We start from the raw sequence: 72,089 nt of genomic DNA on the forward strand, positions 1-72,089 counted from the left end.
TCCAGGAGATATGACACAAATTGGGGTAAGAGAAATTGGTCATAATACCTGCAAATTATGCTCTCATAATTCCTTGTGATATCATAATGCGGACACATTATGACGTCATAATACATTGTGATGTCATAGTGCATACTCATTAGCATATCATCATATATTGTGACTTCATAGTACATGCTCATGATACTCCAGTAGATATGACACAAATTGTGGTAAGAAAAATTCGTCATAATGCCTGCAAATTAGGCTCTCATAATTCCTTGTGATGTCATAATGCGGATATATTATGATGTCATAATACATTGTGACGTCATAGTGCATACTAATTAGCATGTCATCATATATTGTGATGTCATGATACATGCTCATGATACTCCAGTAGATATGACACAAATTGTGGTAAGAGAAATTGGTCATAATACCTGCAAGTTACGCTCTCATAATTCCTTTTGAAGCCATAATGCGGATACATTATGACGTCATAGTGCATACTAATTAGCATGTCATCATATATTGTGACGTCAAAATACAAGCTCATGATACTCCAGTACATATGACACAAATTGGGTTAAGAGAAATTGGTCATAATACCTGCAAATTACGCTCTCATAATTCCTTGTGATATCATAATGCGGACACATTATGACGTCATAATACATTGTGACATCATAGTGCAAACTAATTAGCATGTCATCATATATTGTGACGTCATAATACATGCTCATGATACTCCAGTAGATATGACACAATTTGGGGTAAGAGAAATTGGTCATAATACCTGCAAATTACACTCTCATAATTCCTTGTGATGTCATAATGCGGATACATTATGATGTCATAAAACATTGTGACATCATAGTGCACACTAAATAGCATGTCATCATATATTGTGACGTCATAAAACTTGCTCATGATACTCCAGTAGATATGACACAAATTGGGGTAAGAGAAAATGGTCAAAATACCTGCAAATTACGCTCTCCTATTACATTGTGATGTCATAATGCGGATATATTATGACGTCATAATACATTGTGACGTCATAGGGAATACTAATTAGCATGTCAGCATATATTGTGACGTCATAATACATGCTTATGATACTCCAGTAGATTTGACACAAATTGGGGTAAGAGAAATTGGTCATAATACCTGCAAATTACGCTCTCATAATTCCTTGTGATGTCATAACGTGGACACATTATGACATCATAATACATTGTGACGTCATAGTGAATACTAATTAGCATGTCATCATATATTGAGATGTCATAATACATGCTCATGATACTCCAGTACATATGACACAAATTGGGTTAAGAGAAATTGGTCATAATACCTGCAAATTACGCTCTCCTAAAACATTGTGATGTCATAATGCGGATACATTATGACGTCATAATACAGTGTGAAGTCATAGTGCATACTAATTAGCATGTCTTCATATATTGTGACGTCATAATACATGCTCATGATACTCCAGTAGATATGACACAAATTGGGGTAAGAGAAATTGGTCATAATACCTGCAAATTACGCTCTCATAATTCCTTGTGATGTCATAATGCGGACACATTATGACGTCATAATACATTGTGACATCATAGTGCATACTAATTAGCATGTCATCATATATTGTGACGTCATAATATATGCTCATGATACTCCAGTAGATATGACACAATTTGGTGTAAGAGTAATTGGTCATAATACCTGCAAATTACACTCTCATAATTCCTTGTGATGTCATAATGCGGATACATTATGATGTCATAATACATTGTGACATCATAGAGCACACTAAATAGCATGTCATCATATATTGTGACATCATAATACTTGCTCATGATACTCCAGTAGATATGACACAAATTGGGGTAAGAGAAAATGGTCATAATACCTGCAAATTACGCTCTCCTATTACATTGTGATGTCATAATGCGGATGCATTATGACGTCATAATACATTGTGACGTCATAGTGCATACTAATTAGCATGTCATCATATATTGTGACGTCATAATACATGCTCATGATACTCCAGTAGATATGACACAAATTGCGGTAAGGGAAATTGGTAGTAATAACTGCAAATTACGCTCTCAGTATTGCTTGTAATGTCATAATGCGGATACATTATGACGTCATAATACATTGTGACGTCATAGTGCATACTAATTGGCATGTCATCATATATTGTGACGTCATAATACATGCTCATGATACTCCAGTAGATATGACACAAATTGGGGTAAGTAAAATTGGTCATAATACCTGCAAATTACGCTCCCATAATTCCTTGTGATTTCATAATGCGGATACATTATGATGTCATAATACATTGTGACGTCATAGTGCATACTAGTTAGCATGTCATCATATATTGTGACATCATAATACATGCTCATGATCCTCCAGTAGATAGGACACAAATTGGGGTAAGAGAAATTGGTCATAATACCTGCAAATTACGCTCTCATAATTCCTTGTGATGTCATAATGCGGACACATTATGACGTCATAATACATTGTGATGTCATAGTGCATACTCATTAGCATATCATCATATATTGTGACTTCATAGTACATGCTCATGATACTCCAGTAGATATGACACAAATTGGGGTAGGAAAAATTCGTCATAATGCCTGCAATTTAGGCTCTCATAATTCCTTGTGATGTCATAATGCGGATACATTATGATGTCATAATACATTGTGACGTCATAGTGCATACTAATTAGCATGTCATCATGTATTGCGACATCATAATACAAGCTTATGATACTCCAGTAGATATGACACAAACTGGGGTAGGAGAAATTGGTCATAATACCTGCAAATTACGCTCTAATATTACGTTGTGATGTCATAATGCGGATACATTACGACGTCATAATACATTGTGTCGTCATAGTGCATACTAATTAGCATGTCATCATATATTGTGACGTCATAATACATGCTCATGATCCTCCAGTAGATATGACACAAATTGGGGTAAGAGAAATTGGTCATAATATCTGCAAATTACGCTCTCATAATTCCTTGTGATATCATAATGCGGATACTTTATGACGTCATAGTACATTGTGACATTATAGTGCTTACTAAATAGCATGTCATCATATATTGTGATACCATAATACATGCTCATGATACTCCTGTAGATATGACACAAATTGGGGTAAGAGACATTGGTCATAATCCCTGCAAATTACGCTCTCATTATTCCTTGTGATGTCATAATGCGGATACATTATGACGTCATAATACGTTGTGACTTCATAGTGCATACTAATTAGCATGTCATCATATATTGTGATGTCATAATACATGCTCATGATACTCCAGTAGATTTGACACAAATTGGGGTAAGAGAAATTGGTCATAATACCTGCAAATTACGCTCTCATAATTTCCTGTGATGTCATAATGCGGATACATTATGACGTCATAATACATTGTGCCGTTATAGTGCATACTAATTAGCATGTCATCATATATTGTGACGTGATAATACATGCTCAAGATACTCCAGTAGATATGACACAAATTGGGGTAAGAGAAATTGGTCATAATACCTGCAAATTACGCTCTCATAATTCCTTGTGATGTCATAATGCGGATACATTATGACGTCACAATACATTGTGACGTTATAGTGCATACTAATTAGCATGTCATCATATATTGTGACGTCATAATACATGCTCAGGGTACTCCAGTAGATACGACACAAATTGGGGTAAGAGAAATTGGTCATAATACCTGCAAATAACGCTCCCATAATTACTTGTGATGTCATAATGCGGGTACATTATGACATCATAATACATTGTGACATCATAGTGTATACTAATTAGCATGTCATCATATATTGTGACGTCATAATACATTCTCATGATGCTCCAGGAGATATGACACAAATTGGGGTAAGAGAAATTGGTCATAATACCTGCAAATTACGCTCTCCTATAACCTTGTGATGTCATAATGTGGATACATTATGACGTCATAATACATTGTGCCCTCATAGTGCATACTAATTAGCATGTCATCATATATTGTGACGTCATAATACATGCTCATGATACTCCAGTAGACTTGACACAAATTGTGTTAAGAGAAATTGGTCATAGTACCTGCAAATTACGCTCTCCTAATACATTGTGATGTCATAATGCGGATACATTATGATGTCATAATACATTGTGACGTCATAGTGCATACTAATTAGCATTTCATCATATATTGTGACGTCATAATACATGCTCATGATACTCCAGTAGATATGACACAAATTGGGGTAAGAGAAATTGGTCATAATACCTGCAAATTACGCTCTCATAATTCCTTGTGATGTCATAACGCGGTCACATTATGACGTCATAATACATTGTGACGTCATAGTGAATACTAATTAGCATGTCATCATATATTGTGATGTCATAATACATGCTCATGATACTCCAGTACATATGACACAAATTGGGTTAAGAGAAATTGGTCATAATACCTGCAAATTACGCTCTCCTAAATCATTGTGATGTCATAATGAGGATACATTATGACGTCATAATACAGTGTGAAGTCATAGTGCATACTAATTAGCATGTCATCATATATTGTGACGTCATAATACATGCTCATGATACTCCAGTAGATATGACACAATTTGGGGTAAGAGAAATTGGTCATAATACCTGCAAATTGCACTCTCATATTTCCTTGTGATGTCATAATGCGGATACATTATGATGTCATAATACATTGTTACGTCATAGAGCACACTAAATAGCATGTCATCATATATTGTGACATCATAATACTTGCTCATGATACTCCAGTAGATATGACACAAATTGGGGTAAGAGAAAATGGTCATAATACCTGCAAATTGCGCTCTCCTATTACATTGTGATGTCATAATGTGGATACATTATGACGTCATAATACATTGTGACATCATAGTGCATGCTAATTAGCATGTCATCATATATTGTGACGTCATAATACATGCTCATGATACTCCAGTAGATATGACACAAATTGGGGTAAGGGAAATTGGTAATAATAACTGCAAATTACGCTCTCAGTATTGCTTGTAATGTCATAATGCGGATACATTATGACATCATAATACATTGTGATGTCATAGTGCATACTAATTAGCATGTCATCATATATTGTGACGTCATAATACATGCTCATGATACTCCAGTAGATATGACACAAATTGGGGTAAGTAAAATTGATCATAATACCTGCAAATTACGCTCCCATAATTCCTTGTGATGTCATAATGCGGATACATTATGATGTCATAATACATTGTGACGTCATAGTGCATACTAGTTAGCATGTCGTCATATATTGTGACGTCATAATACATGCTCATGATATTCCAGTAGATATAACACAAATTGGGGTAAGAGAAATTGGTCATAATACCTGCAAATTACGCTCTCATAATTTCTTGAGATGTCATAATGCGGATATATTATGACGTCATAATATATTGTGACGTTATATTGCATACTAATTAGCATGTCATCATATATTGTGACGTCATAATACATGCTCATGATACTCCAGTAGATACGACACAAATTGCGGTAAGGGAAATTGGTCATAATACCTGCAAATTACGCTCTCAGTATTTCTTGTAATGTCATAATGCGGATACATTATGATGTCATAATACATTGTGACGTCATAGTGAATACTAATTAGCATGTCATCATATATTGTGACGTCATAATACATGCTCATGATACTCCAGTAGATATGACACAAATTGGGGTAAGTAAAATTGGTCATAATACCTGCAAATTACGCTCTCATAATTCCTAGTGATGTCATAATGCGGATACATTATGATGTCATAATACATTGTGACCTCATACTGCATACTAGTTAGCATGTCATCATATATTGTGACGTCATAATACATGCTCATGATATTCCAGTAGATATAGCACAAATTGGGGTAAGAGAAATTGGTCATAATACCTGCAAATTACGCTCTCATAATTCCTTGTGATGTCATAATGCGGACACATTATGACGTCATAATACATTGTGACATCATAGTGCATACTAATTAGCATGTCATCATATATTGTGACATCATAATACATGCTCATGATACTCCAGTAGATATGACAAAAATTGGGGTAAGAGAAATTGGTCATAATAACTTCAAATTACGCTCTCATAATTCCTTGTGATGTCATAATGCGGATACATTATGACGTCATAATACATAGTGATGTCATAGTGCATAGTAATAAGCATGTCATCATATATTGTGACGTCATAATATATGTTCATGATTCTCCAGTAGATATGGCACAAATTGGGGCAAGAGAATTTGGTCATAATACCTGCAAATTACGCTCTCATAATTCCTTGTGATGTCATAATGCGGATACATTATGATGTCATAATACATTGTGACGTCATAGTGCATACTACCTAGCATGTCATCATATATTGTGATGTCATAATACATGCTCATGATACTCCAGTACATATGACACAAATTGGGTTAAGAGAAATTTGTCATAATACCTGCAAATTACGCTCTCCTAAAACATTGTGATGTCATAATGTGGATATATTATGACGTCATAATACATTGTGACATCATAGTGCATACAAATTAGCATGTCATCATATATTGTGACGTCATAATACATGCTCAATATACTCCAGTAGATACGACACAAATTGGGGTAAGAGAAATTGGTCATAATACCTGCAAATTACGCTCTCATAATTCCTTGAGATGTCATGATGCGGATATATTATGACGTCATAATATATTGTGACGTTATAGTGCATACTAATTAGCATGTCATCATATATTGTGACGTCATAATACATGCTCATAATACTCCAGTAGATATGACACAAATTGTGGTAAGAGAAATTGGTCATAATACCAGCAAATTATGCTCTCCTAATACATTGTGATATCATAAAGCCGATACATTACGAAGTCATAATACATTGTGACGTCATAGTGCATACTAAATATGATGTCTTCATATATTGTGACGTCATAATACATGCTCATGATACTCCAGTACATATGACACAATTTGGGTTAAGAGAAATTGGTCATAATAGCTGCAAATTACGCTCTCCTAAAACATTGTGATGTCATAATGCGGATACATTATGACGTCATAATACATTGTGACGTCATAGTGCATACTAATTAGCATGTCATCATATATTGTGATGTCATAATGCATGCTCATGATACTCCAGTAGATATGACACAAATTGGGGTAAGAGAAATTGGTCATAATACCTTCAAATTACGCTCTCATAATTCCTTGTGATGTCTTAATGCGGATACATTATGACGTGATAATACATTGTGACGTCATAGTGCATACTAATTAGCATGTCATCATATATTGTGACGTCATAATACATGCTCATGATCCTCCAGTAGATAGGACACAAATTGGTGTAAGAGAAATTGGTCATAATACCTGCAAATTACGCTCTCATAATTCCTTGTGATGTCATAATGCGGACACATTATGACATCATAATACATTGTGACATCATAGTGCATACTTATCAGCATGACAACATATATTGTGATGTCATAATACATACTCAAGATACTCCAGTAGATATGACACAAATTGGGGTAAAAAAAATTGGTCATAATACCTGCAAATTAGGCTCTCATAATTCCTTGTGATGTCATAATGCGGATAAATTATGATGTCATAATACATTGTGACGTCATAGTGCATACTAATTAGCATGTCTTCATATATTGTGACATCATAATACATGCTTATGATACTCCAGTATATATGACACAATTTGGGGTAAGAGAAATTGGTCATAATACCTGCAAATTACGCTCTCCTATTACATTGTGATGTCATAATGCGGATACATTATGACGTCATAATACATTGTGACGTCATAGTGCATACTAATTAGAATGTAATCATATATTGTGACATCATAATACATTCTCATGATACTCCAGTAGATATGACACAAACAGGGGTAAGAGAAATTGGTCATAATACCTGCAAATTACGCTCTCCTAATACATTGTGATGTCATAATGCGGATACATTATGTCGTCATAATACGTTGTGACGTCATAGTGCATACTAATTAGCATGTAATCATATATTGTGACGTCATAATACATGCTCATGATACTCCAGTACATATGACACAAATTGGGTTAAGAGAAATTGGTCACAATACCTGCAAATTACGCTCTCCTAAAACATTGTGATGTCATAATGCGGATACATTATGACCTCATAATACATTGTGACATCATAGTGCATACTAATTAGCATGTTATCATATATTGTGATGTCATAATGCATGCTCATGTTACTCCAGTACATATGACACAAATTGGGGTAATAGAAATTGGTCATAATACCTGCAAATTACGCTCTCCTAATTCCTTGTGATGTCATAATGTGGATACATTATGACGTCATAATACATTGTGACGTCATAGTGCATACTAATTAGCATGTCATCATATATTGTGACGTCATAATACATACTCATGATCCTCCAGTAGATATGACACAAATTGGGGTAAGAGAAATTGGTCATAATACCTGCAAATTACGCTCTCATAATTACTTGTGATGTCATAATGCGGACACATTATGACGTCATAATACATTGTGACATCACAGTGCATACTAATTAGCATGTCATCATATATTGTGACGTCATAATACATGCTCATGATACTCCAGTAGATATGACAAATATTGGGGTAAGAGAAATTGGTCATAATAACTGCAAATTACGCTCTCATAATTCCTTGTGATGTCATAATGTGGATACATTATGACGTCATAATACATAGTGATGTCATAGTGCATAGTAATTAGCATGTCATCATATATTGTGAGGTCATAATACATGCTCATGATACTCCAGTAGATATGACACAAATTGGGGCAAGAGAATTTGGTCATAATACCTGCAAATTACGCTCTCATAATTCCTTGTGATGTCAAAATGTGGATACATTATGACGTCATAATACACTGTGACGTCATAGTGCATACTACCTAGCATGTCATCATATATTGTGATGTCATAATACATGCTCATGATACTCCAGTAGATACGACACAAACTGGGGTAAGAGAAATTGGTCATAATACCTGCAAATTACACTCTCCTAAAACATTGTGATGTCATAATGCGGATACATTATGACGTCAAAATACATTGTGACATCATAGTGCATACTAATTAGCATGTCATCATATATTGTGATGTCATAATGCATGCTCATGATACTCCAGTAGATATGACACAAATTGGGGTAAGAGAAATTGGTCATAATACCTGCAAATTACGCTCTCATAATTCCTTGTGATGTCTTAATGCGGATATATTATGACGTCATAATACATTGTGACGTCATAGTGCATACTAATTAGCATGTCATCATATATTGTGACGTCATAATACATGCTCATGATCCTCCAGTAGATATGACACAAATTGCGGTAAGGGAAATTGGTCATAATACCTGCAAATTACGCTCTCATAATTCCTTGTGATGTCATAATGCGGACACATTATGACATCATAATACATTGTGACATCATAGTGCATACTAACTAGCATGACATCATATATTGTTACGTCATAATACATGCTCAAGATACTCCAGTAGATATGAAACAAATTGGGGTAAGAATAATTGGTCATAATACCTGCAAATTAGGCTCTCATAATTCCTTGTGATGTCCCAATGCGGACACATTATGATGCCATAATACATTGTGACGTCATAGTGCATACTAATTAGCATGTCATCATATATTGTGACATCATAATACATGCTCATGATACTCCAGTATATATGACACAAATTGGGGTAAGAGAAATTGGTCATAGAACCTGCAAATTACGCTCTCCTATTACATTGTGATGTCATAATGCGGATACATTATGACGTCATAATACATTGTGACATCATAGTGCATACTAATTAGCATGTCATCATATATTGTGATGTCATAATGCATGCTCTGGTTCTCCAGTAGTTATGACACAAATTGTGGTAAGAGAAATTTCTCATAATAACTGCAAATTACGCTCTCCTAAATCCTTGTGATGTCATAATGTGGATACATTATGACGTCATAATACATTGTGACGTCATAGTGTATACTAGTTAGCATGTCATCATATATTGTGACGTCATAATACATGCTCATGATCCTCCAGTAGATATGACACAAATTGTGTTAAGAGAAAGTGGTCATAATACCTGCAAATTACGCTCTCATAATACATTGTGATGTCATAATGTGGATACATTATGACGTCATAATACATTGTGACGTCATAGTGCATACTACTTAGCATGTCATCATATATTGTGATGTCATAATACATGCTCATAATACTCCAGTACATATGACACAAATTGTGTTAAGAGAAATTGGTCATAATACCTGCAAATTACGCTCTCCTAAAACATTGTGATGTCATAATGCGGATACATTATGACGTCATAATATATTGTGACGTCATAGTGCATACTAATTAGCATGTCATCATATATTGTGACGTCATAATACATGCTCATGATCCTCCAGTAGATATGACACAAATTGGGGTAAGAGAAATTGGTCATAATACCTGCAAATTACGCTCTAATAATTCCTTGTGATGTCATAATGCGGACACATTATGACGTCATAATACATTGTGATGTCATAGTGCATACTAATTAGCATGTCATCATATATTGTGACGTCATAATACATGCTCATGATACTCCAGTAGATATGACACAAATTGTGGTAAGAGAAATTGGTCATAATACCTGCAAGTTATGCTCTCATAATTCCTTGTGATGTCATAATGTGGATACATTATGACATCATAATACATTGTGACGTCATAGTGCATACTACATAGCATGTCATCATATATTGTGCTGTCATAATACATGCTCATGATACTCCAGTACATATGACACAAATTGGGTTAAGAGAAATTGGTCACAATACCTGCAAATTACGCTCTCCTAAAACATTGTGATGTCATAATGCGGATACATTATGACGTCATAATTCATTGTGACATCATAGTGCATACTAATTAGCATGTCATCATATATTTTGACGTCATAATACATGCTCATGATACTCCAGTAGATATGACACAAATTGGGGTAACAGAAATTGGTCATAATACCTGCAAATTACGCTCTCCTAATTCCTTGTGATGTCATAATGCGGATACATTATGACGTCATAATACGGATACATTATGACGTCATAATACATTCTGACGTCATAGTTCATACTAATTAGCATGTCATCATATATTGTGATGTCATAATGCATGCTCATGATACTCCAGTAGATATGACACAAATTGGGGTAAGAGAAATTGGTAATAATACCTGCAAATTACGCTCTCATAATTCCTTGTGATGTCATAATGCGGACACATTATGACGTCATAATACATTGTGACATCATAGTGCATACTAATTAGCATGTCATCATATATTGTGACGTCATAATACATGCTCATGATACTCCAGTAGATATGACAAAAATTGGGGTAAGAGAAATTGGTAATAATAACTGCAAATTACGCTCTCATAATTCCTTGTGATGTCATAATGCGGATACATTATGACGTCATAATACATAGTGATGTCATAGTGCATAGTAATTAGCATGTCATCATATATTGTGACGTCATAATACATGCTCATGATACTCCAGTAGATATGACACAAATTGGGGCAAGAGAATTTGGTCATAATACCTGCAAATTATGCTCTCATAATTCCTTGTGATGTCAAAATGTGGATACATTATGACGTCATAATACATTGTGACGTCATAGTGCATACTACCTAGCATGTCATCATATATTGTGATGTCATAATACATGCTCATGATACTCCAGTAGATATGACACAAACTGGGGTAAGAGAAATTAGTCATAATACCTGCAAATTACGCTCTCCTAAAACATTGTGATGTCATAATGCGGATACATTATGACGTCATAATACATTGTGACGTCATAGTGCATACTAATTAGCATGTCATCATATATTGTGATGTCATAATGCATGCTCATGATACTCCAGTAGATATGACACAAATTGGGGTAAGAGAAATTGGTAATAATACCTGCAAATTACGCTCTCATAATTCCTTGTGATGTCTTAATGCGGATACATTATGACGTCATAATACATTGTGACGTCATAGTGCATACTAATTAGCATGTCATCATATATTGTGACGTCATAATACATGCTCATGATCCTCCAGTAGATATGACACAAATTGCGGTAAGGGAAATTGGTCATAATACCTGCAAATTACGCTCTCATAATTCTTTGTGATGTCATAATGCGGACACATTATGACATCATAATACATTGTGACATCATAGTGCATACTAATTAGCATGACATCATATATTGTGACGTCATAATACATGCTCAAGATACTCCAGTAGATATGAAACAAATTGGGGTAAGAATAATTGGTCATAATACCTGCAAATTAGGCTCTCATAATTCCTTGTGATGTCCCAATGCGGATACATTATGATGCCATAATACATTGTGACGTCATAGTGCATACTAATTAGCTTGTCATCATATATTGTGACATCATAATACATGCTCATGATACTCCAGTATATATGACACAAATTGGGGTAAGAGAAATTGGTCATAGAACCTGCAAATTACGCTCTCCTATTACATTGTGATGTCATAATGCGGATACATTATGACGTCATAATACATTGTGACATCATAGTGCATACTAATTAGCATGTCATCATATATTGTGATGTCATAATGCATGCTCTGGTTCTCCAGTAGTTATGACACAAATTGTGGTAAGAGAAATTTCTCATAATAACTGCAAATTACGCTCTCCTAAATCCTTGTGATGTCATAATGCGGATACATTATGACGTCATAATACATTGTGACGTCATAGTGCATACTAGTTAGCATGTCATCATATATTGTGACGTCATAATACATGCTCATGATCCTCCAGTAGATATGACACAAATTGTGTTAAGAGAAATTGGTCATAATACCTGCAAATTACGCTTCATAATTCCTTGTGATGTCATAATGCGGATACATTATGACGTCATAATACATTGTGACGTCATTGTGCCTACTAATTAGCATGTCATCATATATTGTGACGTCATAATACATGCTCATGATATTCCAGTAGATATGACACAAATTGGGGTAAGAGATATTGGTCATAATACCTGCAAATTACGCTCTCATAATACATTGTGATGTCATAATGTGGATACATTATGACGTCATAATACATTGTGACGTCATAGTGCATACTACTTAGCATGTCATCATATATTGTGATGTCATAATACATGCTCATGATACTCCAGTACATATGACACAAATTGTGTTAAGAGAAATTGGTCATAATACCTGCAAATTACGCTCTCCTAAAACATTGTGATGTCATAATGCGGATACATTATGACGTCATAATACATTGTGACGTCATAGTGCATACTAATTAGCATGTCATCATATATTGTGACGTCATAATACATGCTCATGATCCTCCAGTAGATATGACACAAATTGGGGTAAGAGAAATTGGTCATAATACCTGCAAATTACGCTCTAATAATTCCTTGTGATGTCATAATGCGGACACATTATGACATCATAATACATTGTGATGTCATAGTGCATACTAATTAGCATGTCATCATATATTGTGACGTCATAATACATGCTCATGATACTCAAGTAGATATGACACAAATTGGGGTAAGAGAAATTGGTCATAATACCTGCAAGTTATGCTCTCATAATTCCTTGTGATGTCATAATGTGGATACATTATGACGTCATAATACATTGTGACATCATAGTGCATACTAATTAGCATGACATCATATATTGTGCTGTCATAATACATGCTCATGATACTCCAGTACATATGACACAAATTGGTTTAAGAGATATTGGTCACAATACCTGCAAATTACGCTCTCCTAAAACATTGTGATGTCATAATGCGGATACATTATGACGTTATAATTCATTGTGACATCATAGTGCATACTAATTAGCATGTCATCATATATTGTGACATCATAATACATGCTCATGATACTCCAGTAGATATGACACAAATTGGGGTAAGAGAAATTGGTCATAATACCTGCAAATTACGCTCTCCTAATTCCTTGTGATGTCATAATGCGGATACATTATGACGTCATAATACGGATACATTATGACGTCATAATACATTCTGACGTCATAGTTCATACTAATTAGCATGTCATCATATATTGTGATGTCATAATACATGCTCATGATACTCCAGTAGATATGACACAATTTGTGGTAAGAGAAATTGGTCATATTACCTGCAAATTACGCTCTCATAATTCCTTGTGATGTCATAATGTGGATACATTATGACGTCATAATACATTGTGACGTCATAGTGCATACTAATTAGCATGTCATCGTATATTCTGATGTCAAAATACGTGCTCATGATACTCCAGTATATATGACACACATTGGGTTAAGAGAAATTGGTCATAATACCTGTAAATTACGCTGTCCTAAAACATTGTGATGTCATAATGCGGATACATTATGACGTCATAATACATTGTGCCCTCATAGTGCATACTAATTAGCATGTCATCATACATTGTGATGTCATAATACATCATGATGATACTCCAGTAGATATGACACAAATTGGGGTAAGAGAAATTGGTCATAATACCTGCAAATTACGCTCTCCTAATTCCTTGTGATGTCATAATGCGGATACATTATGACGTCATAATACATTGTGACGTCATAGTGCATACTAAATAGCATGTCATCATGTATTGTGACTTCATAATACATGCTCATGATACTCCAGTAGATATGACACGAATTGGGGAAAGAGAAAATGGTCATAATACCTGCAAATTACGCTCTCCTATTACATTGTGATGTCATAATGCGGATACATTATGACGTCATAAAACATTGTGACGTCATAGTGAATACTGTTTAGCATGTCATGATATATTGTGACGTCATAATACATGCTTATGATACTCCAGTAGATTTTACACAAATTGGGGTAAGAGAAATTGGTCATAATACCTGCAAATTACGCTCTCCTAATACATTGTGATGTCATAATGCGGATACATTAGTACGTCATAATACATTGCGACGTCATAGTGCATACTAATTAGCATGTCATCATATATTGTGACGTCATAATACATGCTCATGATACTCCAGTAGATATGACACAAATTGGGGTAAGAGAAATTGGTTATAATACCTGCAAATTACGCTCTCATAATTCCTTGTGATGTCATAATGCGGACACATTATGACGTCATAATACATTGTGACATCATAGTGAATACTAATTAGCATGTCATCATATATTGTGATGTCATAATACATGCTCATGATACTCCAGTACATATGATACAAATTTTGTTAAGGGAAATTGGTCATAATACCTGCAAATTACGCTCTCCTAAAACATTGTGATGTCATAATGCGGATACATTATGACGTCATAATACAGTGTGACGTCATAGTGCATACTAATTAGCATGTCATCATATATTGTGATGTCATAATACATGCTCATGATACTCCAGTAGATATGACACAAATTGGGGTAAGAGAAATTGGTCATAATACCTGCAAATTACACTCTCATAATTCCTTGGGATGTCATAATGCGGATACTTTATGACGTCATAATACATTGTGACGTTATAGTGCATACTAATTAGCATGTCATCATATATTTTGACGTCGTAATACATGCTCATATACTCCAGTAGATATGACACAAATTGGGGTAAGAGAAATTGGTCTTAATACCTGCAAATTACGCTGTCCTAAAACATTGTGATGTCATAATGCGAATACATTATGACGTCATAATACGGATATATTATGACGTCATAATACAGTGTGACGTCATAGTGCATACTAATTAGCATGTCATCATATATTGTGACGTCATAATACATGCTCATGATACTCCAGTAGATATGACACAAATTGGGGTAAGAGAAATTGGTCATAATATCTTCACATTACGGTCTCATAATCCCTTGTGATGTCATAATGCGGATACTTTATGACGTCATAATACATTGTGACGTTATAGTTCCTACTAATTAGGATGTCATCATATATTGTGACATCATAATACATGCTCATGATACTCCAGTAGATATGACACAAATTGGGGTAAGAGAAATTGGTCATAATACCTGCAAATTACGCTCTCATTATTCCTTGTGATGTCATAATGCGGATACATTATGACGTCATAATATATTGTGACATCATACTGCACACTAATTTGCATGTCATCATATATTGTGACGTCATAATACATACTCATGATACTCCAGTAGATATGACACAAATTGGGGTAAGAGAAAGTGGTCATAATACATGCAAATTACGCTCTCCTATTATATTGTGATGTCATAATGCGGATACATTATGACGTCATAATACATTGTGATGTCATAGTGAATACTAATTAGCAGGCCATCATATATTATGATGTCATAATACATGCTCATGATACTCCAGTACATATGACAAAAATTGGGTTAAGAGAAATTGGTCATTATACCTGCAAATTACGCTCTCCTAAAACATTGTGATGTCATAATGCGGATACCTTATGACGTCATAATACATTGTGACGTCATAGTGCATACTAAATAGCATGTCATCATGTATTGTGACTTCATAATACATGCTCATGATACTCCAGTAGATATGACACGAATTGGGGTAAGAGAAAATGGTCATAATACCTGCAAATTACGCTCTCCTATTACATTGTGATGTCATAATGTGGATACATTATGACGTCATAATACATTGTGACGTCATAGTGAATACTATTTAGCATGTCATCATATATTGTGACGTCATAATACATGCTTATGATACTCCAGTAGATTTGACACAAATTGGGGTAAGAGAAATTGGTCAAAATACCTGCAAATTACGCTCTCCTAATTCCTTGTGATGCCATAATGTGGATACATTATGACGTCATAATACATTGTGCCCTCATAGTGCATACTAATTAGCATGTCATCATACATTGTGATGTCATAATACATGCTCATGATACTCCAGTAGATATGACACAAATTGGGGTAAGAGAAATTGGTCATAATACCTGCAAATTACGCTCTCATAATTCCTTGTGATGTCATTATGCGGACATATTATGACGTCATAATACATTGCGACATCATAGTGCATACTAATTAGCATGTCATCATATATTGTGACGTCATAATACATGCTGATGATACTCAAGTAGATATGACACAAATTGGGGTAAGAGAAATTGGTCATAATACCTGCAAATTACGCTCTCATTATTCCTTGTGATGTTATAATGCGGATACATTATGACGTCATAATACATTGTGACGTCATAGTGCATACTAATTAGCATGTCATCATATATTGTGATGTCATAATACATGCTCATGATACTCCAGTACATATGACACAATTTGGGGTAAGAGAAATTGGTCATAATAACTGCAAATTACGCTCTCCTAATTCCTTGTGATGCCATAATGTGGATACATTATGACGTCATAATACATTGTGACGTCATAGTGCATACTAATTAGCATGTCATCATATATTGTGACGTCATAATACATGCTTAATATACTCCAGTAGATACGACACAATTTGGGGTAAGAGAAATTGGTCATAATACCTGCAAATTACGCTCTCATAATTTCTTGTGATGTCATAATACGGATACATTATGACGTCATAATACATTGTGACGTCATAGTGCATACTAATTAGCATGTCATCATATATTGTGATGTCATAATACATGCTCATGATACTCCAGTACATATGACACAATTTGTGGTAAGAGAAATTGGTCATATTACCTGCAAATTACGCTCTCATTATTCCTTGTGATGTCATCATTCGGATACATTATGACGTCATAATACATTGTGACGTCATAGTGCATACTAATTAGCATGTCATCATATATTGTGACATCATAATACGTGCTCATGATTCTCCAGTACATATGACACACATTGGGTTAAGAGAAATTGGTCATAATACCTGCAAATTACGCTCTCCTAAAACATTGTGATGTCATAATGCGGATACATTATGACCTCATAATACATTGTGACATCATAGTGCATACTACTTAGCATGTCATCATATATTGTGATGTCATAATACATGCTCATAATACTCCAGTAAATATGACACAAATTGGGTTAAGAGAAATTCGTCATAATACCTGCAAATTACGCTCTCCTAAAACATTGTGATGTCATAATGCGGATACATTATGACGTCATAATACATTGTGACGTCATAGTGCATACTAATTAGCATGTCATCATATATTGCGACGTCATAATACATACTCGTGATACTCCAGTAGATATGACACAAATTGTGGTAAGAGAAATTGGTCATAATACCTGCAATTTACGCTCTCCTAATTCCTTGTGATGTCATAATGTGGATACATTATGACGTCATAATACATTGTGACATCATAGTGCATACTAATTAGCATGTCATCATATATTGTGACGTCATAATACATGCTCATGATCCTCCAGTAGATATGACACAAATTGGGGTAAGAGAAATTGGTCATAATACCTGCAAATTACGCTCTCATAATTCCTTGTGATGTCATAATGCGGACACATTATGACATCATAATACATTGTGACATCATAGTGCATACTAATTAGCATGACATCATATATTGTGACGTCATAATACATGCTCAAGATACTCCAGTAGATATGACACAAATTGGGGTAAGAAAAATTGGTCATAATACCTGCAAATTAGGCTCTCATAAATCCTTGTGATGTCCCAATGCGGATACATTATGATGCCATAATACATTGTGACGTCATAGTGCATACTAATTAGCATGTCATCATATATTGTGACATCATAATACATGCTCATGATACTCCAGTTTATATGACACAAATTGGGGTAAGAGAAATTGGTCATAATACCTGCAAATTACGCTCTCCTATTATATTGTGATGTCATAATGCGGATACATTATGACGTCATAATACATTGTGACATCATAGTGCATACTAATTAGCATGTCATCATATATTGTGACGTCATAATACATGCTAATCATCCTCCAGTAGATATGACACAAATTGCGGTAAGGGAAATTGGTCATAATACCTGCAAATTACGCTCTCATTATTTCTTGTAATGTCATAAAGCGGATACATTTTGACGTCATAATACATTGTGACGTCATAGTTCATACTAATTAGCATGTCATCATATATTGTGACGTCATAATACATGCTCATGATCCTCCAGTAGATATGACACAAATTGTGGTAAGAGAAATTGGTCATATTACCTGCAAATTACGCTCTCATTATTCCTTGTGATGTCATAATGTGGATACATTATGACGTCATAATACATTGTGACGTCATAGTGCATACTAATTAGCATGTCATCATATATTGTGATGTCATAATACGTGCTCATGATTCTCCAGTAGATATGACACAAATTGGGGTATGAGAAATTGGTCATAATACCTGCAAATAACGCTCTCCTAAAACATTGTGATGTCATAATGCGGATACATTATGACGTCATAATACATTGTGACGTCATAGTTCATACTAATTAGCATGTCATCATATATTGTGACGTCATAATACATGCTCATGATACTCCAGTAGATATGACACAAATTGCGGTAAGTAAAATTGGTCATAATAACTGCAAATTACGCTCCCATAATTCCTTGTGATGTCATAATGCGGATACATTATGATGTCATAATACATTGTGACGTCATAGTGCATACTAGTTAGCATGTCATCATATATTGTGACATCATAATACATGCTCGTGATACTCCAGTAGAAATGACACAAATTGTGTTAAGAGAAATTCGTCATAATACCTGCAAATTACGCTCTCATAATTCCTTGTGATGTCATAATGCGGATCCATTATGACGTCATAATGCATTGTGACGTCATAGTGCATACTAATTAGCATGTCGTCATGTATTGTGACGTCATAATACATGCTCATGATATTCCAGTAGATATGACACAAATTGGGGTAAGAGAAATTGGTCATAATACCTGCAAATTACGCTCTCCTAATACATTGTGATGTCATAATGCGGATACATTATGACGTCATAATACATTGTGACATCATAGTGAATACTACTTTGCATGTCATCATATATTGTGATGTCATAATACATGCTCATGATACTCCAGTACATATGACACAAATTGGGTTAAGAGAAATTGGTCATAATACCTGCAAATTACGCTCTCCTAAAACAGTGTGATGTCATAATGCGGATACATTATGACGTCATAATACATTGTGACATCATAGTGCATACTAATTAGGATGTCATCATATATTCTGATGTGATAACACATGCTCATGACACTCCAGTAGATATGACACAAATTGGGGTAAGAGAAATTGGTCATAATACCTGCAAATTAGGCTCTCATAATTCCTTGTGATGCCATAATGCGGATACATTATGACGTCATAATGCATTGTGACGTCATAGTGCATACTAATTAGCATGTCATCATATATTGTGACGTCATAATACATACTTGTGATACTCCAGTAGATATGACACAAATTGTGGTAAGAGAAATTGGTCATAATACCTGCAAATTACGCTCTCCTAATTCCTTGAGATGTCATAATGTGGATACATTATGATGTGATAATAAATTGTGACATCATACTGCATACTAATTAGCATGTCATCATATATTGTGACGTCATAATACATGCTCATGATCCTCCAGTAGATATGACACAAATTGCGGTAAGGGAAATTGGTCCTAATACCTGCAAATTACGCTCTCATTATTTCTTGTAATGTCATTATGCGGATACATTATGACGTCATAATACATTGTGACGTCATAGTTCATAATAATTAGCATGTCATCATATATTGTGACGTCATAATACATGCTCATGATACTCCAGTAGATATGACACAAATTGGGGTAAGTAAAATTGGTCGTAATACCTGCAAATTACGCTCTCATAATTCCTTGTGATGTCATAATGCGGATACATTATGATGTCATAATACATTGTGACATCATAGTGCATACTAGTTAGCATGTCATCATATATTTTGACGTCATAATACATGCTCATGATACTCCAGTAGAAATGACACAAATTGGGTTAAGAGAAATTCGTCATAATACCTGCAAATTACGCTCTCATAATTCCTTTTGATGTCATAATTCGGATACATCATGACGTCATAATGCATTATGATGTCATAGTGCCTACTAATTAGCAAGTCATCATATATTGTGACGTCATAATACATGCTCATGATATTCCAGTAGATATGACACAAATTGGGGTAAGAGAAATTGGTCATAATACCTGCAAATTACGCTCTCCTATTACATTGTGATGTCATAATGTGGATACATTATGACGTCATAATACATTGTGACATCATAGTGCATACTACTTAGCATGTCATCATATATTGTGATGTCGTAATACATGCTCATGATACTCCAGTACATATGACACAAATTGTGTTAACAGAAATTGGTCATAATACCTGCAAATTACGCTCTCCTAAATCATTGTGATGTCATAATGCGGATACATTATGACGTCATAATACATTGTGACATCATAGTGCATACTAATTAGCATGTCATCATATATTGTGATGTCATAATGCATGCTCTGGTTCTCCAGTAGATATGACACAAATTGTGGTAAGAGAAATTGGTCATAATACCTGCAAATTACGCTCTCATAATTCCTTGTGATGTCATAATGCGGATACATTATGACGTCATAATACATTGTGACGTCATAGTGCATACTAATTAGCATGTCATCATATATTGTGACGTCATAATACATGCTCATGATACTCCCGTAGATATGACACAAATTGAGGTAAGTGAAATTGGTCATAATACCTGCAAATTACGCTCTCATAATTCCTTGTGATGTCATAATGCGGACACATTATGAGGTCATAATGCATTGTGATGTCATAGTGCATACTAATTAGCATGTCATCATATATTTTGACTTCATAATACATGCTCATGATACTCCAGTAGATATGACACAAATTGGGGAAAGAAAAATTGGTCATAATACATGCAAATTAGGCTCTCATAATTCCTTGTGATGTCATAATGCGGATACATTAAGATGTCATGATACATTGTGACGTCATAGTGCATACTAATTAGCATGTCATCATATATTTTGACGTCATAATACAAGCTCATGATACTCCAGAACATATGACACAAATTGGGGTAAGAGAAATTGGTCATAATACCTGCAAATAACGCTCTCCTATTACATTGTGATGTCATAATGCGGATACATTATGACGTCATAATACATTGTGACGTCATAGTGCATACTAATCAGCATGTCATCATATATTGTGACGTCTTAATTCATGCTCATGATACTCCAGTAGATATGACACAAATTGGGGTAAGAGAAATTGGTCATAATACCTGCAAATTACGCTCTCATAATTCCTTGTGATGTCATAATGTGGATACATTATGACGTCATAATACATTGTGATGTCATAGTGCATACTAATTAGCATGTCATCGTATATTGTGATGTCATAATACATGCTCATGATACTCCAGTACATATGACACAAATTGGGTTAAGAGAAATTGGTCATAATACCTGCAAATTACGCTCTCCTAAAACATTGTGATGCCATAATGCGGATACATTATGACGTCATAATGCATTGTGACGTCATAGTGCATACTAATTAGCATGTCATCATATATTGTGACGTCATAATACATGCTCATGATACTCCAGTACATATGACACAAATTGTGTTAAGAGAAATTGGTCATAATACCTGCAAATTACGGTCTCCTAAAACATTGTGATGTCATAATGCGGATACATTATGATGTCATAACACATTGTGACATCATAGTGCATACTAATTAGCATGTCATCATATATTGTGATGTCATAATGCATGCTCATGTTACTCCAGTAGATATGACACAAATTGTGGTAAGAGAAATTGGTCATAATACCTACAAATTACGCTCTCCTAATTCCTTGTGATGTCATAATGCGGATACATTATGACGTCATAATACATTGTGACGTCATAGTGCATACTAATTAGCATGTCATCATATATTGTGACGTCATAATACATGCTCATGATCCTCCAGTAGATATGACAAAAATTGGGATAAGAGATATTGGTCATAATACCTGCAAATTACGCTCTCATAATTCCTTGTGATGTCATAATGCGGACACATTATGACGTCATAATATATAGTGACGTCATAGTGCATACTAATTAGCATGTCATCATATATTGTGACGTCATAATACATGCACATGATACTGCAGTAGATATGACACAAATTGGGGTAAGAGAAATTGGTCATTATACCTGCAAATTACGCTCTCACAATTCCTTGTGATGTCATAACGCGGATACATTATGACGTCATAATACATTGTGACGTCATAGTGCATACTAATTAGCATGTCATCATATATTGTTACCTCATAATACATACTCATGATACTCCAGTAGATATGACACAAATTGGGGAAAGAGAAATTGGTCATAATACCTGCAAATTACGCTCTCATAATACCTTGTGAGGTCTTAATGTGGATACATTATGACGTCATAATACATTGTGACGTCATAGTGCATACTAATTAGCATGTCATCATATATTGTGATGTCATAATACATGCTCATGATACTCCAGTACATATGACACAAATTGGGTTAAGAGAAATTGGTCATAATACCTGCAAATTACGCTCTCATAATTCCTTGTGATGTCATAATGCGGATACATAATGACATCATAATACATTGTGACGTCATAGTGCATACTACTTAGCACGTCTTCATATATTGTGACGTCATAATACATACTCATAATGCTCCAGGAGGTATGACACAAATTGGGGTAAGAGAAATTGGTCATAATACCTGCAAGTTACGCTCTCCTAATTCCTTGTGATGCCTTAATGTGGATACATTATGACGTCATAATACATTGTGCCCTCATAGTGCATACTAATTAGCATGTCATCATACATTGTGATGTCATAATACATGCTCATGATACTCCAGTAGATATGACACAAATTGGGGTATGAGAAATTGGTCATAATACCTGCTAATTACGCTCTCCTAAAACATTGGGATGTCATAATGTGGATACATTATGACGTCATAATACATTGTGACGTCAAAGTGCATACTAATTAGCATGTCATCATATATTTTGACGTCATAATACATGCTCATGATACTCCAGTAGATATGACACAAATTGTGGTAAGAGAAATTGGTCATAATACCTGCAAATTACGCTCTCCTAAAACATTGTGATGTCATAATGTGGATACATTATGACGTCATAATACAGTGTGACGTCATAGTGCATACTAATTAGCATGTCATCATATATTGTGACGTCATAATACATGCTCATGATACTCCAGTAGATATGACACAAATTGGGGTAAGAGAAATTGGTCATAATACCTGCAAATTACGCTCTCATAATTCATTGTGATGTCATAACGCGGACACATTATGACGTCATAATACATTGTGACGTCATAGTGAATACTAATTAGCATATCGTCATATATTGTGACGTCATAATACATGCTCATGATACTCCAGTACATATGACACAAATTGGGGTAAGATAAATTGGTCATAATACCTGCAAATTACGCTCTCATAATTCCTTGTGATGTCATAATGCGGATACATTATGACATCATAATACATTGTGACGTCATAGTGCATACTAATTAGCATGTCATCATATATTGTGACGTCATAATACATACTCATAATGCTCCAGGAGATATGACACAAATTGGGGTAAGAGAAATTGGTCATAATACCTGCAAATTACGCTCTCCTGAGACCTTGTGATGCCATAATGTGGATACATTATGACGTCATGATATATTCTGCCCTCATAGTGCATACTAATTAGCATGTCATCATATATTGTGGTGTCATAATACATGCTCATGATACTCCAGTAGATATGACACAAATTGGGGTAAGAGAAATTGGTCATAATACCTGCAAATTACGCTCTCATAATTCCTTGTGATGTCATAATGCGGACACATTATGACGTCATAATACATTGCGACATCATAGTGCATACTAATTAGCATGTCATCATATATTGTGACGTCATAATACATGCTGATGATACTCCAGTAGATATGACACAAATTGGGGTAAGAGAAATTGGTCATAATACCTGCAAATTACGCTCTCATTATTCCTTGTGATGTTATAATGCGGATACATTATGAGGTCATAATACATTGTGACGTCATAGTGCATACTAATTAGCATGTCATCATATATTGTGTTGTCATAATACATGCTCTTGATACTCCAGTACATATGACACAATTTGGGTTAAGAGAAATTGGACATAATACCTGTAAATTACCCTCTCCTAAAACATTGTGATGTCATAATGCGGATACATTATGACCTCATAATACATTGTGACGTCATAGTTCATACTAATCAGCATGTCATCATATATTGTGACGTCATAATACATACTCATGATACTCCAGTAGATATGACACAATTTGGGGTAAGAGAAATTGGTCATAATACCTGCAAATTACGCTCTCCTAATTCCTTGTGATGTCATAATGCGGATACATTATGACGTCATAATACATTGTGACGTCATAGTGCATACTAATTAGCATGTCATCATATATTGTGACGTCATAATACATGCTTAATATACTCCAGTAGATACGACACAAATTGGGGTAAGAGAAATTGGTCATAATACCTGCAATTTACGCTCTCATAAATTCTTGTGATGTCATAATGCGGATACATTATGATGTCATAATACATTGTGACGTCATAGTTCATACTAATTAGCATGTCATCATATATTGTGACGTCATAATACATGCTCATGATACTCCAGTAGATATGACAAAATTTGTGGTAAGAGAAATTGGTCATATTACCTGCAAATTACGCTCTCATAATTCCTTGTGATGTCATAATGTGGATACATTATGACGTCATAATACATTGTGACGTCATAGTGCATACTAATTAGCATGTCATCATATATTGTGATGTCATAATACGTGCTCATGATTCTCCAGTACATATGACACACTTGGGTTAAGAGAAATTGGTCATAATACCTGCAAATTACGCTCTCCTAAAACATTGTGAGGTCATAATGCGGATACATTATGATGTCATAATACAGTGTGACGTCATAGTTCATACTAATTAGCATGTCATCATATATTGTGATGTCATAATACATGCTCATGATACTCCAGAAGATATTACACAAATTGGGGTATGAGAAATTGGTCATAATACCTGCAAATTACTCTCTCCTAAAACATTGTGATGTCACAATGCGGATACATTATGACGTCATAATACATTGTGACGTCAAAGTGCATACTAATTAGCATGTCATCATATATTGTGACGTCATAATACATGCTCATGATACTCCAGTAGATATGACACAAATTGGGGTAAGAGAAATTGGTCATAATACCTGCAAATTACGCTCTCCTAAAACATTGTGATGTCATAATGTGGATACATTATGACGTCATAATACATTGTGACGTCAAAGTGCATACTAATTAGCATGTCATCATATATTGTGACATCATAATACATGCTCATGATACTCCAGTAGATATGACACAAATTGGGGTAAGAGAAATTGGTCATAATACCTGCAAATTACGCTCTCCTAAAACATTGTGATGTCATAATGTGGATACATTATGACGTCATATTACAGTGTGACGTCATCGTGCATACTAATTAGCATGTCATCATATATGGTGATGTCATAATACAAGCTCATGATACTCCAATAGATATGACACAAATTGGGGTATGAGAAATTTGTCATAATACCTGCAAATTGCGCTCTCATAATTCCTTGTGATGTAATAATGCGGATACATTATGACGTCATAATGCATTGTGACGTCATAGTGCATACTAATTAGCATGTCATCATATATTGTGACGTCATAATACATGCTCATGATACTCCAGTAGATATGACACAAATTGGGGTAAGAGAAATTGGTCATAATACCTGCAAATTACGATCTCATAATTCCTTGTGATGTCATAACGTGGCTACATTCTGACGTCATAATACATTGTGACGTCATAGTGCATACTAATTAGCATGTCGTCATATATTGTTACGTCATAATACATACTCATGATACTCCAGTAGATATGACACAAATTGGGGTGAGAGAAATTGGTCATAATACCTGCAAATTACGCTCTCATAATTTCTTGTGATGTCATAATGCGGATACATTATGATGTCATAATACATTGTGACATCATAGTTGATACTAATTAGCATGTCATCATATATTGTGACATCATAATAAATGCTCATGATACTCCAGTAGATATGACACAATTTGGGGAAAGAGAATTTGGTCATAATACCTGCAAATTACGCTCTCATAATTCCTTGTGATGTCATAACGCGGACACATTATGACGTCATAATACATTGTGACGTCATAGTGAATACTAATTAGCATGTCATCATATATTGTGACGTCATAATACATGCTCATGATACTCCAGTAGATATGACACAAATTGCGGTAAGGGAAATTTGTCATAATAGCTGCAAATTACGCTCTCATAATTTCTTGTGATGTCATAAAGTGGATATATTATGACGTCATAATACATTGTGACGTCATAGTGCATACTAATTAGCATTTCATCATATATTGTGACGTCATAATACATGCTCAAGGTACTCCAGTAGATATGACACAAATTGGGGTAAGAGAAATTGGTCATAATACCTGCAAATAACGCTCCCATAATTCCTTGTGATGTCATAATGCGGGTACATTATGACATCATAATACATTGTGACATCATAGTGTATACTAATTAGCATGTCATCATATATTGTGACGTCATAATACATTCTCATGATGCTCCAGGAGATATGACACAAATTGGGGTAAGAGAAATTGGTCATAATACCTGCAAATTACGCTCTCCTATAACCTTGTGATGTGATAATGTGGATACATTATGACGTCATAATACATTGTGCCCTCATAGTGCATACTAATTAGCATGTCATCATATATTGTGACGTCATAATACATGCTGATGATACTCCAGTAGATTTGACACAAATTGGGTTAAGAGAAATTGGTCATAGTACCTGCAAATTACGCTCTCCTAATACATTGTGATGTCATAATGCGGATACATTATGATGTCATAATACATTGTGACGTCATAGTGCATACTAATTAGCATTTCATCATATATTGTGACGTCATAATACATGCTCATGATACTCCAGTAGATATGACACAAATTGGGGTAAGAGAAATTGGTCATAATACCTGCAAATTACGCTCTCATAATTCCTTGTGATGTCATAACGCGGTCACATTATGATGTCATAATACATTGTGACGTCATAGTGAATACTAATTAGCATGTCATCATATATTGTGATGTCATAATACATGCTCATGATACTCCAGTACATATGACACAAATTGGGTTAAGAGAAATTGGTCATAATACCTGCAAATTACGCTCTCCTAAATCATTGTGATGTCATAATGAGGATACATTATGACGTCATAATACAGTGTGAAGTCATAGTGCATACTAATTAGCATGTCATCATATATTGTGACGTCATAATACATGCTCATGATACTCCAGTAGATATGACACAATTTGGGGTAAGAGAAATTGGTCATAATACCTGCAAATTGCACTCTCATATTTCCTTGTGATGTCATAATGCGGATACATTATGATGTCATAATACATTGTGACGTCATAGAGCACACTAAATAGCATGTCATCATATATTGTGACATCATAATACTTGCTCATGATACTCCAGTAGATATGACACAAATTGGGGTAAGAGAAAATGGTCATAATACCTGCAAATTGCGCTCTCCTATTACATTGTGATGTCATAATGTGGATACATTATGACGTCATAATACATTGTGACATCATAGTGCATGCTAATTAGCATGTCATCATATATTGTGACGTCATAATACATGCTCATGATACTCCAGTAGATATGACACAAATTGGGGTAAGGGAAATTGGTAATAATAACTGCAAATTACGCTCTCAGTATTGCTTGTAATGTCATAATGCGGATACATTATGACATCATAATACATTGTGATGTCATAGTGCATACTAATTAGCATGTCATCATATATTGTGACGTCATAATACATGCTCATGATACTCCAGTAGATATGACACAAATTGGGGTAAGTAAAATTGATCATAATACCTGCAAATTACGCTCCCATAATTCCTTGTGATGTCATAATGCGGATACATTATGATGTCATAATACATTGTGACGTCATAGTGCATACTAGTTAGCATGTCGTCATATATTGTGACGTCATAATACATGCTCATGATATTCCAGTAGATATAACACAAATTGGGGTAAGAGAAATTGGTCATAATACCTGCAAATTACGCTCTCATAATTTCTTGAGATGTCATAATGTGGATATATTATGACGTCATAATATATTGTGACGTTATATTGCATACTAATTAGCATGTCATCATATATTGTGACGTCATAATACATGCTCATGATACTCCAGTAGATACGACACAAATTGCGGTAAGGGAAATTGGTCATAATACCTGCAAATTACGCTCTCAGTATTTCTTGTAATGTCATAAGGCGGATACATTATGATGTCATAATACATTGTGACGTCATAGTGAATACTAATTAGCATGTCATCATATATTGTGACGTCATAATACATGCTCATGATACTCCAGTAGATATGACACAAATTGGGGTAAGTAAAATTGGTCATAATACCTGCAAATTACGCTCTCATAATTCCTAGTGATGTCATAATGCGGATACATTATGATGTCATAATACATTGTGACGTCATACTGCATACTAGTTAGCATGTCATCATATATTGTGACGTCATAATACATGCTCATGATATTCCAGTAGATATAACACAAATTGGGGTAAGAGAAGTTGTTCATAATACCTGCAAATTACGCTCTCCTATTACATTGTGATGTCATAAAGCGGATACATTATGACGTCATAATACATTGTGACATCATAGTGCATACTAATTAGCATGTCATCATATATTGTGATGTCATAATGCATGCTCATGTTACTCCAGTAGATATGACACAAATTGGGGTAAGATAAATTGGTCATAATACCTGCAAATTACGCTCTCCTAATTCCTTGTGATGTCATAATGCGGATACATTATGACGTCATAATACATTGTGACGTCATAGTGCATACTAATTAGCATGTCATCATATATTGTGACGTCATAATACATGCTCATGATACTCCAGTACATATGACACAAATTGGGGTAAGAGAAATTGGTCATAATACCTGCAAATTACGCTCTCATAATTCCTTGTGATGTCATAATGCGGACACATTATGACGTCATAATACATTGTGACATCATAGTGCATACTAATTAGCATGTCATCATATATTGTGACGTCATAATACATGCTCATGATACTCCAGTAGATATGACAAAAATTGGGGTAAGAGAAATAGGTCATAATAACTTCAAATTACGCTCTCATAATTCCTTGTGATGTCATAATGCGGATACATTATGACGTCATAATACATAGTGATGTCATAGTGCATAGTAATAAGCATGTCATCATATATTGTGACGTCATAATACATGCTCATGATTCTCCATTCGATATGGCACAAATTGGGGCAAGAGAATTTGGTCATAATACCTGCAAATTACGCTCTCATAATTCCTTGTGATGTCATAATGCGGATACATTATGACGTCATAATACATTGTGACGTCATAGTGCATACTACCTAGCATGTCATCATATATTGTGATGTCATAATACATGCTCATGATACTCCAGTACATATGACACAAATTGGGTTAAGAGAAATTTGTCATAATACCTGCAAATTACGCTCTTCTAAAATATTGTGATGTCATAATGCGGATATATTATGACGTCATAATACATTGTGACATCATAGTGCATACTAATTAGCATGTCATCATATATTGTGACGTCATAATACATGCTCAATATACTCCAGTAGATACGACACAAATTGGGGTAAGAGAAATTGGTCATAATACCTGCAAATTACGCTCTCATAATTCCTTGAGATGTCATGATGCGGATATATTATGACGTCATAATATATTGTGACGTTATAGTGCATACTAATTAGCATGTCATCATATATTGTGACATCATAATACATGCTCATAATACTCCAGTAGATATGACACAAATTGTGGTAAGAGAAATTGGTCATAATACCTGCAAATTACGCTCTCATAATTCCTTGTGATGTCATAATGCGGACACATTATGACATCATAATACATTGTGACATCATAGTGCATACTAACTAGCATGACATCATATATTGTTACGTCATAATACATGCTCAAGATACTCCAGTAGATATGAAACAAATTGGGGTAAGAATAATTGGTCATAATACCTGCAAATTAGGCTCTCATAATTCCTTGTGATGTCCCAATGCGGACACATTATGATGCCATAATACATTGTGACGTCATAGTGCATACTAATTAGCATGTCATCATATATTGTGACATCATAATACATGCTCATGATACTCCAGTATATATGACACAAATTGGGGTAAGAGAAATTGGTCATAGAACCTGCAAATTACGCTCTCCTATTACATTGTGATGTCATAATGCGGATACATTATGACGTCATAATACATTGTGACATCATAGTGCATACTAATTAGCATGTCATCATATATTGTGATGTCATAATGCATGGTCTGGTTCTCCAGTAGTTATGACACAAATTGTGGTAAGAGAAATTTCTCATAATAACTGCAAATTACGCTCTCCTAAATCCTTGTGATGTCATAATGCGGATACATTATGACGTCATAATACATTGTGACGTCATAGTGCATACTAGTTAGCATGTCATCATATATTGTGACGTCATAATACATGCTCATGATCCTCCAGTAGATATGACACAAATTGTGTTAAGAGAAATTGGTCATAATACCTGCAAATTACGCTTCATAATTCCTTGTGATGTCATAATGCGGATACATTATGACGTCATAATACATTGTGACGTCATAGTGCCTACTAATTAGCATGTCATCATATATTGTGACGTCATAATACATGCTCATGATATTCCAGTAGATATGACACAATTTGGGGTAAGAGATATTGGTCATAATACCTGCAAATTACGCTCTCATAATACATTGTGATGTCATAATGTGGATACATTATGACGTCATAATACATTGTGACGTCATAGTGCATACTACTTAGCATGTCATCATATATTGTGATGTCATAATACATGCTCATGATACTCCAGTACATATGACACAAATTGTGTTAAGAGAAATTGGTCATAATACCTGCAAATTACGCTCTCCTAAAACATTGTGATGTCATAATGCGGATACATTATGACGTCATAATACATTGTGACGTCATAGTGCATACTAATTAGCATGTCATCATATATTGTGACGTCATAATACATGCTCATGATCCTCCAGTAGATATGACACAAATTGGGGTAAGAGAAATTGGTCATAATACCTGCAAATTACGCTCTAATAATTCCTTGTGATGTCATAATGCGGACACATTATGACGTCATAATACATTGTGATGTCATAGTGCATACTAATTAGCATGTCATCATATATTGTGACGTCATAATACATGCTCATGATACTCCAGTAGATATGACACAAATTGGGGTAAGAGAAATTGGTCATAATACCTGCAAATTACGCTCTCATAATTCCTTGTGATGTCATAATGCGGATACATTATGACGTCATAATACATAGTGACGTCATAGTGCATACTAATTAGCATGTCATCATATATTGTGATGTCATAATACATGCTCATGATACTCCAGTAGATATGACACAAATTGGGGTAAGAGAAATTGGTCATAATACCTGCAAGTTATGCTCTCATAATTCCTTGTGATGTCATAATGTGGATACATTATGACGTCATAATACATTGTGACATCATAGTGCATACTAATTAGCATGTCATCATATATTGTGCTGTCATAATACATGCTCATGATACTCCAGTACATATGACACAAATTGGGTTAAGAGAAATTGGTCACAATACCTGCAAATTACGCTCTCCTAAAACATTGTGATGTCATAATGCGGATACATTATGACGTCATAATTCATTGTGACATCATAGTGCATACTAATTAGCATGTCATCATATATTGTGACATCATAATACATGCTCATGATACTCCAGTAGATATGACACAAATTGGGGTAACAGAAATTGGTCATAATACCTGCAAATTACGCTCTCCTAATTCCTTGTGATGTCATAATGCGGATACATTATGACGTCATAATACGGATACATTATGACGTCATAATACATTCTGACGTCATAGTTCATACTAATTAGCATGTCATCATATATTGTGATGTCATAATACATGCTCATGGTACTCCAGTAGATATGACACAATTTGTGGTAAGAGAAATTGGTCATATTACCTGCAAATTACGCTCTCATAATTCCTTGTGATGTCATAATGTGGATACATTATGACGTCATAATACATTGTGACGTCATAGTGCATACTAATTAGCATGTCATCGTATATTCTGATGTCAAAATACGTGCTCATGATACTCCAGTATATATGACACACATTGGGTTAAGAGAAATTGTTCATAATACCTGTAAATTACGCTGTCCTAAAACATTGTGATGTCATAATGCGGATACATTATGACGTCATAATACATTGTGCCCTCATAGTGCATACTAATTAGCATGTCATCATACATTGTGATGTCATAATACATCATGATGATACTCCAGTAGATATGACACAAATTGGGGTAAGAGAAATTGGTCATAATACCTGCAAATTACGCTCTCCTAATTCCTTGTGATGTCATAATGCGGATACATTATGACGTCATAATACATTGTGACGTCATAGTGCATACTAAATAGCATGTCATCATGTATTGTGACTTCATAATACATGCTCATGATACTCCAGTAGATATGACACGAATTGGGGAAAGAGAAAATGGTCATAATACCTGCAAATTACGCTCTCCTATTACATTGTGATGTCATAATGCGGATACATTATGACGTCATAATACATTGTGACGTCATAGTGAATACTATTTAGCATGTCATCATATATTGTGACGTCATAATACATGCTTATGATACTCCAGTAGATTTTACACAAATTGGGGTAAGAGAAATTGGTCATAATACCTGCAAATTACGCTCTCTTAATACATTGTGATGTCATAATGCGGATACATTAGTACGTCATAATACATTGCGACGTCATAGTGCATACTAATTAGCATGTCATCATATATTGTGACGTCATAATACATGCTCATGATACTCCAGTAGATATGACACAAATTGGGGTAAGAGAAATTGGTTATAATACCTGCAAATTACGCTCTCATAATTCCTTGTGATGTCATAATGCGGACACATTATGACGTCATAATACATTGTGACATCATAGGGAATACTAATTAGCATGTCATCATATATTGTGATGTCATAATACATGCTCATGATACTCCAGTACATATGACACAAATTTTGTTAAGGGAAATTGGTCATAATACCTGCAAATTACGCTCTCCTAAAACATTGTGATGTCATAATGCGGATACATTATGACGTCATAATACAGTGTGACGTCATAGTGCATACTAATTAGCATGTCATCATATATTGTGATGTCATAATACATGCTCATGATACTCCAGTAGATATGACACAAATTGGGGTAAGAGAAATTGGTCATAATACCTGCAAATTACACTCTCATAATTCCTTGGGATGTCATAATGCGGATACTTTATGACGTCATAATACATTGTGACGTTATAGTGCATACTAATTAGCATGTCATCATATATTTTGACGTCGTAATACATGCTCATATACTCCAGTAGATATGACACAAATTGGGGTAAGAGAAATTGGTCATAATACCTGCAAATTACGCTGTCCTAAAACATTGTGATGTCATAATGCGAATACATTATGACGTCATAATACGGATATATTATGACGTCATAATACAGTGTGACGTCATAGTGCATACTAATTAGCATGTCATCATATATTGTGACGTCATAATACATGCTCATGATACTCCAGTAGATATGACACAAATTGGGGTAAGAGAAACTGGTCATAATATCTTCAAATTACGGTCTCATAATCCCTTGTGATGTCATAATGTGGATACTTTATGACGTCATAATACATTGTGACGTTATAGTTCCTACTAATTAGCATGTCATCATATATTGTGACATCATAATACATGCTCATGATACTCCAGTAGATATGACACAAATTGGGGTAAGAGAAATTGGTCATAATACCTGCAAATTACGCTCTCATTATGCCTTGTGATGTCATAATGCGGATACATTATGACGTCATAATATATTGTGACATCATACTGCACACTAATTTGCATGTCATCATATATTGTGACGTCATAATACATACTCATGATACTCCAGTAGATATGACACAAATTGGGGTAAGAGAAAGTGGTCATAATACATGCAAATTACGCTCTCCTATTATATTGTGATGTCATAATGCGGATACATTATGACGTCATAATACATTGTGATGTCATAGTGAATACTAATTAGCAGGCCATCATATATAATGATGTCATAATACATGCTCATGATACTCCAGTACATATGACAAAAATTGGGTTAAGAGAAATTGGTCATTATACCTGCAAATTACGCTCTCCTAAAACATTGTGATGTCATAATGCGGATACATTATGACGTCATAATACATTGTGACGTCATAGTGCATACTAAATAGCATGTCATCATGTATTGTGACTTCATAATACATGCTCATGATACTCCAGTAGATATGACACGAATTGGGGTAAGAGAAAATGGTCATAATACCTGCAAATTACGCTCTCGTATTACATTGTGATGTCATAATGCGGATACATTATGACGTCATAATACATTGTGACGTCATAGTGAATACTATTTAGCATGTCATCATATATTGTGACGCCATAATACATGCTTATGATACTCCAGTAGATTTTACACAAATTGGGGTAAGAGAAATTGGTCAAAATACCTGCAAATTACGCTCTCCTAATTCCTTGTGATGCCATAATGTGGATACATTATGACGTCATAATACATTGTGCCCTCATAGTGCATACTAATTAGCATGTCATCATACATTGTGATGTCATAATACATGCTCATGATACTCCAGTAGATATGACACAAATTGGGGTAAGAGAAATTGGTCATAATACCTGCAAATTACGCTCTCATAATTCCTTGTGATGTCATTATGCGGACACATTATGACGTCATAATACATTGCGACATCATAGTGCATACTAATTAGCATGTCATCATATATTGTGACGTCATAATACATGCTGATGATACTCAAGTAGATATGACACAAATTGGGGTAAGAGAAATTGGTCATAATACCTGCAAATTACGCTCTCATTATTCCTTGTGATGTTATAATGCGGATACATTATGACGTCATAATACATTGTGACGTCATAGTGCATACTAATTAGCATGTCATCATATATTGTGATGTCATAATACATGCTCATGATACTCCAGTACATATGACACAATTTGGGGTAAGAGAAATTGGTCATAATACCTGCAAATTACGCTCTCCTAATTCCTTGTGATGCCATAATGTGGATACATTATGACGTCATAATACATTGTGACGTCATAGTGCATACTAATTAGCATGTCATCATATATTGTGACGTCATAATACATGCTTAATATACTCCAGTAGATACGACACAATTTGGGGTAAGAGAAATTGGTCATAATACCTGCAAATTACGCTCTCATAATTTCTTGTGATGTCATAATACGGATACATTATGACGTCATAATAGATTGTGACGTCATAGTGCATACTAATTAGCATGTCATCATATATTGTGACGTCATAATACATGCTCATGATACTCCAGTAGATATGACACAAATTGGGGTAAGAGAAATTGGTCATAATACCTGCAAATTACGCTCTCATAATTCCTTGTGATGTCATAATGCGGATACATTATGACGTCATAATACATAGTGACGTCATAGTGCATACTAATTAGCATGTCATCATATATTGTGATGTCATAATACATGCTCATGATACTCCAGTAGATATGACACAAATTGGGGTAAGAGAAATTGGTCATAATACCTGCAAGTTATGCTCTCATAATTCCTTGTGATGTCATAATGTGGATACATTATGACGTCATAATACATTGTGACATCATAGTGCATACTAATTAGCATGTCATCATATATTGTGCTGTCATAATACATGCTCATGATACTCCAGTACATATGACACAAATTGGGTTAAGAGAAATTGGTCACAATACCTGCAAATTACGCTCTCCTAAAACATTGTGATGTCATAATGCGGATACATTATGACGTCATAATTCATTGTGACATCATAGTGCATACTAATTAGCATGTCATCATATATTGTGACATCATAATACATGCTCATGATACTCCAGTAGATATGACACAAATTGGGGTAACAGAAATTGGTCATAATACCTGCAAATTACGCTCTCCTAATTCCTTGTGATGTCATAATGCGGATACATTATGACGTCATAATACGGATACATTATGACGTCATAATACATTCTGACGTCATAGTTCATACTAATTAGCATGTCATCATATATTGTGATGTCATAATACATGCTCATGGTACTCCAGTAGATATGACACAATTTGTGGTAAGAGAAATTGGTCATATTACCTGCAAATTACGCTCTCATAATTCCTTGTGATGTCATAATGTGGATACATTATGACGTCATAATACATTGTGACGTCATAGTGCATACTAATTAGCATGTCATCGTATATTCTGATGTCAAAATACGTGCTCATGATACTCCAGTATATATGACACACATTGGGTTAAGAGAAATTGTTCATAATACCTGTAAATTACGCTGTCCTAAAACATTGTGATGTCATAATGCGGATACATTATGACGTCATAATACATTGTGCCCTCATAGTGCATACTAATTAGCATGTCATCATACATTGTGATGTCATAATACATCATGATGATACTCCAGTAGATATGACACAAATTGGGGTAAGAGAAATTGGTCATAATACCTGCAAATTACGCTCTCCTAATTCCTTGTGATGTCATAATGCGGATACATTATGACGTCATAATACATTGTGACGTCATAGTGCATACTAAATAGCATGTCATCATGTATTGTGACTTCATAATACATGCTCATGATACTCCAGTAGATATGACACGAATTGGGGAAAGAGAAAATGGTCATAATACCTGCAAATTACGCTCTCCTATTACATTGTGATGTCATAATGCGGATACATTATGACGTCATAATACATTGTGACGTCATAGTGAATACTATTTAGCATGTCATCATATATTGTGACGTCATAATACATGCTTATGATACTCCAGTAGATTTTACACAAATTGGGGTAAGAGAAATTGGTTATAATACCTGCAAATTACGCTCTCATAATTCCTTGTGATGTCATAATGCGGACACATTATGACGTCATAATACATTGTGACATCATAGTGAATACTAATTAGCATGTCATCATATATTGTGATGTCATAATACATGCTCATGATACTCCAGTACATATGACACAAATTTTGTTAAGGGAAATTGGTCATAATACCTGCAAATTACGCTCTCCTAAAACATTGTGATGTCATAATGCGGATACATTATGACGTCATAATACAGTGTGACGTCATAGTGCATACTAATTAGCATGTCATCATATATTGTGATGTCATAATACATGCTCATGATACTCCAGTAGATATGACACAAATTGGGGTAAGAGAAATTGGTCATAATACCTGCAAATTACACTCTCATAATTCCTTGGGATGTCATAATGCGGATACTTTATGACGTCATAATACATTGTGACGTTATAGTGCATACTAATTAGCATGTCATCATATATTTTGACGTCGTAATACATGCTCATATACTCCAGTAGATATGACACAAATTGGGGTAAGAGAAATTGGTCATAATACCTGCAAATTACGCTGTCCTAAAACATTGTGATGTCATAATGCGAATACATTATGACGTCATAATACGGATATATTATGACGTCATAATACAGTGTGACGTCATAGTGCATACTAATTAGCATGTCATCATATATTGTGACGTCATAATACATGCTCATGATACTCCAGTAGATATGACACAAATTGGGGTAAGAGAAACTGGTCATAATATCTTCAAATTACGGTCTCATAATCCCTTGTGATGTCATAATGTGGATACTTTATGACGTCATAATACATTGTGACGTTATAGTTCCTACTAATTAGCATGTCATCATATATTGTGACATTATAATACATGCTCATGATACTCCAGTAGATATGACACAAATTGGGGTAAGAGAAATTGGTCATAATACCTGCAAATTACGCTCTCATTATGCCTTGTGATGTCATAATGCGGATACATTATGACGTCATAATATATTGTGACATCATACTGCACACTAATTTGCATGTCATCATATATTGTGACGTCATAATACATACTCATGATACTCCAGTAGATATGACACAAATTGGGGTAAGAGAAAGTGGTCATAATACATGCAAATTACGCTCTCCTATTATATTGTGATGTCATAATGCGGATACATTATGACGTCATAATACATTGTGATGTCATAGTGAATACTAATTAGCAGGCCATCATATATAATGATGTCATAATACATGCTCATGATACTCCAGTACATATGACAAAAATTGGGTTAAGAGAAATTGGTCATTATACCTGCAAATTACGCTCTCCTAAAACATTGTGATGTCATAATGCGGATACATTATGACGTCATAATACATTGTGACGTCATAGTGCATACTAAATAGCATGTCATCATGTATTGTGACTTCATAATACATGCTCATGATACTCCAGTAGATATGACACGAATTGGGGTAAGAGAAAATGGTCATAATACCTGCAAATTACGCTCTCGTATTACATTGTGATGTCATAATGCGGATACATTATGACGTCATAATACATTGTGACGTCATAGTGAATACTATTTAGCATGTCATCATATATTGTGACGCCATAATACATGCTTATGATACTCCAGTAGATTTTACACAAATTGGGGTAAGAGAAATTGGTCAAAATACCTGCAAATTACGCTCTCCTAATTCCTTGTGATGCCATAATGTGGATACATTATGACGTCATAATACATTGTGCCCTCATAGTGCATACTAATTAGCATGTCATCATACATTGTGATGTCATAATACATGCTCATGATACTCCAGTAGATATGACACAAATTGGGGTAAGAGAAATTGGTCATAATACCTGCAAATTACGCTCTCATAATTCCTTGTGATGTCATTATGCGGACACATTATGACGTCATAATACATTGCGACATCATAGTGCATACTAATTAGCATGTCATCATATATTGTGACGTCATAATACATGCTGATGATACTCAAGTAGATATGACACAAATTGGGGTAAGAGAAATTGGTCATAATACCTGCAAATTACGCTCTCATTATTCCTTGTGATGTTATAATGCGGATACATTATGACGTCATAATACATTGTGACGTCATAGTGCATACTAATTAGCATGTCATCATATATTGTGATGTCATAATACATGCTCATGATACTCCAGTACATATGACACAATTTGGGGTAAGAGAAATTGGTCATAATACCTGCAAATTACGCTCTCCTAATTCCTTGTGATGCCATAATGTGGATACATTATGACGTCATAATACATTGTGACGTCATAGTGCATACTAATTAGCATGTCATCATATATTGTGACGTCATAATACATGCTTAATATACTCCAGTAGATACGACACAATTTGGGGTAAGAGAAATTGGTCATAATACCTGCAAATTACGCTCTCATAATTTCTTGTGATGTCATAATACGGATACATTATGACGTCATAATAGATTGTGACGTCATAGTGCATACTAATTAGCATGTCATCATATATTGTGATGTCATAATACATGCTCATGATACTCCAGTACATATGACACAATTTGTGGTAAGAGAAATTGGTCATATTACCTGCAAATTACGCTCTCATTATTCCTTGTGATGTCATCATTCGGATACATTATGACGTCATAATACATTGTGACGTCATAGTGCATACTAATTAGCATGTCATCATATATTGTGACATCATAATACGTGCTCATGATTCTCCAGTACATATGACACACATTGGGTTAAGAGAAATTGGTCATAATACCTGCAAATTACGCTCTCCTAAAACATTGTGATGTCATAATACGGATACATTATGACCTCATAATACATTGTGACATCATAGTGCATACTACTTAGCATGTCATCATATATTGTGATGTCATAATACATGCTCATGATACTCCAGTAGGTATGACACAAATTGGGGTATGAGAAATTGGTCATAATACCTGCAAATTGCGCTCTCATAATTCCTTGTGATGCCATAATGTGGATACTTTATGACGTCATAATGAATTGTGACGTCATAGTGCATATTAATTAGCATGTCATCATATATTGTGACGTCATAATACATGCTCATGATACTCCAGTAGATATGACACAAATTGGGGTAAGAGAAATTGGTCATAATACCTGCAAATTACGCTCTCACAATTCCTTGTGATGTCATAACGCGGATACATTATGACGTCATAATACATTGTGACGTCATAGTGAATACTAATTTGCATGTCATCATATATTGTTACGTCATAATACACACTCATGATACTCCAGTAGATATGACACAAATTGGGGAAAGAGAAATTGGTCAAAATACCTGCAAATTACGCTCTCATAATTCCTTGTGATGTCATAACGTGGACACATTATGACGTCATAATACATTTTGACGCCATAGTGAATACTAATTAGCATGTCATCATATATTGTGACGTCATAATACATGCTCATGATACTCCAGTACATATGACACAAATTGGGTTAAGAGAAATTGGTCATAATACCTGCAAATTACGCTCTCATAATTCCTTGTGATGTCATAATGCGGATACATTATGACATCATAATACATTGTGACGTCATAGTGCATACTAATTAGCATGTCATCATATATTGTGACGTCATAATACATACTCATAATGCTCCAGGAGATATGACACAAATTGGGGTAAGAGAGATTGGTCATAATACCTGCAAATTACGCTCTCCTAATTCCTTGTGATGCCATAATGTGGATACATTATGACGTCATAATACATTGTGCCCTCATAGTGCATACTAATTAGCGTGTCATCATACATTGTGACGTCATAATACATGCTCATGATACTCCAGTAGATATGACACAAATTGGGATATGAGAAATTGGTCATAATACCTGCAAATTACGCTCTCCTAAAACATTGTGATGTCATAATGCGGATGCATTATGACGGCATAATACATTGTGACGTCAAAGTGCATACTAATTAGCATGTCATCATATATTGTGACGTCATAATACATACTCATGATACTCCAGTAGATATGACACAAATTGGGGTAAGAGAAATTGGTCATAATACCTGCAAATTACGCTCTCCTAAAATATTGTGATGTCATAATGTGGATACATTATGACGTCATAATACAGTGTGACGTCATAGTGCATACTAATTAGCATGTCATCATATATTGTGATGTCATAATACATGCTCATGGTACTCCAGTAGATATGACACAATTTGTGGTATGAGAAATTTGTCATAATACCTGCAAATTGCGCTCTCATAATTCCTTGGGATGTCATAATGCGGATACATTATGACGTCATAATGCATTGTGACGTCATAGTGCATACTAATTAGCATGTCATCATATATTGTGACGTCATAATACATGCTCATGATGCTCCAGTAGATATGACACAAATTGGGGTAAGAGAAATTGGTCATAATACCTGCATATTACGCTCTCATAATTCCTTGTGATGTCATAACGTGGATACATTATGACGTCATAATACATTGTGACGTCATTGTGCATACTAATTACGATGTCTTCATATACTGTTACGTCATAATACATACTCATGATACTCCAGTAGATATGACACAAATTGGGGTGAGAGAAATTGGTCATAATACCTGCAAATTACGCTCTCCTAATTCCTTGTGATGTCATAATGCGGATACATTATGACGTCATAATACATTGTGACGTCATAGTGCATACTAATTAGCATGTCATCATATATTTTGACGTCATAATACATGCTCAATATACTCCAATATATACGACACAAATTGGGGTAAGAGAAATTGGTCAAAATACCTGCAAATTACGCTCTAATAATTTCTTGTGATGTCATAATGCGGATACATTATGATGTCATAATACATTGTGACATCATAGTTCATACTAATTAGCATGTCATCATATATTGTGACATCATAATAAATGCTCATGATACTCCAGTAGATATGACACAATTTGGGGTAAGAGAAGTTGGTCATAATACCTGCAAATTGCGCTCTCATAATTCCTTGTGATGTCATAACGCGGACACATTATGACGTCATAATACATTGTGACGTCATAGTGCATACTAATTAGCATGTCATCATATATTGTGACGTCATAATACATGCTCATGATACTCCAGTAGATATGACACAAATTGCGGTAAGGGAAATTGGTAATAATAACTGCAAATTACGCTCTCAGTATTGCTTGTAATGTCATAATGCGGATACATTATGACGTCATAATACATTGTGACGTCATAGTACATACTAATTAGCATGTCATCATATATTGTGACGTCATAATACATGCTCATGATACTCCAGTAGATATGACACAAATTGCGGTAAGTAAAATTGGTCATAATACCTGCAAATTACGCTCCCATAGTTCCTTGTGATGTCATAATGCGGATACATTATGATGTCATAATACCTTGTGACGTCATAGTGCATACTAGTTAGCATGTCATCATATATTGTGACATCATAATACATGCTCATGATATTCCAGTAGAAATGACACAAATTGTGTTAAGAGAAATTCGTCATAATACCTGCAAATTACACTCTCATAATTCCTTGTGATGTCATAATGCGGATCCATTATGACGTCATAATGCATTGTGACGTCATAGTGCATACTAATTAGCATGTCGTCATGTATTGTGACGTCATAATACATGCTCATGATATTCCAGTAGATATGACACAAATTGTGGTAAGAGAAATTGGTCATAATACCTGCAAATTACGCTCTCCTAATACATTGTGATGTCATAATGCGGATACATTATGACGTCATAATACATTGTGACATCATAGTGAATACTACTTTGCATGTCATCATATATTGTAATGTCATAATACATGCTCATGATACTCCAGTACATATGACACAAATTGTGTTAAGAGAAATTGGTCATAATACCTGCAAATTACGCTCTCCTAAAACAGTGTGATGTCATAATGCGGATACATTATGACGTCATAATACATTGTGACATCATAGTGCATACTAATTAGCATGTCATCATATATTCTGATGTCATAACACATGCTCATGACACTCCAGTAGATATGACACAAATTGGGGTAAGAGAAATTGGTCATAATACCTGCAAATTAGGCTCTCATAATTCCTTGTGATGCCATAATGCGGATACATTATGACGTCATAATGCATTGTGACGTCATAGTGCATACTAATTAGCATGTCATAATATATTGTGACGTCATAATACATACTTGTGATACTCCAGTAGATATGACACAAATTGTGGTAAGAGAAATTGGTCATAATACCTGCAAATTACGCTCTCCTAATTCCTTGAGATGTCATAATGTGGATACATTATGACGTCATAATAAATTGTGACATCATACTGCATACTAATTAGCATGTCATCATATATTGTGACGTCATAATACATGCTCATGATCCTCCAGTAGATATGACAAAAATTGCGGTAAGGGAAATTGGTCCTAATACCTGCAAATTACGCTCTCATTATTTCTTGTAATGTCATTATGCGGATACATTATGACGTCATAATACATTGTGACGTCATAGTTCATACTAATTAGCATGTCATCATATATTGTGACGTCATAATACATGCTCATGATACTCCAGTAGATATGACAGAAATTGGGGTAAGTAAAATTGGTCGTAATACCTGCAAATTACGCTCTCATAATTCCTTGTGATGTCATAATGCAGATACATTATGATGTCATAATACATTGTGACATCATAGTGCATACTAGTTAGCATGTCATCATATATTTTGACGTCATAATACATGCTCATGATACTCCAGTAGAAATGACACAAATTGGGTTAAGAGAAATTCGTCATAATACCTGCAAATTACGCTCTCATAATTCCTTTTGATGTCATAATTCGGATACATCATGACGTCATAATGCATTATGATGTCATAGTGCCTACTAATTAGCAAGTCATCATATATTGTGACGTCATAATACATGCTCATGATATTCCAGTAGATATGACACAAATTGGGGTAAGAGAAATTGGTCATAATACCTGCAAATTACACTCTCCTATTACATTGTGATGTCATAATGTGGATACATTATGACGTCAGAATACATTGTGACATCATAGTGCATACTACTTAGCATGTCATCATATATTGTGATGTCGTAATACATGCTCATGATACTCCAGTACATATGACACAAATTGTGTTAACAGAAATTGGTCATAATACCTGCAAATTACGCTCTCCTAAATCATTGTGATGTCATAATGCGGATACATTATGACGTCATAATACATTGTGACATCATAGTGCATACTAATTAGCATGTAATCATATATTGTGATGTCATAATGCATGCTCTGGTTCTCCAGTAGATATGACACAAATTGTGGTAAGAGAAATTGGTCATAATACCTGCAAATTACGCTCTCATAATTCCTTGTGATGTCATAATGCGGATACATTATGACGTCATAATACATTGTGACGTCATAGTGCATACTAATTAGCATGTCATCATATATTGTGACGTCATAATACATGCTCATGATACTCCCGTAGATATGACACAAATTGAGGTAAGTGAAATTGGTCATAATACCTGCAAATTACGCTCTCATAATTCCTTGTGATGTCATAATGCGGACACATTATGACGTCATAATGCATTGTGATGTCATAGTGCATACTAATTAGCATGTCATCATATATTTTGACTTCATAATACATGCTCATGATACTCCAGTAGATATGACACAAATTGGGGAAAGAAAAATTGGTCATAATACATGCAAATTAGGCTCTCATAATTCCTTGTGATGTCATAATGCGGATACATTAAGATGTCATGATACATTGTGACGTCATAGTGCATACTAATTAGCATGTCATCATATATTTTGACATCATAATACAAGCTCATGATACTCCAGAACATATGACACAAATTGGGGTAAGAGAAATTGGTCATAATACCTGCAAATAACGCTCTCCTATTACATTGTGATGTCATAATGCGGATACATTATGACGTCATAATACATTGTGACGTCATAGTGCATACTAATCAGCATGTCATCATATATTGTGACGTCTTAATTCATGCTCATGATACTCCAGTAGATATTACACAAATTGGGGTAAGAGAAATTGGTCATAATACCTGCAAATTACGCTCTCATAATTCCTTGTGATGTCATAATGTGGATACATTATGACGTCATAATACATTGTGATGTCATAGTGCATACTAATTAGCATGTCATCATATATTGTGATGTCATAATACATGCTCATGATACTCCAGTACATATGACACAAATTGGGTTAAGAGAAATTGGTCATAATACCTGCAAATTACGCTCTCCTAAAACATTGTGATGCCATAATGCGGATACATTATGACGTCATAATGCATTGTGACGTCATAGTGCATACTAATTAGCATGTCATCATATATTGTGACGTCATAATACATGCTCATGATACTCCAGTACATATGACACAAATTGTGTTAAGAGAAATTGGTCATAATACCTGCAAATTACGGTCTCCTAAAACATTGTGATGTCATAATGCGGATACATTATGATGTCATAACACATTGTGACATCATAGTGCATACTAATTAGCATGTCATCATATATTGTGATGTCATAATGCATGCTCATGTTACTCCAGTAGATATGACACAAATTGGGGTAAGAGAAATTGGTCATAATACCTACAAATTACGCTCTCCTAATTCCTTGTGATGTCATAATGCGGATACATTATGACGTCATAATACATTGTGACGTCATAGTGCATACTAATTAGCATGTCATCATATATTGTGACGTCATAATACATGCTCATGATACTCCAGTAGATATGACACAAATTGCGGTAAGTAAAATTGGTCATAATACCTGCAAATTACGCTCCCATAGTTCCTTGTGATGTCATAATGCGGATACATTATGATGTCATAATACATTGTGACGTCATAGTGCATACTAGTTAGCATGTCATCATATATTGTGACATCATAATACATGCTCGTGATACTCCAGTAGAAATGACACAAATAGTGTTAAGAGAAATTCGTCATAATACCTGCAAATTACGCTCTCATAATTCCTTGTGATGTCATAATGCGGATCCATTATGACGTCATAATGCATTGTGACGTCATAGTGCATACTAATTAGCATGTCGTCATGTATTGTGACGTCATAATACATGCTCATGATATTCCAGTAGATATGACACAAATTGTGGTAAGAGAAATTGGTCATAATACCTGCAAATTACGCTCTCCTAATACATTGTGATGTCATAATGCGGATACATTATGACGTCATAATACATTGTGACATCATAGTGAATACTACTTTGCATGTCATCATATATTGTAATGTCATAATACATGCTCATGATACTCCAGTACATATGACACAAATTGGGTTAAGAGAAATTGGTCATAATACCTGCAAATTACGCTCTCCTAAAACAGTGTGATGTCATAATGCGGATACATTATGACGTCATAATACATTGTGACATCATAGTGCATACTAATTAGCATGTCATCATATATTCTGATGTCATAACACATGCTCATGACACTCCAGTAGATATGACACAAATTGGGGTAAGAGAAATTGGTCATAATACCTGCAAATTAGGCTCTCATAATTCCTTGTGATGCCATAATGCGGATACATTATGAGGTCATAATGCATTGTGACGTCATAGTGCATACTAATTAGCATGTCATCATATATTGTGACGTCATAATACATACTTGTGATACTCCAGTAGATATGACACAAATTGTGGTAAGAGAAATTGGTCATAATACCTGCAAATTACGCTCTCCTAATTCCTTGAGATGTCATAATGTGGATACATTATGACGTCATAATAAATTGTGACATCATACTGCATACTAATTAGCATGTCATCATATATTGTGACGTCATAATACATGCTCATGATCCTCCAGTAGATATGACACAAATTGCGGTAAGGGAAATTGGTCCTAATACCTGCAAATTACGCTCTCATTATTTCTTGTAATGTCATTATGCGGATACATTATGACGTCATAATACATTGTGACGTCATAGTTCATACTAATTAGCATGTCATCATATGTTGTGACGTCATAATACATGCTCATGATACTCCAGTAGATATGACACAAATTGGGGTAAGTAAAATTGGTCGTAATACCTGCAAATTACGCTCTCATAATTCCTTGTGATGTCATAATGCAGATACATTATGATGTCATAATACATTGTGACATCATAGTGCATACTAGTTAGCATGTCATCATATATTTTGACGTCATAATACATGCTCATGATACTCCAGTAGAAATGACACAAATTGGGTTAAGAGAAATTCGTCATAATACCTGCAAATTACGCTCTCATAATTCCTTTTGATGTCATAATTCGGATACATCATGACGTCATAATGCATTATGATGTCATAGTGCCTACTAATTAGCAAGTCATCATATATTGTGACGTCATAATACATGCTCATGATATTCCAGTAGATATGACACAAATTGGGGTAAGAGAAATTGGTCATAATACCTGCAAATTACGCTCTCCTATTACATTGTGATGTCATAATGTGGATACATTATGACGTCAGAATACATTGTGACATCATAGTGCATACTACTTAGCATGTCATCATATATTGTGATGTCGTAATACATGCTCATGATACTCCAGGACATATGACACAAATTGTGTTAACAGAAATTGGTCATAATACCTGCAAATTACGCTCTCCTAAATCATTGTGATGTCATAATGCGGATACATTATGACGTCATAATACATTGTGACATCATAGTGCATACTAATTAGCATGTCATCATATATTGTGATGTCATAATGCATGCTCTGGTTCTCCAGTAGATATGACACAAATTGTGGTAAGAGAAATTGGTCATAATACCTGCAAATTACGCTCTCATAATTCCTTGTGATGTCATAATGCGGATACATTATGACGTCATAATACATTGTGACGTCATAGTGCATACTAATTAGCATGTCATCATATATTGTGACGTCATAATACATGCTCATGATACTCCCGTAGATATGACACAAATTGAGGTAAGTGAAATTGGTCATAATACCTGCAAATTACGCTCTCATAATTCCTTGTGATGTCATAATGCGGACACATTATGACGTCATAATGCATTGTGATGTCATAGTGCATACTAATTAGCATGTCATCATATATTTTGACTTCATAATACATGCTTATGATACTCCAGTAGATATGACACAAATTGGGGAAAGAAAAATTGGTCATAATACATGCAAATTAGGCTCTCATAATTCCTTGTGATGTCATAATGCGGATACATTAAGATGTCATGATACATTGTGACGTCATAGTGCATACTAATTAGCATGTCATCATATATTTTGACATCATAATACAAGCTCATGATACTCCAGAACATATGACACAAATTGGGGTAAGAGAAATTGGTCATAATGCCTGCAAATAACGCTCTCCTATTACATTGTGATGTCATAATGCGGATACATTATGACGTCATAATACATTGTGACGTCATAGTGCATACTAATCAGCATGTCATCATATATTGTGACGTCTTAATTCATGCTCATGATACTCCAGTAGATATTACACAAATTGGGGTAAGAGAAATTGGTCATAATACCTGCAAATTACGCTCTCATAATTCCTTGTGATGTCATAATGTGGATACATTATGACGTCATAATACATTGTGATGTCATAGTGCATACTAATTAGCATGTCATCATATATTGTGATGTCATAATACATGCTCATGATACTCCAGTACATATGACACAAATTGGGTTAAGAGAAATTGGTCATAATACCTGCAAATTACGCTCTCCTAAAACATTGTGATGCCATAATGCGGATACATTATGACGTCATAATGCATTGTGACGTCATAGTGCATACTAATTAGCATGTCATCATATATTGTGACGTCATAATACATGCTCATGATACTCCAGTACATATGACACAAATTGTGTTAAGAGAAATTGGTCATAATACCTGCAAATTACGGTCTCCTAAAACATTGTGATGTCATAATGCGAATACATTATGATGTCATAACACATTGTGACATCATAGTGCATACTAATTAGCATGTCATCATATATTGTGATGTCATAATGCATGCTTATGTTACTCCAGTAGATATGACACAAATTGGGGTAAGAGAAATTGGTCATAATACCTACAAATTACGCTCTCCTAATTCCTTGTGATGTCATAATGCGGATACATTATGACGTCATAATACATTGTGACGTCATAGTGCATACTAATTAGCATGTCATCATATATTGTGACGTCATAATACATGCTCATGATCCTCCAGTAGATATGACAAAAATTGGGATAAGAGATATTGGTCATAATACCTGCAAATTACGCTCTCATAATTCCTTGTGATGTAATAATGCGGACACATTATGACGTCATAATATATTGTGACGTCATAGTGCATACTAATTAGCATGTCATCATATATTGTGACGTCATAATACATGCACATGATACTGCAGTAGATATGACACAAATTGGGGTAAGAGAAATTGGTCAGTATACCTGCAAATTACGCTCTCACAATTCCTTGTGATGTCATAACGCGGATACATTATGACGTCATAATACATTGTGACGTCATAGTGCATACTAATTAGCATGTCATCATATATTGTTACCTCATAATACATACTCATGATACTCCAGTAGATATGACACAAATTGGGGAAAGAGAAATTGGTCATAATACCTGCAAATTACGCTCTCATAATACCTTGTGAGGTCATAATGTGGATACATTATGACGTCATAATACATTGTGACGTCATAGTGCATACTAATTAGCATGTCATCATATATTGTGATGTCATAATACATGCTCATGATACTCCAGTACATATGACACAAATTGGGTTAAGAGAAATTGGTCATAATACCTGCAAATTACGCTCTCATAATTCCTTGTGATGTCATAATGCGGATACATAATGACATCATAATACATTGTGACGTCATAGTGCATACTACTTAGCACGTCTTCATATATTGTGACGTCATAATACATACTCATAATGCTCCAGGAGGTATGACACAAACTGGGGTAAGAGAAATTGGTCATAATACCTGCAAGTTACGCTCTCCTAATTCCTTGTGATGCCTTAATGTGGATACATTATGACGTCATAATACATTGTGCCCTCATAGTGTATACTAAGTAGCATGTCATCATACATTGTGATGTCATAATACATGCTCATGATACTCCAGTAGATATGACACAAATTGGGGTATGAGAAATTGGTCATAATACCTGCTAATTACGCTCTCCTAAAACATTGGGATGTCATAATGTGGATACATTATGACGTCATAATACATTGTGACGTCAAAGTGCATACTAATTAGCATGTCATCATATATTTTGACGTCATAATACATGCTCATGATACTCCAGTAGATATGACACAAATTGTGGTAAGAGAAATTGGTCATAATACCTGCAAGTAACGCTCTCCTAAAACATTGTGATGTCATAATGTGGATACATTATGACGTCATAATACAGTGTGACGTCATAGTGCATACTAATTAGCATGTCATCATATATTGTGTTGTCATAATACATGCTCTTGATACTCCAGTACATATGACACAATTTGGGTTAAGAGAAATTGGACATAATACCTGCAAATTACCCTCTCCTAAAACATTGTGATGTCATAATGCGGATACATTATGACCTCATAATACATTGTGACGTCATAGTGCATACTAATCAGCATGTCATCATATATTGTGACGTCATAATACATACTCATGATACTCCAGTAGATATGACACAATTTGGGGTAAGAGAAATTGGTCATAATACCTGCAAATTACGCTCTCCTAATTCCTTGTGATGTCATAATGCGGATACATTATGACGTCATAATACATTGTGACGTCATAGTGCATACTAATTAGCATGTCATCATATATTGTGACGTCATAATACATGCTTAATATACTCCAGTAGATACGACACAAATTGGGGTAAGAGAAATTGGTCAAAATACCTGCAAATTACGCTCTAATAATTTCTTGTGATGTCATAATGCGGATACATTATGATGTCATAATACATTGTGACATCATAGTTCATACTAATTAGCATGTCATCATATATTGTGACATCATAATAAATGCTCATGATACTCCAGTAGATATGACACAATTTGGGGTAAGAGAAGTTGGTCATAATACCTGCAAATTGCGCTCTCATAATTCCTTGTGATGTCATAACGCGGACACATTATGACGTCATAATACATTGTGACGTCATAGTGCATACTAATTAGCATGTCATCATATATTGTGACGTCATAATACATGCTCATGATACTCCAGTAGATATGACACAAATTGCGGTAAGGGAAATTGGTAATAATAACTGCAAATTACGCTCTCAGTATTGCTTGTAATGTCATAATGCGGATACATTATGACGTCATAATACATTGTGACGTCATAGTACATACTAATTAGCATGTCATCATATATTGTGACGTCATAATACATGCTCATGATACTCCAGTAGATATGACACAAATTGCGGTAAGTAAAATTGGTCATAATACCTGCAAATTACGCTCCCATAGTTCCTTGTGATGTCATAATGCGGATACATTATGATGTCATAATACCTTGTGACGTCATAGTGCATACTAGTTAGCATGTCATCATATATTGTGACATCATAATACATGCTCATGATATTCCAGTAGAAATGACACAAATTGTGTTAAGAGAAATTCGTCATAATACCTGCAAATTACACTCTCATAATTCCTTGTGATGTCATAATGCGGATCCATTATGACGTCATAATGCATTGTGACGTCATAGTGCATACTAATTAGCATGTCGTCATGTATTGTGACGTCATAATACATGCTCATGATATTCCAGTAGATATGACACAAATTGTGGTAAGAGAAATTGGTCATAATACCTGCAAATTACGCTCTCCTAATACATTGTGATGTCATAATGCGGATACATTATGACGTCATAATACATTGTGACATCATAGTGAATACTACTTTGCATGTCATCATATATTGTAATGTCATAATACATGCTCATGATACTCCAGTACATATGACACAAATTGTGTTAAGAGAAATTGGTCATAATACCTGCAAATTACGCTCTCCTAAAACAGTGTGATGTCATAATGCGGATACATTATGACGTCATAATACATTGTGACATCATAGTGCATACTAATTAGCATGTCATCATATATTCTGATGTCATAACACATGCTCATGACACTCCAGTAGATATGACACAAATTGGGGTAAGAGAAATTGGTCATAATACCTGCAAATTAGGCTCTCATAATTCCTTGTGATGCCATAATGCGGATACATTATGACGTCATAATGCATTGTGACGTCATAGTGCATACTAATTAGCATGTCATAATATATTGTGACGTCATAATACATACTTGTGATACTCCAGTAGATATGACACAAATTGTGGTAAGAGAAATTGGTCATAATACCTGCAAATTACGCTCTCCTAATTCCTTGAGATGTCATAATGTGGATACATTATGACGTCATAATAAATTGTGACATCATACTGCATACTAATTAGCATGTCATCATATATTGTGACGTCATAATACATGCTCATGATCCTCCAGTAGATATGACAAAAATTGCGGTAAGGGAAATTGGTCCTAATACCTGCAAATTACGCTCTCATTATTTCTTGTAATGTCATTATGCGGATACATTATGACGTCATAATACATTGTGACGTCATAGTTCATACTAATTAGCATGTCATCATATATTGTGACGTCATAATACATGCTCATGATACTCCAGTAGATATGACAGAAATTGGGGTAAGTAAAATTGGTCGTAATACCTGCAAATTACGCTCTCATAATTCCTTGTGATGTCATAATGCAGATACATTATGATGTCATAATACATTGTGACATCATAGTGCATACTAGTTAGCATGTCATCATATATTTTGACGTCATAATACATGCTCATGATACTCCAGTAGAAATGACACAAATTGGGTTAAGAGAAATTCGTCATAATACCTGCAAATTACGCTCTCATAATTCCTTTTGATGTCATAATTCGGATACATCATGACGTCATAATGCATTATGATGTCATAGTGCCTACTAATTAGCAAGTCATCATATATTGTGACGTCATAATACATGCTCATGATATTCCAGTAGATATGACACAAATTGGGGTAAGAGAAATTGGTCATAATACCTGCAAATTACACTCTCCTATTACATTGTGATGTCATAATGTGGATACATTATGACGTCAGAATACATTGTGACATCATAGTGCATACTACTTAGCATGTCATCATATATTGTGATGTCGTAATACATGCTCATGATACTCCAGTACATATGACACAAATTGTGTTAACAGAAATTGGTCATAATACCTGCAAATTACGCTCTCCTAAATCATTGTGATGTCATAATGCGGATACATTATGACGTCATAATACATTGTGACATCATAGTGCATACTAATTAGCATGTAATCATATATTGTGATGTCATAATGCATGCTCTGGTTCTCCAGTAGATATGACACAAATTGTGGTAAGAGAAATTGGTCATAATACCTACAAATTACGCTCTCATAATTCCTTGTGATGTCATAATGCGGATACATTATGACGTCATAATACATTGTGACGTCATAGTGCATACTAATTAGCATGTCATCATATATTGTGACGTCATAATACATGCTCATGATACTCCCGTAGATATGACACAAATTGAGGTAAGTGAAATTGGTCATAATACCTGCAAATTACGCTCTCATAATTCCTTGTGATGTCATAATGCGGACACATTATGACGTCATAATGCATTGTGATGTCATAGTGCATACTAATTAGCATGTCATCATATATTTTGACTTCATAATACATGCTCATGATACTCCAGTAGATATGACACAAATTGGGGAAAGAAAAATTGGTCATAATACATGCAAATTAGGCTCTCATAATTCCTTGTGATGTCATAATGCGGATACATTAAGATGTCATGATACATTGTGACGTCATAGTGCATACTAATTAGCATGTCATCATATATTTTGACATCATAATACAAGCTCATGATACTCCAGAACATATGACACAAATTGGGGTAAGAGAAATTGGTCATAATACCTGCAAATAACGCTCTCCTATTACATTGTGATGTCATAATGCGGATACATTATGACGTCATAATACATTGTGACGTCATAGTGCATACTAATCAGCATGTCATCATATATTGTGACGTCTTAATTCATGCTCATGATACTCCAGTAGATATTACACAAATTGGGGTAAGAGAAATTGGTCATAATACCTGCAAATTACGCTCTCATAATTCCTTGTGATGTCATAATGTGGATACATTATGACGTCATAATACATTGTGATGTCATAGTGCATACTAATTAGCATGTCATCATATATTGTGATGTCATAATACATGCTCATGATACTCCAGTACATATGACACAAATTGGGTTAAGAGAAATTGGTCATAATACCTGCAAATTACGCTCTCCTAAAACATTGTGATGCCATAATGCGGATACATTATGACGTCATAATGCATTGTGACGTCATAGTGCATACTAATTAGCATGTCATCATATATTGTGACGTCATAATACATGCTCATGATACTCCAGTACATATGACACAAATTGTGTTAAGAGAAATTGGTCATAATACCTGCAAATTACGGTCTCCTAAAACATTGTGATGTCATAATGCGGATACATTATGATGTCATAACACATTGTGACATCATAGTGCATACTAATTAGCATGTCATCATATATTGTGATGTCATAATGCATGCTCATGTTACTCCAGTAGATATGACACAAATTGGTTTAAGAGAAATTGGTCATAATACCTACAAATTACGCTCTCCTAATTCCTTGTGATGTCATAATGCGGATACATTATGACGTCATAATACATTGTGACGTCATAGTGCATACTAATTAGCATGTCATCATATATTGTGACGTCATAATACATGCTCATGATACTCCAGTAGATATGACACAAATTGCGGTAAGTAAAATTGGTCATAATACCTGCAAATTACGCTCCCATAGTTCCTTGTGATGTCATAATGCGGATACATTATGATGTCATAATACATTGTGACGTCATAGTGCATACTAGTTAGCATGTCATCATATATTGTGACATCATAATACATGCTCGTGATACTCCAGTAGAAATGACACAAATAGTGTTAAGAGAAATTCGTCATAATACCTGCAAATTACGCTCTCATAATTCCTTGTGATGTCATAATGCGGATCCATTATGACGTCATAATGCATTGTGACGTCATAGTGCATACTAATTAGCATGTCGTCATGTATTGTGACGTCATAATACATGCTCATGATATTCCAGTAGATATGACACAAATTGTGGTAAGAGAAATTGGTCATAATACCTGCAAATTACGCTCTCCTAATACATTGTGATGTCATAATGCGGATACATTATGACGTCATAATACATTGTGACATCATAGTGAATACTACTTTGCATGTCATCATATATTGTAATGTCATAATACATGCTCATGATACTCCAGTACATATGACACAAATTGGGTTAAGAGAAATTGGTCATAATACCTGCAAATTACGCTCTCCTAAAACAGTGTGATGTCATAATGCGGATACATTATGACGTCATAATACATTGTGACATCATAGTGCATACTAATTAGCATGTCATCATATATTCTGATGTCATAACACATGCTCATGACACTCCAGTAGATATGACACAAATTGGGGTAAGAGAAATTGGTCATAATACCTGCAAATTAGGCTCTCATAATTCCTTGTGATGCCATAATGCGGATACATTATGAGGTCATAATGCATTGTGACGTCATAGTGCATACTAATTAGCATGTCATCATATATTGTGACGTCATAATACATACTTGTGATACTCCAGTAGATATGACACAAATTGTGGTAAGAGAAATTGGTCATAATACCTGCAAATTACGCTCTCCTAATTCCTTGAGATGTCATAATGTGGATACATTATGACGTCATAATAAATTGTGACATCATACTGCATACTAATTAGCATGTCATCATATATTGTGACGTCATAATACATGCTCATGATCCTCCAGTAGATATGACACAAATTGCGGTAAGGGAAATTGGTCCTAATACCTGCAAATTACGCTCTCATTATTTCTTGTAATGTCATTATGCGGATACATTATGACGTCATAATACATTGTGACGTCATAGTTCATACTAATTAGCATGTCATCATATGTTGTGACGTCATAATACATGCTCATGATACTCCAGTAGATATGACACAAATTGGGGTAAGTAAAATTGGTCGTAATACCTGCAAATTACGCTCTCATAATTCCTTGTGATGTCATAATGCAGATACATTATGATGTCATAATACATTGTGACATCATAGTGCATACTAGTTAGCATGTCATCATATATTTTGACGTCATAATACATGCTCATGATACTCCAGTAGAAATGACACAAATTGGGTTAAGAGAAATTCGTCATAATACCTGCAAATTACGCTCTCATAATTCCTTTTGATGTCATAATTCGGATACATCATGACGTCATAATGCATTATGATGTCATAGTGCCTACTAATTAGCAAGTCATCATATATTGTGACGTCATAATACATGCTCATGATATTCCAGTAGATATGACACAAATTGGGGTAAGAGAAATTGGTCATAATACCTGCAAATTACGCTCTCCTATTACATTGTGATGTCATAATGTGGATACATTATGACGTCAGAATACATTGTGACATCATAGTGCATACTACTTAGCATGTCATCATATATTGTGATGTCGTAATACATGCTCATGATACTCCAGGACATATGACACAAATTGTGTTAACAGAAATTGGTCATAATACCTGCAAATTACGCTCTCCTAAATCATTGTGATGTCATAATGCGGATACATTATGACGTCATAATACATTGTGACATCATAGTGCATACTAATTAGCATGTCATCATATATTGTGATGTCATAATGCATGCTCTGGTTCTCCAGTAGATATGACACAAATTGTGGTAAGAGAAATTGGTCATAATACCTGCAAATTACGCTCTCATAATTCCTTGTGATGTCATAATGCGGATACATTATGACGTCATAATACATTGTGACGTCATAGTGCATACTAATTAGCATGTCATCATATATTGTGACGTCATAATACATGCTCATGATACTCCCGTAGATATGACACAAATTGAGGTAAGTGAAATTGGTCATAATACCTGCAAATTACGCTCTCATAATTCCTTGTGATGTCATAATGCGGACACATTATGACGTCATAATGCATTGTGATGTCATAGTGCATACTAATTAGCATGTCATCATATATTTTGACTTCATAATACATGCTTATGATACTCCAGTAGATATGACACAAATTGGGGAAAGAAAAATTGGTCATAATACATGCAAATTAGGCTCTCATAATTCCTTGTGATGTCATAATGCGGATACATTAAGATGTCATGATACATTGTGACGTCATAGTGCATACTAATTAGCATGTCATCATATATTTTGACATCATAATACAAGCTCATGATACTCCAGAACATATGACACAAATTGGGGTAAGAGAAATTGGTCATAATGCCTGCAAATAACGCTCTCCTATTACATTGTGATGTCATAATGCGGATACATTATGACGTCATAATACATTGTGACGTCATAGTGCATACTAATCAGCATGTCATCATATATTGTGACGTCTTAATTCATGCTCATGATACTCCAGTAGATATTACACAAATTGGGGTAAGAGAAATTGGTCATAATACCTGCAAATTACGCTCTCATAATTCCTTGTGATGTCATAATGTGGATACATTATGACGTCATAATACATTGTGATGTCATAGTGCATACTAATTAGCATGTCATCATATATTGTGATGTCATAATACATGCTCATGATACTCCAGTACATATGACACAAATTGGGTTAAGAGAAATTGGTCATAATACCTGCAAATTACGCTCTCCTAAAACATTGTGATGCCATAATGCGGATACATTATGACGTCATAATGCATTGTGACGTCATAGTGCATACTAATTAGCATGTCATCATATATTGTGACGTCATAATACATGCTCATGATACTCCAGTACATATGACACAAATTGTGTTAAGAGAAATTGGTCATAATACCTGCAAATTACGGTCTCCTAAAACATTGTGATGTCATAATGCGAATACATTATGATGTCATAACACATTGTGACATCATAGTGCATACTAATTAGCATGTCATCATATATTGTGATGTCATAATGCATGCTTATGTTACTCCAGTAGATATGACACAAATTGGGGTAAGAGAAATTGGTCATAATACCTACAAATTACGCTCTCCTAATTCCTTGTGATGTCATAATGCGGATACATTATGACGTCATAATACATTGTGACGTCATAGTGCATACTAATTAGCATGTCATCATATATTGTGACGTCATAATACATGCTCATGATCCTCCAGTAGATATGACAAAAATTGGGATAAGAGATATTGGTCATAATACCTGCAAATTACGCTCTCATAATTCCTTGTGATGTAATAATGCGGACACATTATGACGTCATAATATATTGTGACGTCATAGTGCATACTAATTAGCATGTCATCATATATTGTGACGTCATAATACATGCACATGATACTGCAGTAGATATGACACAAATTGGGGTAAGAGAAATTGGTCAGTATACCTGCAAATTACGCTCTCACAATTCCTTGTGATGTCATAACGCGGATACATTATGACGTCATAATACATTGTGACGTCATAGTGCATACTAATTAGCATGTCATCATATATTGTTACCTCATAATACATACTCATGATACTCCAGTAGATATGACACAAATTGGGGAAAGAGAAATTGGTCATAATACCTGCAAATTACGCTCTCATAATACCTTGTGAGGTCATAATGTGGATACATTATGACGTCATAATACATTGTGACGTCATAGTGCATACTAATTAGCATGTCATCATATATTGTGATGTCATAATACATGCTCATGATACTCCAGTACATATGACACAAATTGGGTTAAGAGAAATTGGTCATAATACCTGCAAATTACGCTCTCATAATTCCTTGTGATGTCATAATGCGGATACATAATGACATCATAATACATTGTGACGTCATAGTGCATACTACTTAGCACGTCTTCATATATTGTGACGTCATAATACATACTCATAATGCTCCAGGAGGTATGACACAAACTGGGGTAAGAGAAATTGGTCATAATACCTGCAAGTTACGCTCTCCTAATTCCTTGTGATGCCTTAATGTGGATACATTATGACGTCATAATACATTGTGCCCTCATAGTGTATACTAAGTAGCATGTCATCATACATTGTGATGTCATAATACATGCTCATGATACTCCAGTAGATATGACACAAATTGGGGTATGAGAAATTGGTCATAATACCTGCTAATTACGCTCTCCTAAAACATTGGGATGTCATAATGTGGATACATTATGACGTCATAATACATTGTGACGTCAAAGTGCATACTAATTAGCATGTCATCATATATTTTGACGTCATAATACATGCTCATGATACTCCAGTAGATATGACACAAATTGTGGTAAGAGAAATTGGTCATAATACCTGCAAGTAACGCTCTCCTAAAACATTGTGATGTCATAATGTGGATACATTATGACGTCATAATACAGTGTGACGTCATAGTGCATACTAATTAGCATGTCATCATATATTGTGTTGTCATAATACATGCTCTTGATACTCCAGTACATATGACACAATTTGGGTTAAGAGAAATTGGACATAATACCTGCAAATTACCCTCTCCTAAAACATTGTGATGTCATAATGCGGATACATTATGACCTCATAATACATTGTGACGTCATAGTGCATACTAATCAGCATGTCATCATATATTGTGACGTCATAATACATACTCATGATACTCCAGTAGATATGACACAATTTGGGGTAAGAGAAATTGGTCATAATACCTGCAAATTACGCTCTCCTAATTCCTTGTGATGTCATAATGCGGATACATTATGACGTCATAATACATTGTGACGTCATAGTGCATACTAATTAGCATGTCATCATATATTGTGACGTCATAATACATGCTTAATATACTCCAGTAGATACGACACAAATTGGGGTAAGAGAAATTGGTCATAATACCTGCAAATTACGCTCTCATAAATTCTTGTGATGTCATAATGCGGATACATTATGATGTCATAATACATTGTGACGTCATAGTTCATACTAATTAGCATGTCATCATATATTGTGACGTCATAATACATGCTCATGATACTCCAGTAGATATGACAAAATTTGTGGTAAGAGAAATTGGTCATATTACCTGCAAATTACGCTCTCATAATTCCTTGTGATGTCATATTGTGGATACATTATTTCGTCATAATACATTGTGACGTCATAGTGCATACTAATTAGCATGTCATCATATATTGTGATGTCATAATACGTGCTCATGATTCTCCAGTACATATGACACACTTGGGTTAAGAGAAATTGGTCATAATACCTGCAAATTACGCTCTCCTAAAACATTGTGAGGTCATAATGCGGATACATTATGATGTCATAATACAGTGTGACGTCATAGTTCATACTAATTAGCATGTCATCATATATTGTGATGTCATAATACATGCTCATGATACTCCAGAAGATATTACACAAATTGGGGTATGAGAAATTGGTCATAATACCTGCAAATTACTCTCTCCTAAAACATTGTGATGTCACAATGCGGATACATTATGACGTCATAATACATTGTGACGTCAAAGTGCATACTAATTAGCATGTCATCATATATTGTGACGTCATAATACATGCTCATGATACTCCAGTAGATATGACACAAATTGGGGTAAGAGAAATTGGTCATAATACCTGCAAATTACGCTCTCCTAAAACATTGTGATGTCATAATGTGGATACAATATGACGTCATAATACATTGTGACGTCAAAGTGCATACTAATTAGCATGTCATCATATATTGTGACATCATAATACATGCTCATGATACTCCAGTAGATATGACACAAATTGGGGTAAGAGAAATTGGTCATAATACCTGCAAATTACGCTCTCCTAAAACATTGTGATGTCATAATGTGGATACATTATGACGTCATATTACAGTGTGACGTCATAGTGCATACTAATTAGCATGTCATCATATATGGTGATGTCATAATACAAGCTCATGATACTCCAATAGATATGACAAAAATTGGGGTATGAGAAATTTGTCATAATACCTGCAAATTGCGCTCTCATAATTCCTTGTGATGTAATAATGCGGATACATTATGATGTCATAATGCATTGTGACGTCATAGTGCATACTAATTAGCATGTCATCATATATTGTGACGTCATAATACATGCTCATGATACTCCAGTAGATATGACACAAATTGGGGTAAGAGAAATTGGTCATAATACCTGCAAATTACGCTCTCATAATTCCTTGTGATGTCATAACGTGGCTACATTCTGACGTCATAATACATTGTGACGTCATAGTGCATACTAATTAGCATGTCGTCATATATTGTTACGTCATAATACATACTCATGATACTCCAGTAGATATGACACAAATTGGGGTGAGAGAAATTGGTCATAATACCTGCAAATTACGCTCTCATAATTTCTTGTGATGTCATAATGCGGATACATTATGATGTCATAATACATTGTGACATCATAGTTGATACTAATTAGCATGTCATCATATATTGTGACATCATAATAAATGCTCATGATACTCCAGTAGATATGACACAATTTGGGGTAAGAGAAATTGGTCATAATACCTGCAAATTACGCTCTCATAATTCCTTGTGATGTCATAACGCGGACACATTATGACGTCATAATACATTGTGACGTCATAGTGAATACTAATTAGCATGTCATCATATATTGTGACGTCATAATACATGCTGATGATACTCCAGTAGATATGACACAAATTGCGGTAAGGGAAATTGGTCATAATAGCTGCAAATTACGCTCTCATAATTTCTTGTGATGTCATAAAGTGGATATATTATGACGTCATAATACATTGTGACGTCATAGTGCATACTAATTAGCATGTCATCATATATTGTGATGTCATAATAGATGCACATGATACTCCAGTAGATATGACACAAATTGGGGTAAGAGAAATTGGTCATAATACCTGCAAATTATGCTCTCATTATTCCTTGTGATGTCATAATGCGGATACATTATGACGTCATAATACATTGTGACGTCACAGTGCATACTAATTAGCATGTCATCATATATTGTGACGTCATAATACATGCGCAATATACTACAATAGATACGACACACTTTGGGTTAAGAGAAATTGGTCATAATACCTGCATATTACGCTCTCCTAAAACATTGTGAGGTCATAATGCGGATGCATTATGACGTCATAATACATTGTGACGTCATAGTGCATACTAATTAGCATGTCATCATATGTTGTGGCGTCATAATACATGCTCATGATACTCCAGTAGATATGACACAAATTGCGGTAAGAGAAATTGGTCATAATACCTGCAAGTTACGCTCTCATAATTCCTTTTGAAGCCATAATGCGGATACATTATGACGTCATAGTGCATACTAATTAGCATGTCATCATATATTGTGACGTCAAAATACAAGCTCATGATTCTCCAGTACACATGACACAAATTGTGTTAAGAGAAATTCGTCATAATACCTGCAAATTACGCTCTCATAATTCCTTGTGATGTCATAATGCGGACACATTATGACGTCATAATGCATTGTGACGTCATAGTGCATACTAATTAGCATGTCATCATATATTGTGACGTCATAATACATGCTCATGATATTCCAGTAGATATGACACAAATTGGGGTAAGAGAAATTGGTCATAATACCTGCAAATTACGCTCTCCTAATACATTGTGATGTCATAATGCGGATACATTATGACGTCATAATACATTGTGACATCATAATGCATACTACTTTGCATGTCATCATATATTGTGATGTCATAATACATGCTCATGATACTCCAGTACATATGACACAAATTGGGTTAAGAGAAATTGGTCATAATACCAGCAAATTAGGCTCTCCTAATACATTGTGATGTCATAATGCCGATACATTACGAAGTCATAACACATTGTGACATCATAGTGCATACTAAATATGATGTCATCATATATTGTGACGTCATAATACATGCTCATGATACTCCAGTACATTCTACACAATTTGGGTTAAGAGAAATTGGTCATAATACCTGCAAATTACGCTCTAATAATTCCTTGTGATGTCATAATGCGGACACATTATGACGTCATAATACATTGTGATGTCATAGTGCATACTAATTAGCATGTCATCATATATTGTGATGTCATAATACATGCTCATGATACTCCAGTAGATTTGACACAAATTGGGGTAAGAGAAATAGGTCATAATACCTGCAAGTTATGCTCTCATAATTCCTTGTGATGTCATAATGTGGATACATTATGACGTCATAAACATTGTGACGTCATAGTGCATACTACATACCATATCATCATATATTGTGTTGTCATAATACATGCTCATGATACTCCAGTACATATGACACAAATTGGGTTAAGAGAAATTGGTCACAATACCTGCAAATTACGCTCTCCTAAAACATTGTGATGTCATAATGCGGATACATTATGACGTCATAATTCATTGTGACATCATAGTGCATACTAATTAGCATGTCATCATATATTGTGACATCATAATACATGCTCATGATACTCCAGTAGATATGACACAAATTGGGGTAACAGAAATTGGTCATAATACCTGCAAATTACGCTCTCCTAATTCCTTGTGATGTCATAATGCGGATACATTATGACGTCATAATACGGATACATTATGACGTCATAATACATTCTGACGTCATAGTTCATACTAATTAGCATGTCATCATATATTGTGATGTCATAATACATGCTCATGATACTCCAGTAGATATGACACAATTTGTGGTAAGAGAAATTGGTCATATTACCTGCAAATTACGCTCTCATAATTCCTTGTGATGTCATAATGTGGATACATTATGACGTCATAATACATTGTGACGTCATAGTGCATACTAATTAGCATGTCATCGTATATTCTGATGTCAAAATACGTGCTCATGATACTCCAGTATATATGACACACATTGGGTTAAGAGAAATTGGTCATAATACCTGTAAATTACGCTGTCCTAAAACATTGGGATGTCATAATGCGGATACATTATGACGTCATAATGCATTGTGACGTCATACTGCATACTAATTAGCATGTCATCATATATGGTGACGTCTTAACACATACTCATGATACTCCAGTAGATATGACACAAATTGGGGTAAGAGAAATTGGTCATAATACCTGCAAATTACGCTCTCCTAATTCCTTGTGATGTCATAATGCGGATACATTATGACGTCATAATACATTGTGACATCATAGTGCATACTAATTAGCATGTCATCATATATTGTGACGTCATAAAACATGCTCATGATACTCCAGTAGATATGACACAAATTGGGGTAAGAGAAATTGGTCATAATACCTGCAAATTACGCTCTCATAATTCATTGTGATGTCATAATGCGGATACATTATGACATCATAATATATTGTGACGTCATAGTGCATACTAATTAGCATGTCATCATATATTGTGACGTCATAATACATACTCATGATGCTCCAGGAGATATGACACCAATTGGGGTAAGAGAAATTGGTCATAATACCTGCAAATTACGCTCTCCTAATTCCTTGTGATGCCGTAATGTGGATACATTATGACGTCATAATACATTGTGCCCTCAAAGTGCATACTAATTAGCATGTCATCATACATTGTGATGTCATAATGCATCCTCATGATACTCCAGTAGATATGACACAAATTGGGGTAAGAGAAATTGGTCATAATACCTGCAAATTACGCTCTCCTAATTCCTTGTGATGTCATAATGCGGATACATTATGACGTCATAATACATTGTGACGTCATAGTGCATACTAAATAGCATGTCATCATGTATTGTGACTTCATAATACATGCTCATGATACTCCAGTAGATATGACACGAATTGGGGTAAGAAAAAATTGTCATAATACCTGCAAATTACGCTCTCCTATTACATTGTGATGTCATAATGTGGATACATTATGACGTCATAATACATTGTGACGTCATAGTGAATACTATTTAGCATGTCATCATATATTGTGACGTCATAATACATGCTTATGATACTCCAGTAGATTTTACACAAATTGGGGAAAGAGAAATTGGTCATAATACCTGCGAATTACGCTCTCCAAATACATTGTGATGTCATAATGCGGATACATTAGTACGTCATAATACATTGCGACGTCATAGTGCATACTAATTAGCATGTCATCAAATATTGTGACGTCATAATACATGCTCATGATACTCCAGTAGATATGACACAAATTGGGGCAAGAGAATTTGGATATAATACCTGCAAATTACGCTCTCATAATTCCTTGTGATGTCATAATGCGGACACATTATGACGTCATAATACATTGTGACATCATAGTGAATACTAATTAGCATGTCATCATATATTGTGATGTCATAATACATTCTCATGATACTCCAGTACATATGAAACAAATTTTGTTAAGGGAAATTGGTCATAATACCTGTAAATTATGCTCTCCTAAAACATTGTGATGTCATAATGTGGATACATTATGACATCATAATACAGTGTGACGTCATAGTGCATACTAATTAGCATGTCATCATATATTGTGATGTCATAATACACGCTCATGATACTCCAGTAGATATGACACAAATTGGGGTAAGAGAAAGTGGTCATAATACGTGCAAATTACGCTCTCCTATTATATTGTGATGTCATAATGCGGATACACTATGACATCATAATACATTGTGATGTCATAGTGAATACTAATTAGCAGGCCATCATATATTATGATGTCATAATACATGCTCATGATACTCCAGTACATATGACAAAAATTGGGTTAAGAGAAATTGGTCATTATACCTGCCAATTACGCTCTCCTAAAACATTGTGATGTCATAATGCGGATACATTATGACGTCATAATACAGTGTGACGTCATAGTGCATACTAATGAGCATGTCGTCATATATTGTGATGTCATAATACATGCTCATGATACTCCAGTAGATATAACACAAATTGGGGTAAGAGAAATTGGTCATAATACCTGCAAATTACGCTCTCCTAATTCCTTGTGATGCCATAATGTGGATACATTATGACGTCATAATACATTGTGCCCTCATAGTGCATACTAATTAGCATGTCATCATACATTATGATGTCATAATACATGCTCATGATACTCCAGTAGATATGACACAAATTGGGGTAAGAGAAATTGGTCATAATACCTGCAAATTACGCTCTCATAATTATTTGTGATGTCATTATGCGGACACATTATGACGTCATAATACATTGCGACATCATAGTGCATACTAATTAGCATGTCATTATATATTGTGACGTCATAATACATGCTGATGATACTCCAGTAGATATGACACAAATTGGGGTAAGAGAAATTGGTCATAATACCTGCAAATTACGCTCTCATTATTCCTTGTGATGTTATAATGCGGATACATTATGACGTCATAATACATTGTGACGTCATAGTGCATACTAATTAGCATGTCATCATATATTGTGATGTCATAATACATGCTCATGATACTCCAGTACATATGACACAATTTGGGGTAAGAGAAATTGGTCATAATACCTGCAAATTACGCTCTCCTAATTCCTTGTGATGTCATAATGCGGATACATTATGACGTCATAATACATTGTGACGTCATAGTGCATACTAATTAGCATGTCATCATATATTGTGACGTCATAATACATGCTTAATATACTCCAGTAGATACGACACAAATTGGGGTAAGAGAAATTGGTCATAATACCTGCAAATTACGCTCTCATAATTTCTTGTGATGTCATAATACGGATACATTATGATGTCATAATACATTGTGACGTCATAGTTCATAGTAATTAGCATGTCATCATATATTGTGACGTCATAATACATGCTCATGATACTCCAGTAGATATGACACAATTTGTGGTAAGAGAAATTGGTCATATTACCTGCAAATTACGCTCTCATTATTCCTTGTGATGTCATCATTCGGATACATTATGACATCATAATACATTGTGACGTCATAGTGCATACTAATTAGCATGTCATCATATATTGTGACGTCATAATACGTGCTCATGATTCTCCAGTACATATGACACACATTGGGTTAAGAGAAATTGGTCATAATACCTGCAAATTACGCTCTCCTAAAACATTGTGATGTCATAATGCGGATACATTATGACCTCATAATACATTGTGACATCATAGTGCATACTACTTAGCATGTCATCATATATTGTGATGTCATAATACATGCTCATAATACTCCAGTAAATATGACACAAATTGGGTTAAGAGAAATTCGTCATAATACCTGCAAATTACGCTCTCCTAAAACATTGTGATGTCATAATGCGGATACATTATGACGTCATAATACATTGTGACGTCATAGTGCATACTAATTAGCATGTCATCATATATTGTGACGTCATAATACATGCTCATGATCCTCCAGTAGATATGACACAAATTGGGGTAAGAGAAATTGGTCATAATACCTGCAAATTACGCTCTCACAATTCCTTGTGATGTCATAACGCGGATACATTATGACGTCATAATACATTGTGACGTCATAGTGCATACTAATTAGCATGTCATCATATATTGTTACGTCATAATACACACTCATGATACTCCAGTAGATATGACACAAATTGGGGAAAGAGAAATTGGTCAAAATACCTGCAAATTACGCTCTCATAATTCCTTGTGATGTCATAACGTGGACACATTATGACGTCATAATACATTGTGACGTCATAGTGAATACTAATTAGCATGTCATCATATATTGTGACGTCATAATACATGCTCATGATACTCCAGTACATATGACACAAATTGGGTTAAGAGAAATTGGTCATAATACCTGCAAATTACGCTCTCATAATTCCTTGTGATGTCATAATGCGGATACATTATGACATCATAATACATTGTGACATCATAGTGCATACTAATTAGCATGTCCTCATATATTGTGATGTCATAATACACGCTCATGATCCTCCAGTAGATATGACACAAATTGCGGTAAGGGAAATTGGTCCTAAATCCTGCAAATTACGCTCTCATTATTTCTTGTAATGTCATTATGCGGATACATTATGACGTCATAATACATTGTGACGTCATAGTTCATACTAATTAGCATGTCATCATATATTGTGACATCATAATACATGCTCATGATACTCCAGTAGATATGACACAAATTGGGGTAAGTAAAATTGGTTGTAATACCTGCAAATTACGCTCTCATAATTCCTTGTGATGTCATCATGCGGATACATTATGATGTCATAATACATTGTGACATCATAGTGCATACTAGTTAGCATGTCATCATATATTTTGACGTCATAATACATGCTCATGATACTCCAGTAGAAATGACACATATTGGGTTAAGAGAAATTCGTCATAATACCTGCAAATTACGCTCTCATAATTCCTTGTGATGTCATAATGCGGATACATTATGACGTCATAATGCATTGTGACGTCATAGTGCCTACTAATTAGCATGCCATCATATATTGTGACGTCATAATACATGCTCATGATATTCCAGTAGATATGACACAAATTGGGGTAAGAGAAATTGGTCATAATACCTGCAAATTACGCTCTCCTAAAACATTGTGATGTCATAATGCGGATACATTATGACGTCATAATACATTGTGACGTCCTAGTGCATACTAATTAGCATGTCATCATATATTGTGATGTCATAATTCATGCTCTGGTTCTCCAGTAGATATGACACAAATTGTGGTAAGAGAAATTGGTCATAATACCTGCAAATTACGCTCTCAAAATTCCTTGTGATGTCATAATGCGGATACATTATGACGTCATAATACATTGAGAAGCCATAGTGCATACTAATTAGCATATCATCATATATTATGACGTCATAATACATGCTCATGATACTCCCGTAGATATGACACAAATTGGGGTAAGTGAAATTGGTCATAATACCTGCAAATTACGCTCTCATAATTCCTTGTGATGTCATAATGCGGATACATTATGACGTCATAATACATAGTGACGCTATAGTGCATACTAATTAGCATGTCATCATATATTGTGACATCATAATACATGCTCATGATACTCAAGTAGATATGACACAAATTGGGGTAAGAGAAATTGGTCATAATACCTGCAAATTACGCTCTCATAATTCCTTGAGATGTAATAATGCGGATACATTATGACGTCATAATATATTGTGACGTTATAGTGCATAGTAATTA

The sequence above is a fragment of the Aotus nancymaae genome, unplaced genomic scaffold, assembly GCF_030222135.1.
Source record: "Aotus nancymaae isolate 86718 unplaced genomic scaffold, 86718_ANA_hifiasm-v0.15.2.pri h1tg000250l, whole genome shotgun sequence".
Lineage (NCBI taxonomy): Eukaryota > Metazoa > Chordata > Mammalia > Primates > Aotidae > Aotus > Aotus nancymaae.